General features: G+C 43.4%; 1 protein-coding gene across 1 annotated transcript; it reads right to left on the bottom strand.

The window, feature by feature from the left end:
* Nucleotides 1-3,895: 3,895 nt before the first annotated feature.
* TSPAN13 (tetraspanin 13) lies at nt 3,896-33,352 on the bottom strand. Its single transcript, XM_072650830.1, has 6 exons — nt 32,977-33,352; nt 14,665-14,832; nt 11,266-11,346; nt 10,013-10,126; nt 7,090-7,200; nt 3,896-4,958 (listed from the first exon to the last, which is right to left on the bottom strand). Exons 1-6 carry the CDS (start codon nt 33,037-33,039, stop codon nt 4,884-4,886), a joined length of 612 nt encoding a protein of 203 aa, XP_072506931.1. The 5' UTR covers nt 33,040-33,352; the 3' UTR covers nt 3,896-4,883.
* Nucleotides 33,353-63,987: the final 30,635 nt, after the last annotated feature.

Genomic DNA, 63,987 nt, shown 5'->3' with positions numbered 1-63,987 from the left:
AGCAACAAAGTAGCAGTAGCAGCAATAGCAACAAAAGTAGCAACAGTAACATTAGTAGCAACAATAAACTAGCCTCTATGTAATAGTTTGTAAAGCACTTCACTCATTTGACTCTTACAAGCCTGTGAGGGGAATGCTAGATTAGCCCCATTTTACAGAGGAGAAAACTGAGGCTCTGAGGGGTTGTGATTTGCTCAAGGTCAGCTAGTGTGTGAGGAAGGGGATGAGCTCAGCTCTGCCCTGATACCAAGTCCAGCCCTCTATCCCCAGAGCCCAGAAGTTGTCACTACTTTCTACCAATCAGTGCATCTTTCCAAAATTCTCTGGAAAGGAGCTATTTAATTGGGTTTGTCCGTAGTGGAAGGTTCCCGCTGGAATTCCAGCCACACTGATCTCTCTGCCAAGTGGAGTGGGGACCTCTGATCAAGCCTCAGAGGTCAGACGTCAGGGCTCAGGTCCCAGCCGTGCCTCTCATGACCTCTCTGTCTCTGTGGGCCTCAGCTTCCTCACCTGTAAAATAAACCAGGGTTGCCTCCCTTTCAAAACCCTCGATTGTAGAAGCCTGAACTGACAATGGACCCCTGCGTCTCTTTATGTCCTGACCAAATATAATAAAAGTTTCATGTGCTTATAGGCAAATGAAAGAAGTTAAACAGAGTTAAGCAAACACCTGTCAGGCTAGTCAGGAAGCTCAGATACGGAAGTAAGACGCAAATTCTCACTGCCCAGTACAGGATTTCCTCCACCCTGGTATACTGTCCTTCTCAAGCGCCCCTCTCTGGCCCAACTTCACAGGCAGCCTTAGGTTCTGGGACCTCAGGAGGTTCAGAACCAGAGTCCCTGGGCTGAAAACCGTGCTGAAGCAGTTTTCTTTGTCCTGGCATTAGATTCTCTGCCAGGGATTGTCCATTTTTGACAACAGGGCCAACAGGGCTCACGGTCTGTGGGGGTCAGGTGACAGAGAGACATAGCAGGGTAAAGGGAAGAGAGTTCCGGATTCGGAGGAGGCAGATCCTGCCACCTCTCTTCTAGCTGTGTGACTCTAGGCAAGTTACTTAACCTCTAAGCCTCAGTTTTCTCATCTGTAAAAAGGGGGAGATCAAGGCACCTGCCTTTCCAGAGACTCAAGTGACTTCCTGAGTGTCAAGGCCCTCACCACCTGGAGTAGCGCTTCTTAAACCATGGATCAAGTAACTAAAGGTGGGGGCTGTGAACAATTTGGCAATACTAAGATTTCTGAACGTGCAGCAACAAAAAGTTCATTCAAAATCAAACCCATAATGAATCCAAGGTGTTTCTGGCAGTGCCTGAGCATGTCTCACTGTGTGACTTCACTGCAGCCTTGGTTCCGAACACACATGTACACTTGGCACCGCACATGCCGTCATACCACATGACCCCAACCAAACTGCCAGAAACACCTGGGTTCAGATTTGAGACTACTGTTTGTTACGAATTTTTACTGTACATATAAAATCATTCACTGAATTTTGGCTTGAGATTAGGACAGAATTTCCAACAGACTCTGAAATGGCCCTAAATATCTTTCTGCCATTTTGTACTATGTATTTAGGCAAAGCAGTGTTCTCAGCATTGAAGATTATAAAATCAAAATATTAATCAACTCTGAAAGACATTGAAGATGTTCTATACCCTACAGTAGCAAATATTCCACAAAGATTAATTCTTTATGTAAAAATAAACAAGCACAACTATCTTGTTGGTATGCAAGTTGGCTTTCACCTTTAATAAAAGATAAAATGACATCTATAGCAAAGAATTGCTTTAAAATAAATTTCTTTATGATTTATTATCAGTAAATGTTTGGTTTGTGTACCTAGTCTGTATACCGATATACCCAGGGTCACATCAAAATTTCTCAGACGAAAAGGATTCCAGAGAGGAAAGTGTTAAGAAGGTCTAACCTAGAGCACCAGGTAAAGGTGATGTGTTAACCTTGCTTAGGACAGGCCAGGCAGCGGCCAAAGGGCCTGAGTAAGACTTTACAAAACAGCTCTGGGCTAACCCAATAGCTACCGTGAAGGCCAAGCAATAAAGCATTTACAGGAATAGCAGCTTTTTGTTGGAAAAAGTGATAAAAACGTCCCTTTAAAAGGGCAGAGAAATCCCACCTGAGGGTTACTTGTCTTGGAGGTACCAAGCTCCAGGTGAGAATCCTTGATTGCCAACCAAGCTCTCAGGTCCCAGCAGACATGTGTGTCCTCCCCAGAACACATAGACCATTGCCCATTCACAACCTTGAGATGCCCACCTGCCAACAGGACCAGCCTAGAACCACAAGGACCAGAGATGCTCCAAAGAACATCTCAAACCACATGGAGGGAAGTATTGGGGGCTAGATGGGAGGGGGGGTTATGGAGAAAGAACAAGGGTCAAGGAGGAATCTAAAGAAGGTTGACATAATGGCCCTCAATATTGCAAAGGAAAATTGCATTGAAAGACAACAGAACTCTGGGCATTGCAGCCAGAGGGTCCAAAGGTCAAAGCATGGTTCTTAGTAGAGATGTGGTACAGGACAGGTGTCAAATAAAGCATATCTTGTCCAATAGGGTCAATAGGTTGTTTAACTGAGCTCAATTGATTGTTATGGGGGGGGGGGGAGGTGTTCAGAGATAGGGCTGGGCCAGGGAGGAGGAAAGACTGGAAAAATTGGCAGTGATATTTCCAAAATCAAAGTATTACAAATCTGCATTTTAAAAGAATAGGGTACTAAGATGAGACTGTCTCTACCCCTTCAGAAGTTGCCAACAACCATAATAATGGTTATCATTATTTTCCTTATTATCAAGAGTCAGACTGATCCAGTGGTAGCCTTGCAGTGTGAGGAAAAAGACAGAGTCTCGTGCCTCTGAAGAAGGCCTCCAGCAGATTGAGTGGAGCTCTGTAGTGAATCTACCGAGGAGTGTGGACCAAGGTGGTGGAGGACAGGTGGGCATGGATGACTTGCAATCTGTATTTTGGAGGCAACTCCCAAGTCAGAAAGATCCCAGAGACATTTGAAAGAGGCCCATTATTGCTAGGATTCAAAGATATACATTCATTTAAGGACTTTCTCCATCTGGCTCCTGCCTACCTCTGCAGCCTTCTCTCATATACTTCTCCCACCCATTTCATCATCTCTAGGTGAGTCCAATCAACGACTTGCTCCCCTTCCCCCCACCCATGCTCACCTCAATTCCTTCCCAAAAGGTGTCCCCTGTGGTTGTATTGCCTCTCCATTACACTCTTAAGAATCTGTCTTCCTCCAAGATTCAGCTCAAATACTCCCTCGTCTGAGAGGCCTTTCCTGCTCCCACCCACTCTCCCCTACCTAGCTGATTAGCTCTTGTTCCCTATCCTTCTCTCCTCTTTCTTCTGTACTATACTTACTTCTCAAGGCAGTTTTATTGGTCCTCAGAGGTGAGCTCCTTGAGGGCAGGGCTATTGCATGTCAGTCTTTATGTCTCACACAGTGTCTTGCTGAAAGAACTTAAGAAATGTTTGTTGACTTAACTTTGTATCAGTGTCTAGAGATAATGTTTGTCAAACCAAGAGCCTCTGTATCCAGAAGAATGTGACCAAATGAGCTAGCACAAATGTATGTCCCAAACCTTCTAGCACATAAGCTAGCCGGTTTATATCTGTAAATCAAGGCTGACCACCCCCACTGAAGGACACATGCACATTCAAGGATGAAAGCCAGGCCAGCAAGGCTGTCTCCATCCACACAGCTGGGAGTTCACATTAACAAGTCAGAATTCCTTGTCTGAAATGCCACCAAATAGGCAAACTTTGTTCTAAGAAATTCACAGAGGAAAAAAACCAGCTCTGGGTGACAACCCACACAGCAGTCTTTCTTTTCTTCAATTTCATTTAACATACACACACACACACAAAAGGTTTTCTATCTTTTAATTTTTTTTAAATAAATGACAGTTACAATTTTATTCAAATTGGAAATCATGACAATCACATTTTAATATGTGTGCATCTGAGAACTTCCCCAGGGCAATCATCAAGGACTTCTCAGGAAGGATGGAGGCTGGCCAGAATCAGGGTCACCAACTCTCATGCTTTCACCCCATGGGGTAGTTCAAATGCTTTGTTTTTTGTAAAAATAGAACAATTTGATATTCCATTCGTTGTTGTGAAAAGATAATCAAGACAGATGCATTCTGGATTAATCACCTGTCAGTCAGTGGAGGTGAGGTGAAGGGAGGAGGATACCTGTGAGTGCCCACCTCTCATCCAACCCTACAGGTCCCAGGATGACTCACTTTCCCACTTTCCCAAACCACATTTCTACTTCTAAATAACAACAATTTTTGTCCTAAAGTAAGATGACAAAACCTGAATCAATACTTTAATTAATTGACTTTTACTTCACACAAAGTTTCTTTTAAGAAAAAGATATTGGGAATGGGGGTTGGGTGGGGTGGAGTGAAGGAGCCCCTTCCATGAATGCATCTAAACAAAAAGAATCAGTTACAAATCAAATCCCCATCTTTCTTTGGTTCCCATCCTATATCTATAACCAGTGCGACCCAGGAGGCATAAACATGTTGGTCATAGTGTGGACAACAACAGAATGCCACTGAATTTTCTCTGCATGTACAAAGGCTAAGAAAGGCATTGGGGCACTGGCTACAAACTGTCAGGAGGAAATAACTCAGAAGATGATATTCCAGTAGAGGCGTGGCAAAGGACATTGCATGGGAAAAGATGGGCAGTGGCCTAACTACAAACAAAGAGAATTCTCCCTTCTGTCTTGTCATTTAAAAAGGAAAGTTCACTTAATTAAGGAAAAGGACAGCTAGCTTAACTTATATGTAACAGGAAGGAAGAAGGAAGGGACCATGCGGGAGATCACTCTGGATCACCCATCAAAGGAAGGCACTCGGGTTTGCCCGAGGGTCTTTTTGGTTCCGGTATCGGTAGGTCAGCCAAACTCCCAAGATCTGCAGAAAACAAACAGATATGGGTTATTTCAGGCAACATAAATAAAACCCCAGACTTTGGGCTGTGAATCAGAAAATCAGCCTCCTTGAATCACTGGTGCCAAAGGGAGTGATTTCTTCTTTTAACTTTATTCAACAAAAGGAAAGACAACTGAAGAACTCTAGAAAAAAGCGAAATGCTCTTAGTGACTGAAGAAGGCAGACTCACAAAGCTGAGAGTATGAGGGATCTTCTAATAACTTGGTTAATGGATTGGTTAAAGGAAAGCAATGGGAGAAACAAATGCCACCCCACAAAAATGAACTTGCTGCTATAAAAACTAAAGAAAACACCTCCTGCCTTTTTGAAGAAAAAAATCAATAGAACATTGAAAAAAAAGTTAGTCACTTTTTAGCTGTCTTGTAATTTCTTCCATGGTGGACCAAAGCTTGATTAAAAACAAAATCCACATTAACAGGTATATATGTCTTCATGTTGCAAAAATTGGTGCAACGAGTGTGTGACTGGAAAAAGACAACCCCATAGCAGAGCAAGAATGGAGGCTAACCAGAAAGGCCAGTGAACTACAGCCATGCCAGGAAACTGGGAGGAAGGTTCCAAGTACATTGGATGGATCTCACATGAAGGACTTAAGAGAGGTCATGGATAAAAACTGCACAGTATAGCCAAGCATGAATGGGTGCCATATTCGAGAGAGAAGACAGATGGATGAGATGACAGAGGCATCAAACTAGGCTTTCAAACCAATAAAAATATTCTAACTTCTTGTGCTGATTTTAAAGATTCTGTCAGAGGAATCAAAAAGTTCAATTATACCCGAGAGCAAAGATTGCATTTGGCCTTTATTTGTACACCCAGTGCTTAGCACAATTTCTGGCACATAGAAGCCACTTAATAAATGTTGGTTGTCAACTGACAATTCCAGAAGAAACTCACAGGTGAACAATTTAAGCCTACATGATTTCATCTGTGATTACCCTTCCACACCCAGATAACATTTCCAAGATGTAGTAGATGGTCTTAGGAAGATGCTATTACCAAAAAATTCAACTGTGAGGCTGCTGAGGGGCTGAGCCCCTGGAGACTTAGCTGGACTGGCCACCAGACAACATCACTGGATCTGTACTGGGAACATGTCTTACTTGGTACAGAACCTATGAGCTATTGCCCTCCATAGGAACTGCCTCCAAGAAAATTCAGGGAAAAAAACAAGGGATTGGAAGACTAGTGGGGATGAGAAAAGTGATTAAATATAACTACAAAGACTGAAGAAATAAATGCCTAATAAGGGGCATTTTTCACCCTGGAATTATGCTCAACTGCCCTTCATATCTTCTGGACTCTCTTCCATAACTGCTAGGGAACCCTCTACTGTTCAAAGAAAATTGAGCTCATTCACTGAACCTTCTCTATTAACCATATGAAATCTACTTGTTCTTAGATGACTGATAAGAATTACAGATGCCTGCCCTTCTATCCAAGCCTCAGAAAGCGGAGGCACCAACATTGCAGGGACTGTGCCACTGGTTGGGAACTGGCATCTGGATCCACTGATGACTTATCAAGAGGCACTTGACCTGCCCACAGGGTATCAGGCACAAAGATGGCAGATACCACCTTGACCTATGGAGCACAAGGCTCACGTTCCCTAGCAACTGAGAAGCTTGTTGAGAAGGAAAATCAGCACAAGAGAGAAAACAACCTGACAGTGAGAATGTTCTCTAGTCCACAGGGATGCTCTTCTAGAAAGCATTCAAGAAGAGATGTGAATATTGGGAAACCAGGCTTCTACATCAATGCACATCATGGATGAACATTCAAGGGAGGTAACCATGCAATAGCTTGGAGGAAATAGGCCAACTGCAAGTGCCTTCCCCCCCAAAAATTGTATCCAATCTACGTTGTTTATTTTGTAAGGTGTGCTCCTGGACAACAAGGACTCTTTAGTTTTGTCTATTTCATTTTTATTTCTTTCGGTATATTTTGTATCCACGTTGCCTGCATTTAATAAATGGTTGTCGATTGAATGACTGATGAAATCACAAATCCTTGAAGCAATGAATTCATTTCCCTTGATGCCATTTCCCGCCAACTGAATTTCCCAGATACGGAGTTGTCTAGAATGACTTACCTCTGTAAAACTAAAGAAGAGACCAATTCCACCCACAAACCGCAGCACCTCACCAGCATATTCTTCTATGATGGGAGCACAGGGAGAACAGTGGCGGCTGTAAAAACAGCTCTGTAGAGAACAACGCATATTTAGGAGGCTCCCCTCTAATCAGTACATCTTCTCTCTTCGCAGGGCTGTGTTCTTTTCTCTGGGCCCTTGACCTTCATCTTGATCCTACCACTAAACCTAGGGCCCTGACAGGGAGGGAACAAGACCTTCCTGAAAAATGGGGCCCCTGCTCTCAACTGCTTTCCTCCCTGGATTCATACACACTCAGAACTCAGGGCTTAGCAAAAAGATTCCTTGGTGACTCCTGAAACATCAGCAATACGGTGGTGATGCCCATTCACCTGTGTGACCTTGGGCCAAGTCCCTTCCCATCCCTGCTCCTTAGTTTCCTCATTTATAAAATGAAAGAGTTCAACTAGATGACTCTACAGTCTCATCCAGCCCTAAATCTAGGACATGAAGTTCCTCTATAAGATGCCCTGCTGGTGGTCCTTCAGTCATTACTTCAAGACCTCCAGTGACGGCGAGCTCACTACTTCCCAAGGGCAGCCTGTCTCTGTTTCTGGACCAATTGTGAAGACATTTTCCTTCTGTCATTTCTGTGTATGGCTCCAGATGGTTGTGCCCTCTGGGGCTAAGTAGGAAATACCTAATCCCTCCTCCATCATGTTTCTCCTTAGTTTTCCCTCCTGCAGAAGAAACACCTCCATTTTTCTCAAGTTTCTTAGTTTAATATGGCCTGGAATCCAGGGTCTTCATGTTTCTGACCACCACCCTCTGGATGCTCTCAACCTTCCCAATGACTTTCCTAAAACATAGTGGGCAGTTAGGTGGCACAGTGGCAGTTAGAGCACCTGACCTGGAGTCAGGAAGACCTGAGTTCAAGTTCAACCTCAGACACTTCCTAGCTCTGTGACCCTGGGCAAGTCACTTAACCCTGTCTGGCTCAGTTTCCTCATGTGTAAAATGAGCCAGAGAAAGAAATGGCAAGCCACTTCCAGTATTTTTGCCAAGAAAACCCCAAATGGGGTCACAAAGAGTTGGACATGACTGAAATGACTGAACCACCATCACCACAAAAATGTGGTGATCAGAATAGAATACAATACTTCAGACCCATCTGACGAGGGAAGGAAGCAAAGGGATAACATCCTCTTTGTGAAATGCTGAACAAGAAGACTTCAGGGAGGCCTGGAAGGACTTATATGAGCTGATGCTGAGTGAAAGGAGCAGAACCAGGAGAACTTTGTGTACAGCAACGACCACAGTGTGCGAGAGTTTTTCCTGGTAGACTTGGAACTTCGTAATAATGCAAGAACTTAAAAAAAAAAATTCCCAATGGTTTTCTAAGGCAAAATGCCTTCCACACTCAGAGAAAGAACTATGGAATTCATTCGCAGAATGTAGCCGATCATGTCTGTGTGTGTGTGTGTGTGTGTGTGTGTGTGTGTGTGTGTGTGTGTGTATTATATTTTCATTTATTATATGATTTCTTCCACTTATTTTAGTTCATCTACACAGCATGACTATAGCGAAAACATATTTAGTAGGAAAGTATATGTAAGTCCTATATAGAATTGTGTGCCGTCTTGGGGAGGGAGTGGGGGGGGGGGGGTAGGTGGGGGGGTAAAAATCTAAGTTTTATGGTAGTGATTGTAGAACATTAAAAAAATAAATAAAACAAATTTTAAAAATCCCCTTTGTGATTCTGGCCTTAGTGACTCTGTTTACACAGTCTAAGATTACTGGTTTTTCCAGGGCCACAGAACGCTGCCCACTCAGATGAAGTATGCGTTCTGCTAAAACTTATTCAGACAGACTTGCCAAGCTACATTTCCTCATCCTGGACCTAGGAGGTTAATTCAAAAAACAAAAAACCCTCAGCAAAAGATTTGGCATTACTGCAGATGCTTACTAAGCACCTGCTGAGCAGAAGCACCAGGTCCCTGGACATCCTGTCAGGCTTCCAGAGGCCCCAAGGTCCAGACTTGGGGAAAGAAAGAGAAAAGGTACCAAATGCTCACAGCCCCCTCTCCAGTAAAGGAGAGTATTCTAACGATGGAAAGAGTCCAGTGGAGAGGATTCCCCAGAACTGAACTCTGGAGGGATTCATACTGCTGGTATAGTATAATGTATAACAAAACCCAGAGTAAAACTAAACACCAGTTTAGTAAAACACATCTCCTTCCACCATTCCCACTGCAATTCAGACAGTAAAAGGGGACATATCACTCTCTTTCCAGAAGACCCAACCATCACCGTGAACTCTAGACACTAGAGTTCTGGTTCAAAATCTGTACAAAACTGAAGGGGACCACAAAATTTAGAACTGGCAGGGGCCTTAGAGGTCACCTAATTTTACAGATAAGGAAACTGCAGCCCTCAGAGAGATTAGGTGACTTACCCAAGGTCACACAGGTAGCAAACTGGAGAGCTGAAATTTGAACTTGAGACCTTTGACTTCAAGTCTAGCACTTCCCACTGGACTATCGTGCCTTAGTCTAATTCTGCCAGAGGAAGGCATATGCCCAGAGTCACACAAATGGCAAGACCTGGCTCCCATTCAAACCCATGTCCATATACTTCCAAATCCAGAGTTCTTTCTGCACCCCAGTAGATGGGCAAGCCACTGAGGGTGCCTGATCCCATTTCCTGGGGGGTCATCAGCGGTCAGACACTTGAGAGGAGGCACAAGGGAGCCTCTAGATGTCACATGAGCATGGGTAAGAGGTGAGTATCCCTCAAAGGAGGGACATGGTAGCAGATTCTGGCCTTTGGTTCAGTACAAATGACCACTCTCCCACATCCATCAAGATTTGTCCAACTGTGTGATGACAGTTTTCAATGAAATTAACCCAAGTGGAGAACTTACGGCAAGGCAGGTTTCATTGGGGTTAAAGTTCCGGAACCCACAGCAATTCAGACTTCTCTGAATGTCATTCTGGGCACTGGCCGTGTTGTTCCATCCCACCTCCAGAAGCTGGCCCTGGGAAGTACATTGAACACCCATACATTACCGGAGGAGTTATACATGGAAGACACCAAGAAAAGCAAATTCAGAAATACTGCATTTTGGTAACATATGTGAGACTTCCTTTCCTGAGGGCATTCCTGTGCTAGTCATTCTTTCAAAGGGAATGAAAGTGATTCCAGGGGATCTTCTAATAAACTGAGGCTGTGCAGAGAGAGGAGCAGGTTTCCCCATTCTCTCCATGTTTTCATCTGTGTGTACTTAGGAAGGAGAAAGAGAGGCAGGTTCTGGATCTGGGATGTCATCTCATTGTATAAATAACACCCTCCACCCAGGCCAATGGTTGCTGCAGCTTTTAGATTTGAGAGTTTTCTGGGGAACTGAGTGCCTTGCCCAAGGTCCCATGGTCATGTGTCCTACGTGTCAAAGGTGGGACTTGAATCCAGAGCCTCCTGATATGAAGACCAGCTCCCCAGCCACTACACCACACTGCCTCTCCAAATAGTTCCCAGGGATAGGGGTAGGACTGGGCCTGAGATTTCATTCCTATAGGGAATTTCCAGGTCAAAAACTCCTTCTACTCTTGTAGGCTGGCACTTCATTTGTATTTTGTGTTTATAGAGATTTTCTTAGAGCACTAAGGAATAAAGTGACTTGACAAGGGTCACACAGCCACTCTGGCCTCCCAGGTGGGACATGTACCCAGGGCTACCTGACTCTAAGGCTGCTTCTCTGGCCATGGAGCCAGGATAGCTTTTCTCCTTAAATGTAAAACATGGGAGAAGACATTACTCTGAAGAATATACCTTTAACAAGGGGGTAACTTTCTCCTGTTCCAAGGCCAAAAATGCAAAAACCCTCCCTCTAACAAGCAAGTATTATTAAAAACAAAAAAACAAAAAAACAAGGTCACTAAAAGAACACCACAAATATTCTTAACCAATGCCATGTGACATCTTAGTGAAGAAAAAAAAAAACAAGGGGATACACTGAGGAAGGCACTAGAAGGATATCATCTTTGAGGAGTTGGGGGGAGCTGTTTAGGGCTCTGGAGATAGTCCAAACCCAAGAGACGCTTTTGTATTTCTTGATTTCTCTCACCTTTCTTCTCAGACCCTGGTATACAAGAAAGAGATGAGGCGGTATCTCCTTACCTGCTGCTCCTGGTTCAGGGCTAAGCAGGCACAGGACACAGAAAACTGGATGATGAAGACCAGTAAGAGAATGATCATATACTGGGAGTCGAGTGAAGGAAGCTTCCATGCAGCCTTTGTGATCATGACAAACACTGGCCAAGGTGCTGGTCCCTCAAGGCAGAGACACAGCCAGAGTACACAGCACTGTGGGATGACCACATTTCCAGAACAAGACACATGGGGCTAGGATGTCTGACCCTATCATTCATTCTCTCTCTCTCTCTCTCTCTCTCTCTCTCTCTCTCTCTCTCTCTCTCTCTCCCTCCCCCCCTCCCTCCCTCCTATATTTGCCTGGGCTGATTTCATTGCTATGGGGAATTCCCAAATGAGTGAGAAAACTTCATCTAATAAGGCATGGTGGCATCTTATGGTCTTGAAAGTTGTCTGAGATCTAACATCACTTGTCTGGGATTTCTTGATGGGTATGAGTCTCAGGCAGGTCTTGTGCCCAAGCCTTTGTGACTCAGAAACTGTCTTGGTTGCTGCTCACATTAGGTATCTTGCCTCCCAGATACTTACCAGTACTCAAGAGGAAGCCCAAGTCAGAGGGTAGTTCTCCAATCAACCTACAGAGTGGTCAATAATGTTCCCAGAGCCTGTGGGTATCCGATGCAAGATTTCAGCCTGGCCTTCTTGGCTTCAAGGCTGGCACACTCTGCCCACTAGACCACACTGGCTCTTGTCAATATTCAAATCTGAGAAAAGTCCATTCATCTCCTTAAGCTCACTATGTAAGAGAAGCAAAAAGGACAAAGAAATCCATCCCTGCCCTCAAAGAGCTTAGATTCCTCTAGGGAAACCACCAATGTACCCAGGAGAATTAACATGAAGTAACACTGAGTCATTTCAAGAGGGAGGCAGGGTGCAGGAAAGCCTAGCCACATCAGACTTTAGAGGATGCTGGGAGGAGTCAGAGAAGGCAAATTGAAACTTCTCTTGAAACATCCAAACCATGCTGTACCTGAAGCAACCTTTGCTTTCTCCTGAATCAAGGCCAAAACTTCAAGACCTGCCTGAGTTTCAGCACAAGTAGAGAGGGGAATTGTTAGTGCAGTCTTGGGTATCCACACCTTTGCCCTTTTCCAGCAACAATCCAGTATCCATACCATAGACAGAGTCATTCAGACCCACATTTCATCCTGGGGCTTAGAGCCCCATGCACATGACAGCCAATGTCTTATTTCCATTCCCCATGTTTGGGAGAAATGGGAGGTAAAAGGAAGCTCAGTTCTGCATCCAGGAGTCCAACGCATGCATATAACACCCCTTACAGCAGCTATTTTAGCTACCTACTCTTTAAATTCAGTATCTGAACTTTCAGAAAGGAAATCCCAAGGACACCACAATGCAAAATCAACAAGGATTCCTATCAGGTGTCAGTGTGTATTCTTTGATGACTTGGGGAGCAACGGATTTTCTTTTCTCGACATACTTGGCTTATGCTAGAGCTAACATTTTTGTGAATTTCAATCAGATACCTCCTAAAACCAAGGGTAAATGGTCTAAGATAATACTAGTTGATGGAGGAAAGGAAGTTTAGGGTTAAAATAAACTGTAAAGTAGGTTATCCCTCCAGGGATAAAACAGAGTCAATCAACTTTATTAGAATAAACTAACTTTCCTTATAGACTTTTCCCTAAATCACCCACCATGACACTGCCAATGGTGGCTGGGGGAAATACCAACTTAAGAAGAATGTAAGCCCCTTGTGGCAAGCACTATTCTTTTTTTTCTTTGTAGCCCCAACACTTAGCACAGTGCCCAGCACATAGTAGTAAGTCCTTAATAAGTCTTTATTATACTGAATTGACATGAACAGACTAAGGAAACAAGTATATAATGAATGCCCTAGAAATGCCTTCAGTGAACATTCTAGAAGGATTAGGGAGGTACTCAGCCCACAACTAAGTGTATTCTGGGTTCTTAGTCTCTTCACTGTGTCAAACTGTGAATAGCAGGATCCCTAAATGGGGACTTCTTGGCTGAAAACCAAATGGAGACTCTGAATTCGTTGCAGATTCCATCTACTTCCTTGCCTTCTCTTACACCTTCAGTAATAACTGTGTTCTTGCAGCTGACTCAGGAGCACAACACACCCCACCCCTGGGAAGTGAATGAGCCATCTGCCAACCAGCTCCAGTACTCAGTGATACGGTGGTCAATGCCCATTTCTCACATCTACCTCACCGAACAACACCCATGAGTAAATATTGACCAAGTCACATAGTGCTATGGGCAGCCTGGGTCAGATCCAGAAAGAGAGAAGAAAATGATTCTCTGACATGGCTTCAGTACAACAGCCCAATTTGACAAGTGCAAATAGTGCTAACTCTGTGCCAGGCACTATTATTCACAAAGATAAATGCCGTAGTTCCTGTCTCCAAGAAGCTTCCTCTCTACTTGATGTTTAGGACTTTCAGAACCTGTCATTTGGTCAGTGTACAAACCCTCTTGACCCACAGAGGCTGAGACACTTATTTATTTTAGTTGATAGTCTTAAAGAGTTTGTTGTAGCAAAAATCCTGTCACACAGAGGCTAATAAGGCTCCCTGAACTGACTGGTCCTTAGGCATCAGAACATGGGATCAAAGGTCTAGAACAAGAAGGGTCCTTAGATTTATCTAGTCCAAGTGTGTATTTTGACAGATGAGTAATAAGCCCAGACAGATGAAATGACTTAATATATGTCTGCTGAATTGAATTCAGTTGAATTGTTCAGTCCCAGAAATTAGAAGGGACCGAGCTGGAATTGTCACTTGAGTCTTCTGACTACAAATTCATCTTTTTTTCCATGGCATCAGAATGCCTCTAGATATATAATCAACCAGTGAGCCCATATAGAAAGTCTTTCCTTAAGGTTGGAGAGCCTTCCAGAACCCCAAGTCAGCTCCCCAGGCCACAATAAATAATTGCAGGAAGGATTCAGTGGATGTACTCTGGTATATACTTGACCTTTACTAGTTACTTCACTAGTTGCTGGTTTTAAGACTTGAAAAATAATTTTAGAAAAATTATTTCTACTATGAGAGACAGAGTGACTGTTGAGATTCACAAAGACTTGGTTTCAATTCCTGCCTTTGACAGATACTAGGCTGAGTGCTTATGGGAAATTCCCATACCCCCTCTGTGTCCTCAGCCAACTCTCTCAGACCACTGGCTGCAGAAGAGTTGGAGACGAGCATCAACAGATGGACTCCCCACCCCAGGATTTCCCCACACCAATGAAGTTGCAACTTTAGAACAAAATCATTTAAGAATTCTGTTAAGTAAATAGTTAACAGCAAGAGAGGGACATAGAGCAAGAACAAAGCAGCCCCCCCCCCCAATAAAACACCCCCCATTGTCCCCAAAGGATACAAAGAACAGCAGCACCTGGTGATGCTTCACAGCTCCTATCAGTCCCACCAAAGCGATCAGGAAGAGGAAGATGCCAACAGCGATGACCACACCAACAACACGGAGGCTGGAGATGAGACCAAAGCCGATTCCCCAGGCAGCGATTCCAATCAGCAGCAGGCTAACCAACTGCAACAGAAAAGGGGAGAAATGACTTCTACTTTAGAAGACAAATCAGATAACACTCATGTTGTGCCAGAAAAGTGTTAGAAACACAAAGACAAAAATGAAACAAGCCTTGCCCTCGAGGAACTTACATTGTACAACATTGGAGAAAAGTTCAGATTGTTGGGTATACTTAATATCCGGCAAAACCTGTGTCTTCCTAAGTACTGAAGCATGAAAGGCCATTACAGGATCACAGATCAAGAGCTAAAGAGGATCTCAGAGACCATTCAATCCTTTTAATATATAGATAAGGAGAGTGAAGCTAGGAGTGAATAAGTGAGTTGCCCCATGTCACATAATAAAAATATGACATCTGGAGTCAGAGGAACTGGGTTCTAATCTTGGCTCTACTACTTCCTGAGTCATTTAACTTAGCCTGGCCTCAGTTTCCTCATCTGTAAGATGATATGGTTGGATTTGATGATCTTTACAGACCCTTCCAGCTTTCCACAGCAAAACCGTGATCTAAACCCAGGCTTTGGACTCCTTCTAGACCAAGGCTGCTCTGGGCTACACCACAATCAGAGTTCACCATCAGAAGAGAGTTTTGCTCTAGGCAAAGATGGCATATCCAAAGTGATGCAGATTTTTTAAAATGATAAGAGAAAAAATAAAGTTGTTCTTTGCATTTAATGCATTTTAATTGTGTTTCCACTGGTTGTGTTTCTGAGTTAAGGAATCCATTACTAGCTATTAATGGGAAGTCAGTTTGGCTCAGAGAGCTCTCTGCAGAAGTCCATCACTTACCATCTTCGCAATCATCTCTCCTAGCCATGGGAGTATTGCATCATCAGGGCTGAACAGGGAGAGTCGGCAATGAGATTTGGAGACTGAGAAACACACACCAGTGGCTAGAAAACTCTAAATCACTCAGTGTTATGCTCTAGAAATTCAAGAATGAATATGAGGAATGTGAGCAGGTAAGATGATGATGGAAGGCCAGAGTCTGATAGACACAGGAAGGAAGGACCTACGGCTTTTAAATAGGGTGCTTTATGAAAACTTCTGCTGCTGAGAGTCTAGAGGTGACATATTTCCAGGAGTGCCCAGTACAAGCATGACATAGCAGGCACCGGGTGGAAGTGCTGGGGACACAAAGCAGGAACAAAGAGCATGTATGCACACACAGTAAATACAAAGGGATCCCAGGATTAGGAAGAGCATGACTAAGTAGGAAGACCAGAGAAGAGCTACCGTAGAAAGTGGTAGCATCTGAAAGTTAGCATTTGAAGTGTGTCCATATAAACATATAGACACACATACATGTATATGCACATGTATTGTGCACATGTATGCATACATGAGGGGGTAAGGGAACAACTGGGTTTTAGGTTATTGGGGGGGAGCAAAAACTCAGAAAAAAGTTCAATTGAGGCCAACTTTTTAGGTACGTTGTTTGTACTTCTTCATATCACTGCTACTTTTGGTTTAAGAACAGAAAAACATTCTCTGTATAATATGGTTTGTTTCTAAAATTCTCCTCTTTGTTGGATTACATTCTAAACTGACTTACTTAGACAATAATTATAATTTAATTAAATAGATTTCTGCCTGCAGCAGAGGGGCTATGGTGGCCCACCCGCACAACACAATCCCAGTCTCTTAAATACTGATAAAGTAAGTAGACGATTTTTTAATGTTTACCACCCTGAGAGCTCCAGGTGGCCAGGCTGTAAGCCATCCAGCCTTAACATCTCAGGGTTTTCAGGTTTCTCTTGGTTTCTCATAAACAGGAAAAGAAACTTTTGACATTAGACTATGTGCTGGCTTTCCTAACTGCCATGCATGCATCAGCATGGGAAGCCATCTGTTTGGGGAAAAGGAAGAGAAACTTCTTCAAAAGTTTGCTGAATAGACACAGACACTTGTGCCTGAGAACTCCTTTTTTGAGCTGTCACTGCCCACAGGCTCTGCTCCTGGGGATGCTTCTCCTTTCTTATCTTCAAAGACTTGGAAGAAGTGCCCACTGCTCTGGAGCCAACAATCTCCATATTCCTTCACTGGTTTCTAAGGAATCTTGGGTGAATAATCACGAGCACCATTTATTGGCTGGGCCACAGATGATGGAAGAGCTTAGAGCCACCAATGCAGACAGAAGGATTCAGGAGTTGTGTGTTGGGAAGCTTGCATGGGTGTTTCATGCCACAGCAGTTTTGGTGGTAGTCAATGAAATGGCAGCCTTTAACTCTACCCAATATACTGACAAGGGTCCATATTCATAGCATTTCCAACAGTGAGTCCTCAGGAAGCTGCAGGTCTTAAAACTCAGGTCAAAGAAGCTTCAGGTTTATTATCCCTGACATTTTTGTCTTTGGATTTGATCCAAGAGATGCATAGCAGGAATCTTACAGAAATGGATATGATGTGATCCCCCAGGTTTACATAAAATCCTTCTATGACAGTTTTTAGAAACCATTGTTGTGGGCCAGGAAACTAGAAACATTACATGACCACCTTCTTGCAAGCAATATATTCATATATATTTGTCACTGTATCAATGTGGATGCTCCCTCCCACAGATGGCAACAGGGTGTACTCTAAACTGGATGGTCTATACCTGCCAGTCTTGTGCATGGACTCTTCTGTGTCCTTCTGAAAGACTGCCAAGGGGGGGGGGGGGGGCACTGAGGAATCCTTATCACTTTTTCTTGAAAACCCAAGAATACAAGTGCCCCAATCTGTCCAACCGTGACCCCTTCCTTGTCACATGACTACCAGCCTGTATCATTTTTCACCCATCCATTTCTTTGCTGTTGGTGTCTTTTCCATTTCCTTACTGTATCCTTCTTATACCTGCTATGACCCTCTTTACTTTCCTTTGGGTGGATATTTATCTTCAATTGTTCCAGGACTGGAGTGTTCCTAGATTTACAATTCTATATAACTTCTTGCAATTTAAATATTGAAACCAAAATTCATAATCTAAAATATTTTAAATTTTCAAAATGTGGGTCCAGGGGAAGTTCCCCACCAAAATTTTTTCCTGCTGAGATAGTTTTATAAAAGTATGTGTTTGAGGAAAGAAGGAAATACCCAAAGTTCCCCCTGGGACACTATCAGCGGTCACTTGGGGTCAAACAGAAAGAAGAAACACATCAATATGGGGATGTATGCTTCCTAGAAGTAGCATTAAGCTTTTACAGTGTTTTCTGAGTAGATGCTGAGACCAAGGCTAAACCCCAGCTACCACCCTTTATCTGAGGGGGTTTACACATTTACCTGCTAGGAGGAAGATGAACAGAAGAGATAATCACTCTATGTCACTGATATAAAAAACATGAATCAACTCATTTCTTTAAATTCCTTTAAAAAAATTAAACTGGAGAAGATGTGGGAGAGGGAACACTAATTCATTGTTGGTGGAGGTGTGAGCTGATCCATCCATTCTGAAGAGCAATTTGGAACTATGCCCAAAGGGCTACAAAAATGTGCATAACCTTTTACCCAGCAATACCACTTTTAGGACTGTATCCCAAGAGATCATAAAAATGGGAAAGGGTCCCACATGTACAACTGGAAATCAAGGGAATGCCCATCAACTGAGGAATGGCTGGCTAAATTATGGAATACTATTGTGCTATAAGAAATGATGAACAGGAAGACTTCAGAGAGGCCTGGAAAAACTTATATGATCTGATGCTGAGTGAAAGGAGCAGAACTAGGAGAACTTTGTGCACAGCAACGACCACAGTGTGCGAGAGTTTTTTTGGGTAGACTTGGAACTTCATTGCAATGTAAAGACTTAAAAAAATTCCCAATGGTCTTTTAAGGCAAAATGCCTTCCATACCCAGAGAAAGAAGTTTGGAATTCAATAACAGAATGTGGCAGATCATTTTCTTCTGCATTACATTTTGGTTTGCTATATGATTTCTTCCATTCATTTTGATTCTTCTACACAACATGACTATAGTGAAAATGTATTTAATAGGAATGTATGTATAGAACCTATATAAAATTGTATGCTGTCTTGGGAAGGGAGGGGGGAGATAGGGGAAAAATAATCTAAGTTATATGGTAGTGATTGTAGAACACTGAAAACAAATAAAATTAATATAAAAAAAAGATTCCTCCAGACTTCTCTGTCTGTTAATGACATCTGTATTCAGTAAATTGTTAAGTTTCATGATTTCTTTCCTTCGAAAATTCTCCCATCTGTTACTTCCTCTTCATTTTTACTAAGGCTACAAGATGAAGTCTTGTTTTTCACTACAGGGTCATACAGCTAGTAAATATTAGAGATGGAATTCAAACTTAGTTCTTAATGACTCTAGCCAGTACCCCAAGTTTACCACATTTTAAATCTGAGATCATTAAAATTCAAAGATACAACAGAATCATGATCGCTATTGACCAGTTTTATCAATGACTTCAATCAAGACGTAGACGGCATGCTTGTTGCTTCTTTGGATGTCACCAAGTTGGGAAAGGTGCCAACATACAAGATGACAGAGTCAGGATCCAAAAAGATCTCGAGAGAAAGGATATTGGCTCAAATCTAACAAAATGAAATGCAGAAAAGAGAAGTTTCAAAGTTGTTGTTTTTTTAATTGAGTTCAAAAAGCCAATTTCCCAAGTACAAAATGACAGAAGTAATAGATAATTTGTCTGAAAAAAAAAAAACTAGAAGGTTCCATAAGCTGCAAGTGTAATGAGCCAATGGTGTGATAGGGGACCCAAGAAAGGTAATGTGAAAGGTAGAGTGAATTAAAAGACATTCGGCCCAATCCCTCGATGTCTTGTTAACATCCTCCACACCTCTTCCATGGGCTTTCTGCTGGAGAGTTAGTGATGGTGTGGCCTGGGTACAGTTTCTGCCTTTGAAATGGTTGTGTTCTGAAACTCAACTTTCAAATCACTGTTTTGGAATGTTTATTTTATCATTAAAAAAACACCTTCAAAATGGTGGTTTACATTCCTAGGTCATTCTACTAATGCCTCCCATTCAAAGTGTAGCACTGGGTGTCATTTTAAGACTATATCTGACCATCATTTTGACATTATTTCTATGAGAAAGTTCACTTCAAGGACTTCCAATATGGGATGTGAGGAATGTGGCTTCTCTTCTCCCAGCCTGAGAGATGCTCAGAACCCTTAAAGGCAGTGATAACAAGGGCACCCATTGGGGGAAATCACAAGTGAAAGGAAAGAAATGGGGAAGAACAGGGCTGAGCAGATCATCCTAGGTACCAGAATAGGAGCTACCAGAATAAAGCCTTGTTAATTTTGCTGACCATGTAGCAGTGAGAAAAACATTGGAATTAAGAGTCAGAAAAGTCATGTTCCAGCATAGAAATTGCATTGTGTTTGAATGAGAGGCGCAGGGGAGGGGGAGTTCAAATCCCATCCCTAACACATCTCCTTTGGATATTGAGCAAATCACTTCACCTCTTCAGGTTTCCTCATCTGAAAAAAGCATTTAGGCATTGTCACATGACCTGCCACTCTATCCTAAAGACTCCTGGGCCTTGCTATCCACTCTGCTGCTGAAACCTAATTAGAATATGGCTACTTGAGAGCAGGATCTATCTTGCTTTTCCATTGGCATCTCGATGCTCGTCCATACTCTTGATAAACACCTTTTCACTCATTCATGGGCTCAGTGACTTCTGAGGCCCTGTCCAGCCCTAAATCCAAGATTCCTTGACAGTTACTAATTACTGACAGGCAAGGCAAAGCAGCTCTCTCAGCTTCAGTTTCCTCCATCTACCAATGGAGATCAGCACCTTCTCTGCCACTTTAGGTCCTGGCTAGCCACAGCACTGAGCAGTGAAATGATTTGTCTAATACCACACAACCAGAAGATTGCACAAGACTGGAACTCCAGTTTTCCGAGCTTTGAGGACAGGTCTGTATCCAGGCTGCCTCTTTGCAAACTTGAAAGGGCTACACAGATGTCAAAGGTTATTCATCTTTACCATAAGCTAAAGAAAAGCCAAGTCTCAGCCCATAATTACCCAGGTGTTCTGAATTGGGGAATTAATTGTAGGCAAAAAATAACGGGCAGCTAGGCAGGACAGTGGAAAGAGTGCTGACTGTGGAGTCAGGGAGACCTGAGTTCAAATCTGACCTCAAGCTGCTCCCTAGCGATGTGACCCTGGGGCAAGTCACTTAACCCTGTTTGCCTCGGTTTCCCCATCTGTAAAATGAGTTGGAAGAGAAAATGGCAAAACCACTCTGGGATCTCTGCCAAGAAAACCCCAAATGGTGTCACCAAGTCAGATATGACTGACCAACAATAACAACAGGCAAATGATTCTGGCAGGCTTTCTCATACGGTCTTGTCATATTACCAGGGGACCAACCAGACAAGAATTAAGATGGTTACAGTCTCAAAAGTGCATATCCTTTAAAAAAAATCAATGTTGAAAAGTTTCCGTAATATACAATCTTGCTGTTTTATTTAATTGAATAACTTTGATGGTTGGGGTGATAACATTCCCAATTCAGCATAGTAAAGTCTCACCGTATTAAGAACGTCACATTTCACCAATGTCTCCTGGAAATATTGACTTCATCTACTTCTGCCTATAAAAGGTGAGTAAGGCTTCACTTGTCTTTATTGGGGAAAAGAAATGGATCCCACTGAGTCCTCCTGACCACTTGCTTCAAATCAATGTCAGGAGTCAAGCCTATTACAATTTCACAATGGAAAAGCTCAGTTCTTCAACCTAAAGCCACAAGTTCCTGACAGACAAAGGAACAAAAGGTCACCTCAGTTCAAAGACAATATTTCCCTTATGAAATCAATTTTAATTGAAAGTAAATTTAGACCTATGATGAATGGCTTCCTTCCTCTAGAAGATGGAAGTCTAATAAAGTAGATTATAAGTCTGTAAACTTGTATTTACCCATGTCTCTATGAAGCAGGAAGCACCAACCTTTCCTATTTTCTTTTGGAAACAAAGAAAAGTTAATGATACAGGTTCTGAGAGGAAAAAGGCTCAGAAAAGGAGCTAGACAAGGCACGAAAGTCTAAAGAGAATACACTGTTTCCTCTCAAGCAAACCCCCCAAAGCCAAAGAGAAGCAACCATGTGGGCATGAGAAAATGATGCTGATGACGGCCACCAAAGCACGGTGCCAAGTGCTTTACGATTATAATCTCATTTGAAATAAAAATTCAGGAAAACATGAAGTAGACACTAAAATGATGAGAAGGAAAGTCACTGGATTTCACAGCTTCCTGGGATCATAGGTTTCCAAGTCAGAAGGGGCTTTTCAGTTCATTTAGCTCATTGCATTCATTGTTGTTGCCGCAGTTAGGTCATTTCAGTCATGTCTGACTTTTCATGACCCCATTTGGGGTTTTCCTGGCAAAGATCCTAGAGTGGTTTGCCATTTCCTATTCCAGTTCATTTTACAGATGAGAAAACTGAGGTAAACAGGGTTAAGTGACTTAGCCAGAGTCAAACAGCTAGGAGGTTTCTGAGGCCAGATTTGAATACATTCATCATACGAAGGAAGAAAACAAGACCCAGAGAGATGTGTAAGTGGTAAAGTCCTAATGTGAAGCCAGGTCCTCTGCCTCCAGGGCCAGTCTTTATTCCACTGAGCCATGCTGCCTTCCTAAATCACTAAGTCTCCGATTTGGGAAGCATATCTCTAAAATTCGTCCCTTCCCCTTCCCCCTCCAAACAGTCCTCAGGAAATAACTAAACATGTTATCACTACCCAACTGAATGCTTCCATTTTTCTTCCATGATCTAGATACTTTTAAAAATTATAATGGAAAGGCGAACTTGTTATATAGACAGAGAGAGGTTGTGAGCTATTGTGTTTATGTGCATATAGAACCGGCTGGAAGAGTTCTCCCCTCCCTCAATCTGAGGAAGTTGCCTAGTCAGTCTCTGGCAGTGCTCAGAGCAAACTCCATAAGCTACCAAGCCTCCTGCACATCTGACCACTTTGGAATATGCCAAACTTTTATAAGAGTCACTGAAAAGTATTTTAAAATTGAAAGTCAAGTGGAAAAGCAGCAGTCATATCTGAACTCCTATTTGGCAAATAATAGTGACCTCAACCAGATGACTCTGAAAAAGATATTGGGAAGATCAGAAAACAGAGGAAGCCAGAGTTACAATCTTGTAGCAACGTAAAGTTTGCAAAGAAATTTATATACATCATCTCACCGGATGTTCCCAAAAATCTGTGAGGCATATATTACTACGACTACAACTATGACTACGACTACAACTACGACTACTACTACTATGGCTGCTGCTGCTTCTGCTGCTGCTGCTGCTGCTGCTGGTACCACCCCCATTTTATGGATGAGAAAAGTAAGACCTAGAAAGAGGGAAATGACTTACCTATGGTCATTCAACTCAATAAGTGAGGTGGTCCCTCTCCTCCCATCCCACCATGGAGGAGTGGAGGACTATGGGCATTGAACACTGTGCATGACATTTCACTGTTGATTAGTTTTGCTAAACTTTTTTCTTTCATTTTTTTGTTTTAAAAATCCTGTGGAAGTGGATGGGAGGGATTGTAATGGGAAACCTAAGTCTTCAATATACATACTGTCATAGGTGGAAATCTGGGACCAGGATAAACCAAAACCACTCTTTCATTGGCACATTCATTATGGACAAATCACGGGTGATTCACAGAATGTTTAGAGGATAAACAGAAAACAAGGGGCATTTTTATTTCAATTCGGTAAGCCTAAATTAATTGTCTACTGTGTGCCAGGCATTCTGCTAAGTGCAGAGGTAAGGATACAAATTTTTAAAAGTCCCTGTCCTCCAGGATCTTCCAATCTAATGGGGATAGGGGGAACTCAATACACAACAAAAGGCTTTTGAAGTAATGCTCCCACTTGCTACAGAGTCTTCCATAATGGAGCTACGCATCTGATATTGGGGAGCACACTGGATCCCATATACTGTATGACAGAAGACAGAGAATGGAATTTTCTGTTTGTATCGAATACTGTGCCCCAAAGAGGCCCATTGACTAGGAAATGCTCAGCGATGTATGTTCTGCAGACAGGTTATGCCCTAACATGACTGGCATTGGTTAACTCTCCAGGGGTCATCCAACCCACTTTCTTTGATCATAATGTGGACTCAGCCTTGCAGACTGCTGAAAACAGGAACATTTGGGGCAAAACAGAAGCTTTCAGGATCATAGAAGCTGCCTCGAGGTCAGTGAAGCCAAGTTGCTTACTTTTATAGATAAGGAAACTGAGGCCCAGTAAGGTAAAGTGACTTACCCATAGTCTCACAGGTGACTGAATGAACTAGGATTCAAACTCAGCCCCTCTGACTCCAAATTCAGCATCTTTTCAACTTCATTATTTTCATATCAACAAATGAATGATTATCATCATTACTTTTAATATCCACTTAATTTCATATTTAATGTTGTAGGTGTGAAAATACCATTACTACTAATATGTCAGTGAACGTTAAAGTTTGCCATAGGTCTTACAAACATTATTAAACCTGAGCTGCACAGGCTGCAGCTTCTCAGAGCCCCCAGTGGGAGTTGGGTGACAGGTCAACACTAAAGGTAGATGAGGCTCATAATAATGCAACAGCAAAGCAGCACCTATCATTTATTTAGCCTTCCAAGCTTGCAAAGACACACACAAACACATATACATGTACATGTATGCATACATAGACATATGTGTATGTGTGTATTACATGTCTATTTAATCACAACCTCTTAGGGCACCTGGCAGCAATCCAGGTCTCACACTTTCAGAGGCGTTTCCAGCCTGCTTTGGTGGAGTTCTGTTTCACACCAAGAGTTACCCACACCAATGAAGTTGGGGGTGGGGTCCCAAATTAACCAATCAGATAATGACTTTCTGTAGAATTCTGACAACAGCTTTTGTCTCCTTCCTACTTACCTCTGTCTTCAAGGCCTCATCCAGGGATATGTCCCTGGGTGAGATCCAGGTGGAAACAGGGAGAGAGAGTCATGCCTTGCAGCCCTTCCTGAAGCCAGGGACTATGCAGGCCATTGTCAGTCACCACCGGGACGAGATGACCACCCCTCTGGGCTCCTTCCAGAGCCAGGCCAGGTCTAGAAAGCTGTTCTAGCTGTGACAATAAAGACAGCCTATGCCCAAATGGAACAGCTGCTCTTCCAGATGGACCCTCCCCTCACTGCCCACCCCCAGCTCAGAGTAACAAGATCCATGGCCTGGCCGGAATCCAAAAATCAAAAACAAACATAGCTGACATCCAGAGCACTTCAAAACCTACTAAGTGTTTTATAGATGGCAGGAACTGGTAAATGCTTATTCCACAGCTTGGCTTATTCAAGTCAAGGAGTACTAGACTTGAAATCTGAAGGAGCCTGAGATCAAGTCCCACCTTATTAGCTAGGCTGAGCATACTTAGCCTTTCTGTATATGAGGCTACTAAGTCATAGAGAAGTGGCTAGATCCATTGGTGGACGGAGTTCCCCTACCATAAGTTCCCTACTCTCACGAAAGCCCAATATAAGATAACTAGCATTTATCATGTGCTCTTTTACAATGTTTCAATGCCTTTCCCATCTATCATCTAAACCTTCTAGCAGCACTGTGAGGTAGCTATCTCAGGGAATATTATCTCAATTTCACAGATGAGGAAGCTGGGCCTCATAGAGGAGGCAGGGCTTGTTCAGGGTTCACCTGACTAGCGTGGACTGAAAGCAGAACTGAATCTAGGTTTTTCCTTTTTCTGAGCCCAATGCTCTATCCACTAGGCTATAATATTTCTCTCAAGAGTTAGCTCAGTTCAAAGCCAAAAACAACCTAAGCAGCTATGGCATTTCTATGTTTTTGAAATTCAAAATGGCAGGAATGACAGGACGTCTTTTTTTAATGTCATATGCTCAGAGACTTTATGGGCTGACATAGCATGTGTCCCCTGAACATGAACGTTGGGTCTGTCATATGCACACAATTTTATTAATTTATAGGACATTCAACGGTCTGAAAATCAAGAGCTCTTGGACAAAGAGGCATCACCATTGTCCCTGATCCCCAAGCAGAAGAACACTGAGCATTTAAAATAAAGTCTAACCAAGAGGGAGAAAGCCATCCTTTTGACCTGCCACTCTAAGGATCAGTAACTGGTGGCTGGAAGATGAGGAGGTATCCTTTACCAGGGTTCCTGGGGCATTGGGTCCCATGTGGACCATGGCTGAGCGAGGATTCAAACTTACTTCTTTCAGCCTGGGTTTGGTCACTCTTTCAAATATATTATTTTCATACCAGCAAATGACTGGTCATAATCACTCTTAGAGATCCACTTAATCTCCTATTTAGGAAAAAGGAATAGCCTTTATAAAGGCTGTTAGTACCAGGCACTGTGCTAGACACCTTAAAAATATGATCTCATTGATCTTGTAGGCGCTTTCATTAGCCCTATTTTATGTATGATCAAACTGAGGCAGATTGAGATTGACTTGCCCAGGGTCGCATGGTCAGTGTCTGAATCCAGATTTGAACACAGGTCTTCTTGACTCCAGACCTAGTGTCCTATTCATTGATGCACCAGCTGCCTCCTAGTTATTTATTGGAGATAAAACCACAAAATTTGTATTTATACAGAACTGAATTTCCCTCTTTGCCCTGCCTGTAGGCTGTCTCTCTGGGTCCTGGCCATTTATCTTCACAATGCACATCTAAGATGAATGCTCAACTTGAAGAGTCTGATTTTCAAATATTGCACCTGCCGCTGCCACCACTGCCCCTTCCCTGCCTCCCTCCCTAGACTTATGGGCTGTATGACCTTAGACAAATGGCTTGATCTCTCTGAGTTTATTTCCTGATTAGTAAAATGGAGGCAGTAATACCAATAGCTCTTATCTCACAGGGTTAAAAAAGGTTAGATATTCAACTATTATTAAAAATCATAAAATTTTATACTAAAAAACATAAAAGTTTCCATAGCCCAAAGCTAACATCCCTTGCCCTCAAACTGCAGCAAAGGCCAGGGCAAAACTGGGAAGCCTGACTGTGGACCAGTAGGAATTCATTCCATTCCAAGCCCCCTTTATGAATCCCTTCCAGCATGATGGGACCTTTCAGGAGCTCACTGGTAAAGCTCTCAGAAACCTGGGTCCTCTTCATCCCAGGACGCAGGACCAGCAGAAGGCTGGTGTCCTTTTGACAATTCGGCCTAGCCCTCCTTCCTCAATTCCCTCCCAAACCTGATACTCACTGCTCATCTTCTCCAAACTCCTGATGGGCAGGTTAGGCTAGGGAGGGTGGTGGAGGAGGCTCTGGCCAGGCACTCCCATCCTCCCTCGATGTTCCCTAACATCTCTGCCTTCCTGCTGAAAAGGCATGGACTCTTAACTCTTAGAAACTTCTGGAGAAAGTTAGCTTTCATCTGCCCTGTCTGGACCCCACTGGTTACCTAGCTGTTGTCTCCCACCCACCCACCCACTAGAATGGAAGCTCTTACCTCCTGTTGTCTTGGCAAGCCCGGTGCTTAGCCCAGTTAGTATCTGGTGCAGAAAAAGTGTTTAATGAATGTTTGTTGATAAATTAACTGAAGAGAAATACCATTAAAATCAAGCTGTCCTGGAATGTTTTGTTAAATGCCAAGTGATGATAATAGTAATTACAAAAGTGACAATGTCCTGCCTCAACTTCTTCAGGTGCCCAGAGATCATTCTGAAAAACACCTTTTCTGGTGCTTAACCTTTTGTTTTAGTTTATTGACCAAGGGGAGGAGAGTGGGGGGGGGGGGTACCATTGTGGTCCCTCCCCCAGGGGGACCAAATCTGGGAAAGGGGCCATGAAGTCAGATGCAGTCTGTTCTGAATTCTCTCCATCCCAAGAGGACTTGCAACTCAACAGGCCAATTTCTATTCCTATCTCCTCGCTTCCCTAAAGTCTTGCCCTGATTTTTTTTTTTTTTATCAACAGGCTAGAAGAAAGCATTAAGCTATTATAGAGATGTCAGATTAATCATCCTAATGTAGACCTCTGATCCTGATGCTTTCCCTCTGCTGACAAGCTCACAGAGACGGTCCAGTCTCCAGAGGCCACCAATCATGGTAGTGGCAGAACTTTGGAGTGAGAAGGAGCCTTGAAGGTCAGTGAGCCCAGATCTTGTATTTCCTAAGGGAGAGTTGTTGTTCACCTTCCTTTTTCCGGATGAGGCCGATGACATCAGGAGGTGTAATTGATGGCACAAGGTAAAACTGGGAACGTGGAAGGAAGCTAGACTTTTAAACAGCCGAGTGCTGTGGAGAGAGGGCTAGATTTGTAGTCAGAGGACCCAAGTTCAAATCCTGACCCTGCTCCTTAAAAACATGACCTCAGCATGCAATTGCACCTCAGTGAGGCTTGGTTTCCTCCTCTATAAAAGGGAGAGGCTGGACTAGATGACCTCTAAGGTCCTTTTCAGCTCCAAATTTATGATATGCTAAATTAGTCCCAACTTTCCTTCACTTCACTTTAATTTATAAAATCATCTTATAGCACACATGGTGTTTGCAAGGGACTGTCTTTGCTGGGAATTTCCTAGAGGGAGGTGGGGTGAGGATGAGGGGGTTGAAGGGAGGCATATCTGGAAATACACGCTCACCAAGGGCAGAGAATGCTTTGCCTTTAGAATTCCAGTGCCTGGCACATAGCAGGTACTTAATAAAAGCTGCTTTGTTATTATTGTGTTGGCCAGCTCTCTACCCAATTTGCCACACTGACATTTTATAAACGGTAAAACTGGGGTCCACCCCTGTCCTTAGAGTCCCAAAGCTACTAAGTGTCTGAAGCCAGATTTGAACCCAGGCCTTCATGTCTCTGAAATCAGAACTCAAATCAACTAGTACACACTGCATCTCATTCTGATTCCCCCAACTTGGCATATACTTGTATGACATCAGGAGAGATCCAAATGAGACCACCCAGAACAGAGGCTCACTGACCAAACATCAACAGGGAAAAGAACAGGAAATTCACAGCTTCAAGTCTCCCCTCTGCTACCTACTCCATACTTGAGTGACCTTGGGAATACCACCAGTCCTTAAATTTCCTCTTCCATAAACCACGGATATGGGGCCACATGACTTGGAGGATACTTTCTGGCTCTCAGATCAGTCTAATACAGGAATTGCTTTTCCAATCCATGCTGATTTTTTGTGTTGGCTCTTCTTAGACTTTCCAATGTCCCAAAATGCCTCAATAAACCTCAGCACAGTCTAAATTTCTCCAAAAGTGTTATCAATAATCTTGTTTCCAGCAGGGGCCTCAGTTTCTACTTCTACCTTTGAGCTGTTTTATTGTTGTTTCTAGAAGTCTGATGCCCTGAAGTACATAAAGGGAATATCCACGTCAGTTTCTTATCCAAAAGGTGAATGATGGGATTAAAGTTCCCTCCTCCCCCACTCCCTACAATCATTCCACCTTCTATCCCTGCTCTCTAGAGTGCTGCAGGGAACTACAAAGCAGGAGGCGGGCCCAGAGCTGCCATAAATAAAGGATTCTGACCCTTGCCTGGCCTCCTCCAGGATCAAGCACATTGAATAGGGTGAGGGAAAACCTTTGGGACTGACATCACTGATTCTGAATGAAATGAAGGCTTGTCAACAGGAAGTTCAGTCTGTCCTGACCCGAGGGACCCAGGTATGCTCTGACTCACTTCTAAGAGGCAAGATGGAGTGTAGGTAAAATGGTGATGCCTTTAGGAGTCAGGAAAGCCTGAATTCAAAACCTGGCTAAGATTAAATACTAACTGTGTGACCCTGGGCAAGTCACTGAGCCTTTCTCAAATTCTGTTTTCGCATCTGTAAAATTGAGGATATTAATAATGCTACTCACAGGGTTGCTGTGAGGATCAAATGTGATCATGGGACCCACTTCTGATTTTTACTATTGGCGTGAACTTGTCTAAGTCATGAAATCCTTATGGGCTTCAATTTTGTCATCAGTAAAATTAGGACTAGATTAGATGCCTATGAGGTCCCTTCAAACTCTAGATGTATAATCTTATGTAAAGTGCTTGGCAAAACTTAAGGCAAGACTTAGCACATACGTGTGTGTGTGTGCGAACTTGCATGGGCACACATGGTGCTGGAGTTCCCTCTCTCTCAAGCCCCTTTAGTCCTTTGGCATAGGTTCCTTCTCAGAACAATCTTTTTTTAAATACACAGTTTAGCAGAGGAAACCAACTATATTAAAACTGGAAGAAGAAGGAAAGGAATAAGTATATATGGCGTACCTCCTATGTGCCAGGCACTGTGCTAAGTGCTTTCAACATGTTAAAACAAAAGTTCCCAGACCCACGTTAAAAACCCCTGCTTTGTATAAACAGTGCTACTATGATCTCATTTTTCTCACATCACATGGAATTACTGTTATTAATTTTCCTCTTCTCGAATCTTTTTCAATGCAGTTCAGATGGAAATGGTACTGAGACAAGTTGCTAGTCGTCTCTTCTTTTCCACGTAATGCTCTGCAAAGTGGACAGAGGGCTGCCTTTTTGTTTGCCTCAGTGTACTGGGATGTCAGCTCATCTGTGTGGGCTCAGCAGCCAGGCAGCTCCCAAATCAGAGAGGACAGCTGGCATCGCCCATACCCAGCCCTCTTGCCGCATGGTTTTACCATGTTCAGCTAAGTTCACCTTTGGAAAATCTTCATTCCATGTAGCTTGGAGACCATAGTTGGCATGATGTCTCTTTAAAATATTCTCACTTTTATATGAACCTATGTTATTGTTAGCCGATATTATTGTCATTGCCGATGACTGTGATCCTGACCACCACCTTTAGCCTGCTCCTGTCATGTCTGCCTATATGGGTATATACAATTCCAAGGAAACTGGGATGTATGGAAGAAGCAGAATCAGACCTATAGGGCCACCATGGCAGCCAGGCATTCATTTTAGGAGGACTCTCCAGAGCACTGGGGAGATAGTAAACCCAAATACAAATGATGCACTTGTCTTCACAGGACAAAATTCACGCCTCTCCTCCCCCATCCCCAATGACTCCTTGGCCCTTCTGATTTTCTATCAATGCTCACCTTAAAATGTTGAGCCAGTCCCTCCCCTCCCCCACCAGTAACGTCAGTCTAAATAAATAACAGCCTCAGATCTGTGATAATGTGAAATGACACACCATTCCAGCAAAAGCCCAGATGAGGTCTGGCTCACTGGTGCTCCATGACCCATCCTATTAAATTTGGGTAAATAGAACTAGACCACAAGAATTCAAACTCAGGTCCTCAGACTCTCACCCCAACTTTCCTTTCCTCTGCACCCCATGACTACTAGAAGCCTTGGAATACAAACCACATCACTGTCCTTTCAGCATTGCTGAATCTCAGATAAATGAACTCTTAATGTCCTCTGCCTTAGGCTGGCTCCTTCCAATGCCCTCTTTCCTCCTACCCCCTTTTCCTTCCCATCCACCTGTCCTGGGGGGTACCTGAAGCAATCTGAAACTCCTAGCTCCCTTTTAAAAAATAAGTTCCTGGATCTCATTGCCCAAGACTAGCAAGCAGCAAACCACACAGGTGACCATTCTGAGGCCCTAGGGAAACATGTTGGGCCATGAAATCACATTTCAAGGAGCACGACAGGAGTGGTGGTATTAGACAAAGGATTGGAACTCAGAGCCCCAAGAAGTCAGTGTGGAAGCAGCCCAGGCCAAGTCAGTAGGGTCACTAATAGAGTTCCCAGGAGAGCTGGTTAGCCCTGAATTAATAACCAACAAACCTCATAAGCAGCATTCAAGAAGACAAAGGTAAATTTGGGGAAGAAAAAACAAACAAACATGCAGGACACAGGTCTCTAATGATACTCATCTGATCCAGGCACACTGGGCCTGAACAGTAGCAATTTACCAACCATCTGCTGAATTACAAGGCCAGAATTCACCCAGCTGGCGGCTGGGGTCTCTCTGCTTTGTTCTTCTTTTAGGTTCAGTAACCAAGCGGATGGTGCTTGGCACTAGCCAGAAAGGTTCATCTAAAGCTTGCCTGCCCTCAGATCTTAGACATGGTGGTATACAAGTGAACACACGCAACAATCCCTGTAAAATGATCTCAGCTCTCCCAAGGCGGAGAAAACAGGCTAACTTTCCCTTCCAAGGCCTGTAACCTAAGCTAGCCACAGCTGGCCTAGCTCCTTCTTAGCTCCCAGGCTTCTGGGGACGTTTGCAGGGTGGGAGCAAGGACAAGGTAAGAGGTGGAACTGGGGATGAGGAAAGAGGAGGGTGTGGAGTCATCTTCCCGAGAGCCTGGGACATGGTTTTTTGTATCCTGCCTCATCAGCTTCTTTCTCCACGTATCCCCGCCCCCCACCTTACACTCAAGCTACTCGATGGAATTCAATTCCATTCAACCTACGAGACATTAGATGCCTACGAAGCCCCTCCTCAGCATCCCTTAATCACCCACCATGTGCTGGGAACCCTGCTAGGCAGTGAGGGTACCAGGACCAAAACCAAAGGGTCCCTGCCTTGAAAGCATTCAAACTCTGAGTGAAGACCTTGGGGCCAAAGCCTGAAAATGAAAATGTTCATTATTCTTATCTGCAAGCTCACTAGGGTGGGGACGTGCTGGGAGAAGACCCGGCTTAAAATGGAGCGCTGGTCATGGCTAGCAGGCGCTGGGAAAGACATTAAGCAGCCGCCCTGGGGAAACAATTGTTTAGGAAAAACCAGAGAAACTTCGGAAGCCACCACGGATATCCTGATGTAAATCTACCCGATGGCCTACAAGGAAGCCGCCGGCCATCGATGTGGCTGGAAATTACACTCTGGGCCCCAGACCCCGGCTTCTCTGGCTTCGGGACGCCCCAACCCAGGCTGCCCTCCAAGATCCCCCTTGTCCTAATAGAGCAGGCGAGCTCGAGCGCGGCCGGGGCTCCCGGGATGCGGGAAACCGCTGCAAAGCCAGGGGACAAGAGGTGTTGGAGGGCGGGGAGGGAAGGCCGAGGCCGCTCCAGGCAGGAGCTCTCCAAAGAGATGCCAAGGTGGGGTGTGCAGCCCGTAAAGCAGCCAAAGGGACTGCGGGCGAGGAAAGGAGGTTTCCAGGAGGGGGACGGGGCGGGCTGGGGTGGGATGGGGAGGGCTGGGGGCATAGGTGGGAGTCCCGGCCGGGCAGCGGGCCGCAGCAGGTGTCCATGCCCGGGGCTGCTCACTTACCGTGTAGAGCAGATTGAGGGCGCACAGGCAGCTCCTGGAGCAGGCGAAGCCGCCGCACACCATCTTGGGGGGCGGGCAGGAGGCGAGACCAGGGGCGAGCTCTGCGGGCCGACCGGGCAGCCCCGGGCAATGGCACTGGCACGGGAAGCCGCGCCCCCTCCTCTGCCCTCCCGAACTCGGCTCTAGGACGCGGGGACTGAGCAGCGGCAGTCAGTCTAGCAGAACGTCAGTCCGCCAGTCGCAGGGTGCAGCGCCTGGTAGCCCACCGCCCACACCTCGGCCTCCCGTGGCGCAGCCCAGCCCTGCCTAGCCCGCTCCCACCCGGCTCCCGGGCTCTGGCCGCGGCCGCTGCCGCCGCCGCAGTGCCCAAGGCCCCGCCCCGGCCGGGCCGCGCACGCTGATAGGCTGCTGCCTGGGAACAAAGGTAAGATATGCAAATATATGCGCCGCCGCTGGGGAAGAGAGAAGTATCGGGCGAGGCTCTGGCGATGGCGGGGGAGGCAGACACCACGTTGGCAGGTGGAGGGGGCGGGGAGGCAAGAGCCCAAGCCCAGCTGGGGTGCTGGGACCAGCGGTCGGGAAGCAGAGGAGTCTCGCTTCTCTGGGCCTCAGTTGCCTCCTCTGTCAAATGAGGGGGGGGGGGGGTCCCTCCGCTCTAGACACGCAAACCTGCAACTATTTAAATGTAGGTTCTGATTACTGGACACCTGCCTCGGGTCCTCGGGATAGGGGGAATAGGGGTATGGGGGGCACAGCAAGCTGCTAGGACAGACCAGAAACTAGAATGGGAGAGCAAGGATGCCCTGGCACTGAGAAGAATGAGATTCCTCCCCGAGAGGTGGAGCTTCCAGGTGGATTTACCCTCAATTTTAACAGATACGGAAACTCAGAGAGGTGATGTTAAAGGGTTTTTAGCCCTTTTTCCACCATACCTAGATGCCTCTCCTGGAAGGAAGACTAGAGATTTCTAGAATCCTGCCCCAAGATCTTAAATTTAATTAATGTATTTTATGCAAGTTAGAAAAGACGCAAAGACCTAAAAAAAACCACGTGCCCTTCCTGAAAGTGTTGCTGATGTAATCGCCCTTTTTCTGAAGAGATTCTAGTGGATTCTGAAATGGAAAGTCCCTGGTAGTCGCTGGGAGGACCTGACACCAAGAATGCTTTGGAGACCCATTTCTAACTTAGTCGTCAGCTCTTGTATTGATTGCGTCAGTTCTGGGACTCTCTGGGCAGAGGCAGATGGCGGCAGCCTCCCTGCAGCTCGACGGATCCTGTACTCGTGTTACTGGGGACCGAGTGGGGGAAGCCATCCCAGATGGCCTTCCTTTGGGAGACACGGGACTCCGAACCGAGCACCTGAGGCAGCCTTCTTCGCGTCTCTGGACCTGTCAGAGCTCGGACTCCACCTAGCCTTGGGACAGAGGACAGCAAGCATCCAGAGGACTTCGGTTGAGAGGCAAGAATAAGCTTAGGAATTATCCATATTTATGGACACAGCACTGTCCTCACAAGAACACTGTGAGACAAGTACGGGGAGCGTTTCCATCCCGTGAACGTATGAAGAAAATGGGGAAGCGCCTAGGGCAAGAAAACTAGCAAATATTAGAGCTGAGACTCCAACCCAGGGCTTTGGACTTCAAGGTCAGGGCCCCTGCCCCCTAAACCACAAGGCTGGACATGCGGTCCGATTGCTGATTTCCAGGGCAGGCTATGTCATTTCTGATCATATATTAGAACAATCAAAACTGTTTCCCTTAGCACTGGAAATTGTTGACTTGCTTGCTTGCTAGAGTGCCTGGCCCATCACCAAGCCCGAGAATGGTTGAGGGATTCGAATTTAATAGAGCAAAGCTTCCCAATTCGCAGGGGTAGAGAGTGCAGGCAGCACCCCAAGGAGAGGTCGGGAAACACCCACTCCCTACCCGAGTGGCAGAGATGGAGGGCTACGGGTATTGCCTTGCATGTCAACTCATACTTGGTTGATGTGTCCTTTGGTTAGTTTTGCTGGACGTTTTTTTTCTTTTTTCTTCTTTGTTGGAGTAGATTTGCATTTTCATGAGCAACATGTTTTTATCGTAATATGGAAATGCTTGTTTTCTATAAATTTAAAATTAAATTAAATTATAATAAAAAAGGAATATGACTACTAAATGGCTAAGAGCTGACTCTAAATAAGGGAAGGTTATATTTCCTTTTGAAGTTAAACCAAATAGATCAGTACAAAGGAAAAGAAGAAGAAAGCACCCTCAAGGGCCACTAGCGGCTCTTAATGAGTTTTACTTATTTTGCCCTGGACCTTCTCTCTTGCCCACTCTCTTGCCAACACACCCAATTCAACAAGATTCCCCCTTACAATTCTTATGTTTGTGCCCATCCCAAATGGATAAGTGAAAGAGCTCCCAATTCATGGGAGAGCTGCCTCCCAGAGTCCACCCAACCTTTGGATGAGGCCAGTAGATGCCTTTTCTTCAGAGGGGCCTTGCAGCCTCTCAAAAGCTGGGTCTCTGCCCATAAGCCTCTCCTGTGCTTCCTGTGCGTTTGCCACTTCATTATCTCTGTCCTTTCCCAGTCCATGTGCCCTGGTCCCTTCCTGACTCAGTTTACCCCTTTTTTTGCCCCACTGCCATTTCTTCATTTATCTTTATCCTGTTAAGTTTTGATTTTCAATGGTTCTAGTCTTGTTTGTATCTTGGGAACATAAAATCAAGTGTCTATATACCATTCACATTCACATAAAATACCAACGCTATGACTTTTCCCTACTCAAAAATCTTCAGGGGTTCCCTTTTGCCTCTAGGATAACAACAATAGTGACAACAGCAAATTTTTGTTAAACACCTACTATGTGTCAGACACTGCTTGGTCAGACAGACTACCAAGACAAAATCCAACCCTGTCCTCGAGGATCTTAACAGTCCTCAACTGGACATTTAGGAACCTTTACAATCTGGACAAGCATGTGCATGTGTATGCACGTGTGCACCACACACACACACACATGCACACACACACAATATTCCAACTATGTTTCACTCATTCTCTGTTGAGTCCAATTTGCCTGCTAATTGTTTCCTGTCCAGCATTCCACCTCCGATCTCCACACAGCTGTGTAGTGGTCCCCCATGTCAGGAAAACGTGACCTCCTCCCTCACATTTTAGGGAGTAGCTTCCTAACAACATAGCTCAGGTAGCTCCTCTTTCCTGAGCCCCAGAGTTGACATTATGCCTTCTTGACATGACTTCACATTATTTCAAATGTATTTTTCTATTTTTTCAGTTGTTTACATGCTGCATTTCCCAGTTGAATGTAATCTCCTAAAAGATCGGGAGCTTCATGTGTTGTCTTGGTTTTCTCATATAGTTTCTCACGTTGCCTGGCATATTGTTGGCAAGGACATAATAAATGTTGCTGAGTCGAATTAAGTTGATTTGGTATAAAATGAGTCATTGAAATGATCATCTGCCCTATTGTCCTAGCCAGGCTCTAAAAGAGGATAGGACTTGTCTTGTGACCAGCAGAGAATACCAGGGAGGCATTAAAAATCTAATACCTTGTTGGCTATGTTTAAAATAGTTTTACTGCTTTTAACATTGAGTATGGAACTGCTTATGTCAAAGTGATTTCTATTAAAACAAAACCACGGGTTGCTTTGTTTTGTTTTTTATAGGATTTTTTTTTTATGAGCTGTGTGTCTTGTTCCTTTGCTCCTCCTCTGTTGTCATGGCAAACAAAGAAAGGAGCCTTGAAAACTTTGCTTTGTGATGGTCTGTCTGAGGCCTTTGTCCAATTGAGGAAGGCAGGATAGAGAGAGGGTGAGGCCAATATTGAGACAAAAATGCTGAATTGCCTCAGGCTGGTTCTCTTCCCAGAAGCCCCCCTTCCTGTGTTTTCTCTAGGTCTCAGACCCCCCCTTTTGTGCCAGCACCTTTTGCAATCAAATGTAGGGCACGTCTTCCCCCCACACCAGCCCTCCCCCATTACAATCATAATGACGTTCAGCTGGTCTAGAAGGGACTTTTGGCCACTTAATCTAATAGAGTGTGAGTCAAAATGTTATCACAGAGTGACTGCTGTCTCATGGCTACACATTAGGCTGGAAGATGTTGCTTTTACCCAGCAGTGTGACATTGGATTTCCCTCTTGATACCACTGGGGCTTCTCTGAGACAGAAATGTCAGGCAGGCAGCTTGGCATTTAGGAAATAAACTGGCACTTTCAATGATCTCAAGCTGCTCCTGGAAAGAAAAAGTCTTGCTTTCCCTTCAGGCTCTGGGCTACCAATCTTTGTACACCAAAGTCTCTGAAGAGAACACCACAATGGGGAGGGGTATGTGATAGATTTGATTAGGAGTATGTTCTCACCAGGCACTAGTATGAGCAACCATCATGGTTAAAGGAGATGGCACAGTCTGGGAAGGAAAGTGAAGGATGAGGCCAACCCAGCTGCTGCAATGGTACTCAAGGAATGGACAAAGATGAGGTGTGTGTATTCTGAAGGAGGTGAAGGTGGTGATCTGTAGGAGGAAGGATACAGGTTAATGGACTTGGAGTAGGAAGAAGAAGGCTACAAAACAACGAAGCCAACAGAATTAAACCAAATAATAACATCTGACATTTTCAAAATGGGGCTGGGGTCTACAAAGCACTTTGTAGTCATTATCACATGTGAACTGGTAGTTTTTATATTATAAACTAACTGTAAATCCTTCAATGCAAACTAATGGAATTAGGAGGCATCTAGTCATTGACTAGGATAAGATTTGCTACACCCCTGATGACCTGTTATAAGCTAAGACATACTCTCTAAGAAATCACTCAAGGCAGGAGACATTTCTGAAGAGTGTGACCACTGGCAGTAGAGAAGAGAACTAGCCCTGGAAGCTGGAAGTTGAGCTACAGAGAGGAACAGAAACAAAGAACAAAGATGAGACGCATGACCCAGAGAGAGCAACATGAAGAAATGATGAGAACGGAAAGGACACCAGGGCCATGCAGTACCAATGGTGGTTGCCTGGGCCATATGTGCTCTCTAAGTGTGTGTTCCCCCTTTCCTGTTGCTGTTTTGCAGTGGGATGTGCACTACAGAAGAAAATAATTTTGCTATTTTTATTCTCAAGATGCCATCTCAGTAAATGTGTTTGCATTAAGAAAACTGCATCCACTGGATGACTATTAAAAGTAAGTACACCAGTGGGGACTCATCAGCAATAGTTCTTAGAATCCAGACCCAAAGAGTATCTAGAACAAGGATAGTAGCTGCTTTTGGGGGGAACCTAGTTTGCATATACATTGGGAGGGATAGCCCCAGAGGGTTTACATCTTATTTGGGTACAGGTTTCTCTTTCAGAACTAGGAATGTCACCTTTCAGAGGAGACAGTATCAGCTGTATTTGACATCTGCTCTACCTCTCATCATTTTCCTGCCTTCCAGTACTACATCATCAATGGGAAAGTGTCATGTGCAGGGGATTCCAAAACACAGTGTGAGGCTACTTAGCAGTCAAGTCTGAACAGCAAAGAAAAGCTCCCAAAGCAGTTACTTTGCTCATATTCGGAGAGGAAACTTGCCATAGTTTGGGAAATTTGGAAGGCAAAATCCTACAGTTCATAAGGTACCTTACAAAGTTCTCATTTTCCTAAGAAACTGTATTTGAAACACTCCCCAGCATCAAATTATGAGAGAGAGAGAGAGAGAGAGAGAGAGAGAGAGAGAGAGAGAGAGAGAGAGAGAGAGAGAGAGAGTGTAATCCAGAGCCTGGAGGATATTATGTTGTGGTAAGAAAAAAAATTAATTTTTTTCAACCAAAGGGATTTATGTGATATTGAAGAAAATATATTCCTTTCCATTTTCAAGGATAAAAATGAAACCTGGAATATATTCAAGATAACCCAAAAGTTATGTGTTCTTGATGTCCAAATCATTACATTCACCTTTGCCTCTAAGTACCCTCAGGTACAAACCTAGAAGCTATGTTTTAGACCATCACCCTGAGGGTTGGAAGGCACATCAGAGGCCCTCACCTGATCTAGCCCATATTACAGGGTTTTCACCCTTCTGTGCTTTATGGACCCCTTTAGTAGTATGGTGCAGCCTATGGAACTCTTCTTAGCATCACAGTTTAGTTTACATGCATAGATCATATTTAAATACAGTTTTTAAAATATGTATTTTTAAAAGTTCATGAACCCTAGATCAAACATTGCTGCCACACTAGAGAACACCCCCATCTTGTGATCTTCAAGATTGAGAAAATGACCATTCTCAAGCCTACCTTCCAGTTTGGGGTGACTGACAGTTTAGAAAGTTTTCCCTTATATCCGGCTAAATCCTCTCTTTGCACTCCACGACTCCTGGTAATGTCCTGTGAGGCCAAATAGAGTAAAATGATTCCTTTGCAGAAGACCACCTTCCAAATCCTTGAAGAAAACTAGTGTACTCATGATTGATGGACATCAACGTCTAAACTGACCTCAGTCTGAGTCAACAAAATATGCCTAAAGCGTTCAAAAACCCTGGCCCATATTTTGTGAGTTGTCAAAGAAAAAAGCAGTTACTTTCTTTTTATTAACTTGAAATATAAAGTTAGTTTCTGGATAGGAACTTTGGGCAGACATAGACTCATTGATTTAGTGCTGGAAGAGACCCGGGGGGTGATCTAATCCAAGACAGGGGAGTGCTGGGGCCAGCTCTAGAGCTGGTCATTAATCATTGACCAAAGCAGCCAGCCAAGCCCTTCTTTTGACAAAGGAGTCAGTGCAGAGAAATAGAAAAGGGGATGGATCTGGAGTCAGAGGACCCAGCTTCAATCCTGGCTCTAGCATGTACTACAAGTGTGCCCCTGAGCAAGTAATTTGGTTCTCTTGGTCTAGATCCTCTTCTGCAAAATGAGTCTTCAGACTAGATGACCTTGGAGATATTTTCAAGCTTTTCCTATCATTCTACATCATCCAACTGGTTATTCCCAAAAGTCAAGGCTGAGAAGTGAGCTTGTCACATTCCTCCTCCAAAGCTGCTACAAAGAAAAGTGACAGGGTTCGGGCCTGAATTCCTGGTAATGAAATTAGAGAGATGAAATGAAATGACTTATCTAGGTCCTTGAATAACAAAAGGTAGATCAGGTCCCAGCACCACCTTCTCTTGTGACAGAAAAAAACCAACCAAACCAGCATGGATTTCAGCCCCTCTCCTATGTGTCTATTTGTTGTTGCTCATAATTGTAACTATTAACAACTGTTATCATTATATTGTCATTGTAGAATTTATGTAGCACTTCAATGTTGCACAGCACTTTAAATGTGGACAAGGCAGCTAGGTGTCAAAGTGGAGAGAGCATCAGCCTGGAGTCAGAAAGACCTGAGTTCAAATCTAGCTTCATTTACTAGCTGTGTGACCCTGGACAAGTCACTTCACCCCATTTACCTCCATTTATTATCTGTAGAATGAGCTGGAGAAGGAAATGGCAAACCACTCCAGTATCTTTGCCAAGAAAACCCCACATGGGATCACGGAGAGTCAGGCAGGACTGAAAAACTACTGAAGAACCAGTTAAAGGCGGTATCCCACTTCATCCTCACAGCAGCTCTAAGTATGTCAATGCTTATTATTCACATTTTCCAGATGAGTAAACTAAGTCTGAGAGAATTTAAGTGACTTGCCCAGGGACATAAAACTAGTAAGTGACGGAGATAGGATCTTCCTGACTCCAAACTCTGTACTCTGTCTACTGTAACATCTTGCTACTATTCCTTTATTAAAAACCAATGTGTAGAATTTCAGGTTGTCAATACAGTCATTTATTGATTGATTCATAATACAATTTATTATTTATTAGACACAATTTATTATTACTTCTCTAGGAAATTTTAGCTTAAGACAAAATCCTTTGCATTTTTCACTGTCTTGCTTACAAAATGGCACCCTGGCAGTTGGGTCATCTCTCTGTCCCTGTAGGCAGACTGACCTTCAGTTTTCTAGTTCTAGTGCTTTACCCTATGTCTGTTATCTGGGGAAAGAGGCCAAATGCTTCCCAGACACAAGTCCTCCATGTAGAATGAACAGGACTTGGGGCAAAGGACAGCCTTGTCTAAGAAGAAACTAATTGGGCCCCTCCCAGTTGCAAGCCACATGTCACGGTGGCTGGGCAGATGGGTTCCATCACAAAGCCTAGAGTCACAATTTTATCAGCTAACAACATCATGTTTTCCTATCATCACATGGTTTCACTTGCTAGAACTTTGTTCTTTCTCTTTCCCTGCATACCTAGCTGTCTGAAGACAAAATGCAGAGTGGTCCAGAGAGATGAGGGCTGGGTTCAAACTGGCTTTGCCCATTTTGAGTGGTAACTCAAAGTCCTGTATTAATTTCTGTTGCCCATCTAATTTTATTCTCTCAACAGCCCATGGAAGGTCAACTATCCCATGATTTCTGTTTTGGGGCTTAAGAAGTGACTTACCCAGGATCTCCCAGATGGTAGTACACAGAGCTTCAATGTACACAGGGCTTCCATGCTCTGGCTGCTGGATCATGCTTCCAGTGTGACTTAAGCAATTCTCCTCATTTCTCTCAACCTCATTTTCCTCTTCTGTAAAATTAAGGGTCTGAAAGAAGGATCTTCAAGGTCCCTTTTTTGTTCAAAATCTATGAATCTATGATCCTAAGAAAAGTTAGATTCTTATCAATCTATAATAAACAGTTATTAAGCACCAACTGTGTGCCAGGTGCTGTGGTAGGTGTTGTTTCTTTGGAAACAACCAATTAATCCTTGGCAGGAAGAACTATATTGTTCATTCAATGCAGAACCTTAAAATTAGCTTGCAGAGTTAGAAGTCAGATGTCTAGCCCCCCCCACACACACATACACTATCTGTGTGACCCTGGTTAAGTCCCTTTGCCACTCCATGGAGAGTGATGGAGATAATATTTGACCTGCCTAGTTCATAAGGATCAAAAGATCAAAGAGTTAGAAGGGGAATAGGACCCGAGGGGTCTCTAGATAGACCAACCCTCTTTACTTTAGATGAGGAAACCGAGGTCCAGAGAGTCTAGATAGCTTGTCTAACATCAAATGAGTCATAAGAGACAAAGCCATGATTAATTACTTAATCAATAAACATTTAAGAGCCTACTGTGTGCCAGACACTAGGCTAAGTGCCAAGGATACAAAAAGAGGCAAAAGACAGCCCTTGCTTCAAGGGATTTGCGATGTGCTGGGGGAGACAAGATGCAAACAAAAACACACTAAGAAAGCTAAGCATAGGATAAATGAGAAATAAACAACAGAGGAGAGACACTGGAATGGAGAAGGTTGAGGAAGGTTTGGCACAGGAGGTCAGGTCTTTGGTAGGACTTAAAGGAAGGTCAGTAGCTGGAGTGGAGGAAGGAGAGTGTTTCAGGCATGGGACACAGATGAAGAAATGCCCAAAGTTTAGAGATGGAGGGTCTTGTCTTTGGAACAGCCAGGAGGCTGGGATGTTGGGGAGGAAGGTGGAAGAAGACTGGAAAGGAAGGAGGAGACTGAGTTATGAAGGGCTTGGAATGTCAACATTTGAAGCCAAGCCAAATGCCAAGCTCCATCCACTGTCATCCTTCAAATGAAAAAAAAAAAAAAAGGTTGCCAAAGCCCTAGGAGAATATTTCAATCACCATACAGATGTAAAGGGTTAATAAGATCCCCTCCCATTTCTATAGAACTGCCAGTTGGCAAAGGGGTTCCCTTACAAATCAGAGTCAATGGACAAGCATTTTTTAAATGCTTTTGATATGCAAGACACTTTATGAGGTAGGTAGAGTTGTTTGTTATTGTTAATATTATTCCCTCTTTACAGAAGGGGCATAGAGGCAGCAAGGCATTATGGGCTGAGGGAAGACTTTGGTGTCAGGAAGACCTAGGTTCTGCTCCTAGGCCAAATCTGTATTAGCTGTGTGGCCTTGGGCAAGCCACTTGACCTCCTACTGCTCGAGGTAAGTTTAAGACAGTAGTCAAGGACAAATTGCCCAGTCTGCATCTGTGGAAGGAGGTTACACACTGGGATTTCCCTAAATCAGGGAAATCACAAGTCAGTCCCATCCCCCATCAAAAAAAATGGGAAAAATGAGAGGCTGAAGAACTGACCCCAGACAGCTAGGTGTCAGGACACCAAATCCAGAACTCTTTCACCTATTTCAGATTACTTCTTAATTACCTTTCAATTAGCGGTGCCCAGGGTGTCCATGGGCCTCTTGTAATTCCGCCTGGTTTCTGTGAGGACTTGGGTGTCTGAAGGAAACCTTCAGCTACAGCCATTTGAGTACGTGCTCATGCCTAACTGAATGTTTGTGTTCCTGCAAATGACAAGTCTTGGTGTGGTAATCGGCACATTTAAGGTTGTTAGCCCCTGGGCAGGCACCAGGAAAGCGTGTTGTGCTGCTAACCAGGCAGCACCTTCGGGGAGGACCTTCCTCTCCAAACCTTTCTTAGATTTCCATTGGGAGTGGGGCTCCATGGAGGAGAAGGATTAGGAGATTCCAGTGTTCCTATGGCATCTAATCACACTGGGGGTGGGGCCTGTTTTATACAAAGAAAATGGTGAAGAAATCTTTTTCTGGAGACAGGAAGCATGGAGGTAGAGGATAGAGGGCACACCTAGGAGTCAGCAAGTCCTGGATTCAAGTTCCAACTCAGATCCACATTGGCTACGTCACCCCAAACACACTTAAACTCTCAGTATCCTGGACCTGCCACGTAGTAAGCAAGTCATAAATGCTTTATCTATACATTCACTGCAGTTAGACCATGAATTGTTGAAAAGAAGCTGACCTAAATTAGTATGTGGAGTTTATTCATCCAGGAATTTTCTACGCTAGTGAAATCTTAGATCCAGTTCCTATCTCTTTCTGTTATCCCTAATCTTCATTTCCCTTTGAAATTCTAATTAGCTAATTTAGGGCTAGAGGATTGCTCACTCCCTTCAAAGCTGACAGTGAGTCCCGAGGGAGCCACAGTGGCCCACCCAGGGGGGAAGTATCCTTCAAGCTGCAGCAGCAGTGACCAGAGCAGTGGCACTCCACACATGGGGGAAACCCAGCCAGTGGCAGAAAATTCCGCAGCCTCGATTTCTGTTGGACTGAATACAACATGGGATTAGTGATATGTGATATGTTTGCATTTGGAAAGACAAGGGTAGGATTACGGTAACGTTGTTCTTTTTTCATGAGTCTCAGTTCACCAGTAATGTCAGCCTTGTCCTCAGCCATTCCTTCTGACAACTTTTTCAAGTTAATTATTTAGAAGAACCCCAAGCCTTTGAATTGTTTCACTGTGGGTGTTAGATTCAGTTAGCCCTCTGCCGAATAAATTCTTGTGGATATTAAAATAGAAAGCAATTCATCCTATAGGATTTCTCCTTTTAGAATAAGACATTCACGTGGCTATTTTTAATTACAATATTTTCTTCCATTTTTGAACAAGTTCTATGGATAAGACATCAGTCTCTACTTCTAAGTCACTTTTAGCTTTTCAATATGCTTTCCTCAATAATGATCCTCTAAAGCAGATGCTTCAAGGGTGATTATCTTCATTGTACAGATGAGGAAACTGAGGCTCCTTGGTGGTAGGGACTGTTTTCCTTTTATCTTTATGTCCCCTGTATCTCACATATTGACCCTCAGGGGCTTGGTAAATGGTTGTTATGTTACAAAGTGAAGTGAGCAGAACTAGCAGGACATTGTACAGGGTAGCAGCAATATTATAGGATGATCACCTATGAATGACTTAGCTCTTCTCAGCAACGCAATGATCCAAGACAGTTCTGAAGGACTTATGATGAAAAATGCTCTCCACCTCCAGAGACAGAGCTGATGGGTCTGAATGCAGATGGAAGCAGACTATTTTTCACTTTCTTTTTTCTGTTCCTTTTTGGGGGTCTATTTTCTTTGACAACATGATTAATATGAAAATGTTTTGTATGATATGACTGAACGTGTGTAACCTATATCAAAGTGCTTGCCTTCTCAAGGAGGGGGAAGAAAGGGAAGGAATTTAGAACTCAAAATCATTTTTAAAAAGGTTAAAATTGTTTTTGCATGTCATTGAGAAAAATAAACAAATACAATTCTTAAAAATGTTTGTTGCAGGAATGAAGTCACTAGCACGCATTGCTAATCACCATCGGAGCCCAAATTTGGACCCAACTCTCCTAGCTTCAAGACCAGCCATAATGTTCTTCTCCACCTTTTTGGCGACAGCCAACCAGAAGGTCCCAGTCTCAGTTTCTCACTTACATCTTTCCATAACTAGATGCCCCAAAGATAACTCCACTTGAAAAATGCCACCATCCCTATAGGGTCATCCCTCATGCTCTAGAAGAGAAGCAACTTAGCCAGCTTCACTCAGTGCATTGTAACCACACACCTCTCATCATGGTCCTGCTGCAGAGGGGCTGGTTTTTGTGCATTTGCATCTGCTCTCATATGTCGATGTAACATGCCACCACTGGCTTTGTCTTTACATGTACAATACAGAGGCAGTCTTTTAACCCAAAGGCAACCCAATGGCTGCCTCTCCATCTCTCCTTAGGATTCCCAGAAACAGTGACTGGTTATCTGCCTTTTTCATTTCAGCCAGTCCTCTTCGTTGTCACCAGAAATGATATACCTATCGCACTTCAGGGTTGGCAGGCTTGGTTTCTGTATATGGAGGTTATGTAATATATGGTAGAGTCCTTGATGGTACAATGGAAAAAAAAGAGAGAAATCTGGAGTCAACAGATTCAAATTGAAATCGTATCTCTACTACTTGCCACCTGTGTGATCTTGGGAAAGCTGTTTAAGCTCGTGGAATCTCAGTTTCCTCATCTGTAAAATGAGGAGGCTTGGCCTGAGCAGCTTCTAAGGTCCTCTCCAGCTCTGATATTATGTCATCAATGACTCAGAACAGCCCTGTGGGGTAAGTGGGCCATGTTCTTTTTGCCCCGTTTTGTTGATCAGAAAACTGACAGAGAGGTTAAACATGACTTGCCCACAGCTCCAAAATATGGATTATGAAGCTGACATTGCATTATTGATATCCCAAGGAGATAATACAGAGTTACTGGGTTTTTCCCTTTAAAAAATGATATTGCCTAATATACATAGTGGGCTGAGCTTTTCGCTTGATATTCTCTCTCCATGAGCATCATTGCTAATTCCAGAAGAATCGAAAATGTGCAAATGAAGGAGATGCTGGAGGTGGCCGGACCCTAAATGCTTGGATGGGGGAGCTATTTACAATAGCTAATTAACAGCTGTTTTTTAGGAATGGTGAAAAAATAGTTTGGGAGCTAGATCTTAAAACATGTTTAATTTTGCATAAAGCAGCCCCATTCCATGCCCTGAGTAAAAAGTCATCATTCAACTATGCGTGTACCCACATTGGAGGGCATACAGTTATTGGATAATTTCGGAAATAACTAGCAGATGCCATTGCCCATGTGGCAATGCTGATGCTTCCCCATGCTTCCTGAAGTCCCTCTGCCTCATGCCAGGACATCAACTGCGATGACATGGTCTGTTGCAGGGTGTCACTGTAGGGGCTGTCCTGGGGTGTGGTCCTTAACACTCTAGAGAAAGTGAGATAATTTTAGACCCAGTGTCAACCAAGGCCCTGAGGGCAAAGTTGTTCAGCATACCCTGTATCTTACAAGGAAAAGAAAGTATGCCACCTAGCGGTAGAACAATGGAATGCTACCCCAATGCCTTGAGAACCAGATCAGGTCAAAGAACATCCTGGTCCCGAGGAGACGCATTCCAGTTCAAAAAGCAGTTGAAGATGATTTAAAACACACCAAAGCAGGAGGAGATTGTGGAGCAAAGGCAGAAAAGAAAGCAAACATCAAATAAACTCTAACTAGAGTTCGTGCCCCAGGGGAAATGACTTCTGTCCCCTTTCCCTCGTCTCCTGGTCTCCTCAGTTATCTCCACAAAGTTAACAAAAAGTGAGTCCTAACATGTTCATTGCTTTGATCTGCCTAGCTTGTCACATTTGAGTGATGAATGTTGGTTCTCTGCGCTGGGACAAGGCCCATCTTGCCTTTATGTGATAGGATAGACTGAATTTTAAAATAAACATTTTTATGAAAAAAGGTTCCTAAGTTTTGAGGGGCTATATTTCCAGTTAAATTGGGCATGACTGAAGAGGTACACAAGACAACGTCTGCCATGATGTGTGAGGTCCAGAGGGGATTATCACTTATTGGGAGACATTCCTTAGAATCCAGTTCCCAGAAGACTGTATACCGAGGTGAGGGTTACTGGGATCACTGATAATGAATAGGGAGTTTTCTGAAGCCCACCAACTTTAAAAATCAGATACACCCTAGGGAGCTACGGGACACTACTGTTTACACAATGGACAGGCAGTGCTCAGAGCAAGTGGCTGAAAGCATTGATTAAATGCTTACTAGGAACCGGGCACTGTGCTCAATATTGAGGATACAGGGAAAAGCAACAGTAGGTTTGCCCTCAAGGAGTTTACATTCTTATGGGAAATGCTATATGTAAATGATTAAGCAGATACACCAGAAATAAGAAATAGAAGAATCTTGCCCCATCTTCCCCAAATCTATCGAGTTTCAACAAAATACTAGTGACTCCAGAACTTGGGTGAGAGGTTTTGGTTTTTTTTTTTAATTTAAATTTTTCCATTTTCTCTCCTTCTGTCACACAACCATCCCTTCTCCCATTGAGAAATAAAAAAAAAAAAAATCAAAGCCCTCATAACAAATATACACAGTCAAGGAAAACACATGCCTGTACTCGCCATGCTTAAAAAATACCTTGTTCTAAAAGCTGAGTCTATCGCCTCTTGACCAGAAGGTGGGTAGCAGGCATCATCATCCATTCGTCTGGAATCCTGGTTGGTCATTGTGTTGATAAGAGTTCCCAAATCTTTCAAAGTTGTGCATCTTCATAATGTTATATAAATTATTATTTTTTGGTTCTACTTACTTGACTCTACAACAGTTCAGACAAGTGTTCCCAAGTTCCTCTGAAACAGTCTCTTTCATTATTTTAATAGCACACTGGAATTCCATCACAGTCACATACTATAATTTGTTCAACCATTCCCCAACTGATGAGGACCCTCTTAGTTTCCACTTCTTTGTCTCTATAAAAAGAGCTACTACACATATTTTTTGTACAGGTGAGCCTTTTTCTTCTCTTTAGTCTTGGGGTGTATAGGAAGAAGTGTGTTGGTAAATATTTAACAACCAGTTCTCTGAGGGGAAAAATATAAATACAACATACTTTGAGGTTTAATATTCATTATTAATATTTTCCACATTGCTTTATTGAGTCTAATCAATAGAAACAATAAACCAAGCCTTGATTTGTAGAGATTTCTGATTTTTGAGGTGTGAATGTTCATATGGACAATTTAACAATTAGCTTTCCAGCTTCCCAAGCAATTATTCTGAGTATAATAGTATATTGTGAGTAGAAGAGTAGGTATAGACCTAGTAGTGGGCCACTACTGGGTCAAAGGATATGCCCAGTTTAGCGATTTTCTGGGCACAATTGCAAATTTGCTTTCCCAAATGACTGCATTAATTCACAGCTCCACCAAAATTATATAATGTGCTATTTTCTCTCAGCACTTCTAAATGGGTCATTTCCCTTTTTTGGACAGCATTACTAATCTGATGAGTAAGAGGTGGAAACTTACAGCTGCCTTACTTTGCATTTTTCTAATTATTAGAGATTTGGAACCCTTTTTTATTGTTAATAGCTTGAGTTTCTTCCTTTGAAAATTCAGACAGAAATCAAAAGTATTTGTTGTCATATGAAAATATATTTTACATCGCTTGATAAGAGAAATGTATATTAAAGCAACACTGAAACACACCTCACACCTATCAGATTGGCTAATATGACAGAGAAGGAAAACAATAAATGTTGGAGAGGGTGTAGGAAAACTGGGACACTGATGCCCTGTTGTTGCAATTGTAAACTGATCCAACCATGCTGGGGAGGAGTTTGGAACTATCCCCAAAGAACTAGAAAACTGAGTGTTGTCCGCTTTGGTACCACTACTAGGTCTGTATCCCAAAAAGACTTTACAAAGTAAAATTATCTACATATATACAAAAATATTTATAGCAGCTCTTTTGGTGGTGGCTAAAAATTAGAAATTCAGGGCATGTCCATCAATCAGGGAATGACTGAACAAGTTGTGATATATGATTGTGATGGAATATTTTATGCTGTAAGAAATGACAAGCAGAATGATTTCAGAAAAATCTAGAAAGACTGAAGTGAACTGATTCAGTGAAGAGAGCAGAACCAGAACAACACCGTACATAGTAACCGCAATTGTACAATAAACAACTGTGAATGACTTAGCTGTTTTCAACAGTACAATGATCCAAGACAATCCCAAAGGACTCATGATGAAAAATGCTAGTAGCCTCTCAAGATAGAACTGATGGCATCTGAATACAGATCTAAATATGCCATTTTCTTTCTTCCCTTCTTTTTTTCTTTCCTTCCTATCTCTTCCTTTAACTTTCTTCCACAAAATAACTAACTTGGAAATGTTTACATGATTACACATGTGTAATCCATATCATACTGATTATTGTCTGGGGGGGAGGGAGAGAGGAATAAAATTTGAAACTCAAAACTTAAACAAAAGCAAGTGTTGAGAATTGTTTTTACATGTAATTGGGTAGGGAATAAAATGTTATTAAAAAAAGAAAAGAAAAGAAAATTGTCTGTTCATATCCTTCCATCATTTTTCAATTGGTAATTGCTCTTATTCTTATAATTTGAATCAGTTCCATGGTCTAATACGTACAGTTTTTATTTACTTTACTTTACTTACACGAGCAGACCACTCTGTAGATCTTTATGTAATTCCAATTTGTCCATGGACTTGGGGAAGGGAGGGGGCCAGGAAGGGGGCCAAGAATCCATGGAGGGAGGGGGCTGGACATGGAAGGACAGGGCAGGAGGAGGCACAGATGAGTTAACCACGTGGGGGTCTGGCCAGAACTGAGAGGAAGAACAAGGTGAGTGGATTGCCGACACAGGAGAGGATGGGGACTCATGAGGGCCCCTGACCAATGGTAGACAGAACCCAGGTGGGACATGAGGGCAATGCCAGAGGTCTCAAGCCGACTCCCCCGTTATGATAGGGGCAGACTCTCTTGGTATCCGTTCTTCTGTTTTCACTTGAAGGATTTTTTTAGCTGGTTTTTTTTGGGGGAGGGAGGCCGTGGAGCTCTGGACTGAGGGGCAGGAGTAGGGACAGAGAGAGCACAGTACTGTACAATAAACTTGACATAAGTGGATTATTTTTTTTGAATGAGGATTTCTCCCAGCATTGTTTACAGTAAAGTTGAGCTTCTATAATGGGAATTCACATAAAGCCAGAATTGTCTTTAATAGTGTGTGGAGCTGGTGGGATCTTCGGAATAAAGAGTGGTGAAGAGTTGCATAACTGATGACCCCAAACAGCTTTACTAAATTGGAGAGAAGAAGCAGGGGATTCCTTTCCATCAGAACTGCTGTTAATGTCTTGTATTGATTATACAACAAAGTTTTGCCCAATACTTAAAATGAAATACTGGCAAAGGAAACTCAATATCTCCTTAGGAAATGCTCAAAACCTTTTTCTTTAAATATCTACAGTTTTACCAGGAAGCAAAGTTAAACTAACTATCTCACTCTTCAAATTCTGTTTATTCCCTTTCTGATACCCATCAACATTTGCCCTGGTCCAGTCCTATGACATCTTTCTCCTTCTCCTTGATTTCTTAGAGTGCTGATAGCAACTTAGCAATTACAGCCATTAATTCTTTTGATACCTGAGATATAGTTTGTCTGAGTCTGGTGACTTGAATTCATGAAATTCTGGTAAGTGGTCTCTTATGAGCTCCCTAATCATCTGCTTAGATTCATGACAAGCCTTTAAAAAGTTCTTCTGTCCTTTTCAGTGTAAAAATAATTCTCTCTGAAAAGAAAAGAGAAAAAAAATAAGCAGCTGCTTGGTGAGCTCCCTAGGCAGCCACATCAGTCCCTTTACACAACTCTTCATTTCCTCCCATTGCAATTGTTTTTCTTTGTGTTTTCAGAAATTAGTTCTTGAGGACTTCCCTTCTCTATCAGACTGACTTTGCTTTTGGAATGTTAGCCCTCTGGATCCGTCTATCCTATTTCTGAACCTTTTCAAATATGCTCTTCCAAAACCTATTAGGACTTTTAACACAAAATGGTTGCTTACATTCCCCCCAAAAATTCACATCATTTCTACCCATTAATTCTTTATTGATAAGAATTAAATTTAGTTCCACCATTCCAATGTGAGATGGAAGAAATGATAATCTCATATACTTGCTAAAATAATCTTTCAAATATCTGGCCATATCAGCCTCTCCTTATAGAATTCCTTTGCCTTCAGTTTATTTCATTTTTAACCCAGATCTCAATCACAGCAAATAGCCAAGAAAATGATTAATCAATGGATAAACAAGGCTTTAATAAGAACCCACTAGGATCTGGGAAAACAATGGCAGCAGTGAAATGGGAAGATTACAGTGTGTGTGTGTGTGTGGGGGGTCTCGTTGAGGGCATCCCACCAGCAATGGAGTCCTGTACTGTCCAATCATCTGGTGTTCATTAAGATGCCCAGTCCCAGTGTGGTACACTGGAGTGGTCTCTCACAGCAGACTTGAGCACAAGTAGGGCTTCTGACATTACTTGCTGTTCTCACCTCCTTACATGACCTTGGTCAAGTCACTGTATCTCATTTGGACCTCATGTATAAAATGAGTTTGAGGAGAATGACCTCAAAGATCCCTTCAAGTTTAAAGTCAGTGATGCTGTGGTCACCTGTTTGCCTGTGACACTCCTCGACTTCATCCCTAGGTGTATGCCAGATGCTAATACACTTGCTCAAAACCTGGCATCCAGATGAGCAACTTTATTGGTTGCTTTGGAGACTGCTGCTGGACATAGGCTTGAATGAGCTGCTTAATAAAACATGCAAGAATATAAACACCTCTAGCATGCTGAATTTCACATTAGAAAGCTCTGCCTTGTCCAGTATCCAATGGAGTTTATGTCTGTAAAGACCAGAAGGCTCTCATTAAAATGTCATTTCATTGATAATACAACAATTTTTTGAAATGCATCATAGCAGGATTCCAATGGCTTCCAATTGCAGTTTCTTTGACAGAAAGAGAGCATGGCAAAGTGAATAGACTCCATGATACCTGCCTCTGGCATCCATTAGCTGTCTTGCCCTTGACAAGTCATGTAATATTGTGATGTCCCCCTGGCAACTCTCAATTACTGCTGAGTTTCTGATTTGCATTGGAGGAGTTCAAAGAGATAAAATCCTAAGTCCAGCCCTTCCCTTCAAAAATAAAAGAGCTGATCAGTTATACTCAATTGCCATTTAGCAAGTACCACTAGTTACCCAAAATGTGCAGTTTTTCATTACTGTATAGACTTGGATTTGGCAAAACAGTATTACTGTGGCTTAGACAGTTGCCTTTCGGGTAGATGTGAAGTCTTAGCCATGAACTTGTGCCGTGAACCCACTGGATTGTCCTTGAACCTAGTTCATTCATTCACCACATATTTAGTAAGCACTAACTAAGTGTTGTTAGGTGTTAGTGCTGGGTACTAAGGATAAAAAGAAGAAGACAATGTCCCTACCTTCAAGGAGGAGGGACATAAAAGCGGGAGGGATTAACTATGGTTAAATGGAATTCATAAATTATACATTTTCTCCATATAATTGTGCTTTTCTGTTAAAATAAGTAAACATCAATTATCAATATCAAAACAAGAAATACAATTTGAAGTAAAATTTAAAGACATACAAATAGCCATGTACAATTATATGCCTTACTTACCAATGTGAATTCTTGTCTGTGATCATTTGATCTAATTGGGATATTCCTCTGGGACACTGTAAAATGGATACTCTGAAGCTTTCATGGTTTTGAGATAGTTCTGGTTTTCAGGGCAGGCTGGAATGGACAGCTTCCTGGATTCTTTGACCAGTTCACACTGATCACAATCACCATATTTCATCAGAAAGCCCTGACATTTTCTCTGCTTCTTCCTTTCTTACCTATTCTACTAGGTTTGCTTATGACTTGGCTCTGATTTTAGGTAGGGACAAAGACTATCTTAATTTTTTTTCTCAGCTGTAGATTAAACTTCTCTTTTTTCCAATCTAGTCTTTTCTTAGCTAATAAAGTAATTATGCTGATGTTTTTAGACAGAAGCAAGTTAATCACAGCTACTACATGTACTTTAATAAATTGAATGAGGAAACACATATGATATATACTTTGTCAATCTTATAGCATCATGTAAATGTCACCTATTAGAATCATTATTATCCATGATCTCATCACCCTCCCTTGGTGCTAACCACAACCCATCTACACCTTCTATGTGTTTCCTGAGGAAGTTCAAAGAATTTTTCTCATAGTCCATAGTCAATCTCCTGGTCATGAGCCCCACATCCTTGGAGAACAGACACTGTCCTTTGACCACCAGCCAATCAGTCATCAGGCATTTATTAAGCACCTACTATGTGCCAAGTCCTGTGATAAACACTGATGACACAAGTATGAAGAATAAAATATTTCCACTCTCAAGGAGGTTACATTTAATGTCAGGATGATATTCAGATGCCAGAGCCAGTTAACAGAACCTGCCAATATAAATGCTCTGCTTGTATTCCCTTGAGGACCGAAGGTCACCTCTGTGCAACAATGAGTTCTCAGAAAATTATTCCTCAGTGACATTTTTAGTTTTATGTTAGTGTTTTTGGAGTCCTAGCTCCTAGAGAAGATCTGGATCATTGACAATGACTGGTGTTGGAGTTAGGGGTGGTAGACAGTGGTGCAAGACCTGAGGCCATGTGTTGACATATCACTATCAGATCTTTCTTTATACTCCATAGGCTCCATTCATTTCTTCTCCCAATATAGAGGAAGAAGGAGGAAAAGACCATAACCTAAGGACTGAGATGTTGACATTGGCACATTGGTACTAGTACTCAACACTACGTGGCTTTCCCTAGTATGAAGGAAATGCTAGAAATTGGCATTAGGTGGTGCCCCACCTGTTCTCCCAGTGGCTTCTTGCCCACAAATGGCCCCTCTTGCCTGCTCTATTTATTCCTCAGCAGCAGGAGAACTCATGAGATTCACTCCATTTTCCCAAGCCCTTACTTCTTTTGCCTCCTTTTGGAGTCTAGTATAGAGAGGAGTCTCTTGTTTTAATTCAGTGTCTAAAGTTCCTGCTTTCTGAATTGTTCTTTGTCTTCCCTGTGCCTTTCCTAACTATAGGATTGAGTGTTCTCATTCTGGAGCTTTCCATTTCAAGGGTAATGGCCCAGCCCCTGCTGCCTCCAGAGAGGCCAGCTGTTGCCTTGGAAAGTCAGTGAGTCTTGGATTGGGTCAAAGGTTTCACAGGCTCAAAGAAATCCAAAGCAGCCTTTTAGAACTAATGGCACCAAAAAAACCCCACAGGAAGCCCTCAGATTTTATTTCAATGACAATTTGCAGACTAGGTGGAAGAATCCAACTATATAAAGATAGGGGCTTTTGGAAGGTTCCCTCACCAGAGGAAATGAGTTATTCTGAAGTAGTCCCTCCATCACAGTCCCCATCAGCTTGCAGAAGTGACCTTGGCTTCTCAAAGGCCATGGAGGTAAGAAGCAATAAACTTTTATGAGGCACCTACTATGTTGTCAGCAGAAGACAGAAATCCCTGTTATACCATGTGCATAGTTTGTTTCTTTTTACTCAAACTTCATGCTTTGAGACAATGACATCCCAGCAAAGTGGATCCTTTCCTATCGACCTTTCTGCTACACTAGAAGGGTTCTGAGATGGGCCCAGGGGTGGCCCATATGTCTACTATTTTACTAAAGGGCCTTAAATTCCTACCAAATGTAGATTTGATGAAGGTCCTGGACATGGTTAGCCTGGAGAAGAGAAGATGTAAGGATAGAATGTCTCCCTAAGACCTGCCACATAGATGAGGGACTAGACTTTGGGATGAGAAGCTATGGGTAGAAGTGGCAGAGGGGTGAATTTTGACATGATATAAGGGAAAAAAATTCCTAATAAGTGGAGCCACCACAACATGGGATGGGATGCCCAAGGGAAAAAAAGGAGGAATGCCTCCCTCCTTGAAGGTTACTTTTTTTTTTTTTAAGAAAGGCTTGATGGCCATTAAACATATCTGTTTAGTCGAGTCTCTTTGGCCTTGAAGGTCTCATATAATTCTGATATCATTTGCATCTCTGTCCATCTGTATGATCAGTCAAGCTAAATTCAGAAAGCTAGGTCATCCACAGGATGTCAGGAAATGAATTCCTGACAATTTGAGCTGCTTAAAAGCAGACTGAGCTGCCTTGGGAGATGGTGCCCCCCCTTCTTGGAAATCCCCAAGCAAAGGCTGACTGGTGACCACTTGATAGACAAGTCATAGAGAGAGGCGGCACTAGGGTAGGGGGCTCTGATGTTCTTCCTGGCACTGAGGTTCTATGGTTGCCTTTATTTCTATTCAATTTCATTTTATTTGACCAGATCCATTGTTATAACCTCTCAGTGTTGGATTGTTTGTTTTTTAATCCAGACACTGTTATGCTGGGTATTACTTACCCTTCTTTGTGCCACCTGCTAATCAGACATGTAAATGAGCTCTGCCTTCGAGTCATGGTTCAAAGTGATAGAGCCCAGAACCAAGGACAAATACTTGGAACTTTCTTTGAGAGAGAGCCCTCAAATTGACACTGACCCCTAACGGCTTTGAGCTGAATCTCTCCACATATCCTCTTGGAGAAGGGGATATTATTCCCTTTTTGTGAGTCATGGACTCCTCTGACAGCCTGGGAATGTCCTCCTTGGAATGATATTTTTAAATGCATAAAATAAAATACATGAGATTATAAAGGAACCAATTATGTTAACATAGAGTTATCAGAAATATATATTTTTAAATCAAGTCCATGAGCTCCAAGTGAAGAAACCTTGCCTTGGAGAGATGACTATCAATTCATCTAACTCCCTTTCAGCTCAAGATGACTTCACTTTCTGAAAAATGGAAAAGAAAGATGATTATGATGAGCAAGAAAAGTGACTCTGGCTTTCTCCCACAGAACTTGCCAGACCAGTGTTCTGAGCTGATAGGAAGATGTGTGTGTTCATCCTTCATTGCCGAAGAAGACCATGCCATCAGAGAAATGATGACATGACTTGCACTTACTTTGTTTTGAGGGAGGGAGGGCTGTGCAGGTCACCAGCCATCTGAATCCAGTGACCAGATATTCATCAGGATGACTGGAGATGACCCAGGATGAGGCAATTAGGGTAAGTGACACAGCTCCTGAGTGTCAAGTGTCTGAGGTGAGATTTGAACTCAGATCCTCCTGACTCCTGCACTGGTGCTCTATCCACTGCACCACCTAGCTGCCCACTAGGAAGATGTAAGCCATTACTGACTATAACAGTAACAGGATCCTTGTGTAATGAAACTAAAATAGTGTCTGTATGAGCCTTCCTTTACCCAATATCCTACATATGCAGAATTTCTTTAAAGTGAAGCAAAAGATCCCACCAAACTGTGGATTTGTCTGCTGGGTAAGTGAGTTTCCTTCTTATGGACTTTGAGCTGGTAACTGTTTCCACAGGCTTGGCACAGGGCAGAATGCATCTTTGTTCAGCAGGTCCACAATGCCCTTTGTAATCTCCGAGGCCCTACTCATCATGAAGGAACAAGTTTGTGCCATATTAATCCATCCCAATCTTCAGTGATAATTATTATACCAATAATAAGTTTTACAATTGTTGATATACAATTACATGGCATGTTTTCTGAATGATTATTCCCTCCTTTCACTGAGGTGCCCCCTTGTACAGGCTTATATTGCTTCTTACCTGGGTTATTACAATAACCTTCTATTAATTACCCTCCACACCTCCAATTTCTCCCAGCTGTCGTCCATCCTCCACTCAGTCATCACCAAAGAGAATTTCCTCAAGCACAGTTGTTACCATGTTATCCCTTCACTCAATAAACTCCCATTGCTCCCTGTTGCCTCTAGATTGGACTTTTAAAGCTCTTCACAACCGGGGCCTCTTCCTCCCTCTGCATCATGATGTATTTTCAGCCCTTCTACCCATCCTACAACACAGTTCTGACAGCTGCTTTGTCTCCTTTACACATGACACTGCATCTGCTGACTCAGTCCCCTTTCTTGCTAGCTCCTTCCCTCTGAGATTACCTCTTGTACATCTCTTGAAGGTATAAAGGTTTTGTCTCCTCCATTAGAATACCTATTACAGAATCTCAGCATGTCAGAGAGGGAAGGGACCTTAGAGATCTGCCCCAACCATTCATTTGAAAGGCAGAATGATGTAGTGGAAAGAGACCATGATCTGGACTCCAAGGATCTGGGTTCAATTCCAACTCTGGTGCTCACTATCTTTGTGATGCCCTGGTTTCCTCATTTCTGAAATGATGGGGTTGGAGCAAAAGACCAGAAAGTTATTCTTAATCTACCTCTAAATCTATGAACTCCCTCATTTTACAGAGAAAGAAACTGAGCCCCTGAGACATGAAGTGGTTTGGCTAAAGGCATGCCACTAATAATCAATGCAGCCAGGTGATGCATTGGGTCAAGCACTGGGTCTGGAGTCAGGAAGACCCAAGCTCACATCTGGCCTCCTGCAAGTCACTTAACTCTGCCGCAGTTTCTTCTGTAAAATAAGGGGCATAAAACATTTTTCCTCCAAAAATGCTGCGAGGATCAAATGAGGTAACAGTTGTAAAGTGCTTAATACAGTGCCTGGAATATAGGAAGCATGATATATATAGACACCCACATATGTACATGTATACACACACCTGTATATATACACATATACACATGGATGGATTGATGGATGAATCAAGAAGTTGGAGCAAGTCAGCTGGGATTAGACAGGGGCAGCAGACTGAGTTAAGTTAAACATTTTGCCTCTTACTTTTGCTCCAACATTAACGAAGCATCAGAATTTTAAAATCCTTTGTTAAAAGGAAGTTAGCTCTAAATGTAGCTCTGCCATCTGGACCTTGGCAGGCAGGTCCATGTGCCATGCATCTCGACATTCACTTTTCTGTCTTTCCTTTGCTCTGTTTGGGCAAATGTGAATTCTGTTCTGCAGAAGCCCATTTGGCGCAGATGATGCCCAGAGCCAAACTTTTGGATCTCAGCAGATTCAGTGGCTGCTGAATAACAAACCAGGCTTGTTGATATGTGAATAGGAAAGAGGTTCTAAATCCTGGTTCATATTTCAAGGTGATAAACAATTTGAGAAAATACACTTTTAAAAAATAAATGTTTTACCAAATATATATTTTTAAATCTATCACTCCCCATAGAAGCCTCCATTGTAAGAAACAGGTATAACTAAGTCATCCATTGGCTATGTCTGACAATTTTAGCCTTAATCTGTTCATTTTAATAGATTTTATTGATACATTTTTATTTTTACCTTGGCCAGATTTTCCACAATATCCTTCTCTCTACCTTCTTCCAAAGGTCCATCCCTTCTAACAAAGATTCTTTTTGTTTTGTTTTGTTTTTTTTTAAGAGAAAAAATCATTCCACAAACCAATGAATACGTTGGACAAACTTGAAGTTGTATGTAATGGTCTGAGGAAGGAGGATTTCCTTGTCCTTCTTCTTTGAGGTCAGTGACAGGATCCTTGTGTTTGTGATTTTGCAGCCCCTGGTTGTGATGGTTTTGGGAGGATGGCCCATTGTTGTATGCCTCCTTCTGTACCTTTAGTCCACCACCTCTTTGTGGAGAGGAGGCAGAGAACAGACTGATTTTAAATGGGGAGAATTCTATGTGAAGTTGCCGTAATGCTCATCTCAGATACCCAAAGTCACTTGACTTTGCTCCCTTGCTCTCCCTCAGCAGATTTCACTCTTGGAGGCTCATCAGACAGTCTTACACAGCCCCTCCAGGCATGTGGATCCTCAGAGACCAGCTCCTCCTGCTTCTGCCTGAACAAAAATCCATGCTATATCTCACTAAGTAGTTATCCATTTTGTCTGAAGCAAGTTCACCACCAGCTTAGGCAGCTATCACCTGCTACCTTCAGACAGTTCTCGTTGTGAGAGAGATTTCCTTACCCTCAAGACTTTTTGTCACTTCCATCGTCACTCCTGATCCATGGCCCTCTGGAGCCATCCCATCCTCCTACATGTGAGCTCTTCAGATACCAGAAGACAACTATCCTGAGCACCTTTAACCTTCTCAGCTCCTCCAATGGCTGTTCTTATGCTCTGATGACAGATGCTCATTAATAGTTAGGTCTGGGCCAGGTCCAGAGTGGGTCCCCTCAGACAACTGAAGGTTTCCCTAACTTTTCCCCATTCCCCATTCAGTCCGCATTCAGGGACTGAAATCTCCTAGGCCCCCAGATTTGACTCTAGATTCCCCACATCCAAGATGACCTGGAGGATTTAAGTTTGGATTCATTCCTAAGGAATTCCTCACAATTATTGAGGAAGAAATGATGAATGAGATTTCAGAGTGTCCTTAAATTAAGATTCTATCTGATGTGAAATATCAGAATATAAGGTCTCCCATTCCCTCTGGACCCTTCAGTGGAGCTCAGCATCCTTGTGTGATGCTAACCCCACCAATCCCAAAGGAAGCCAGGAAACAGCTCAGAAGGGAGGCCAAGCCTGGACCATGTGGCTCTTGGACATGTGTGGGGTAGGCAGGTCTGAGAGGAACCTACCATGCTGTGAGTAAGCCCTGCCTCCCCCATCAACCCACAGGTAGCTGTTGGAATGAGGCAGGATAGACAACCCTAGGGGAGGGATTCACTTTCTCCTGTTAGGGGCATCAGGAAAGCTCCAGTCTCACCTACCTCAGTCCCACATAGTGAGTCCAGGTCTCCAAACACCATGTTTCCTTAGAGTGATGCATGACCTCACATTCACGCTAGGTGGCAGTCTCTCAGCAGGCCAGATGCAAAATACTTTCCTTGAGGTCAATAGAAGCAAAGACCTCTTTCCACTTAGAAGGATGGAACGGAACTTTGGCTCTCGTCTACTCCAAGCCCTTCAAAGTTTTGTTGACGTTTTAGTGTTTACATCCCAATATTTCCCCCATTCACCTTATTTCCCTCCCCTCACTGAAGCTTCTCTTGAAACAAAGAAAACCAGTGATTCCAAAGCATCCCAATTAATTCCAAAGTGGGTGGGTGGGGGAGAAGGAAGGAGTAGTACATGCAGTATTCTCCTCCCATAGGCCTGCACCTCTCCAGTGAAATCTTTTCTCCATTTTGGAAAAGAGGAAACTGAAGTCCAGAAGGTAAATTGATTTGCCCAAGTGTCCAAGGCCACTGAACCAGTAAATAATCTTGTACAACTCCCTTATTTTACAGATGAGGAAGCTGAGGCCTGAGGATATGAAGTCATTTGTTCACAATCACACAATTAGTCACCAACAGAGCCAAGAATAGAACCCCTAGTCTCTGACTACACCAATGAGATCCACTATGAGCAGATGTTGGAGAAAGGAAATGGGATGATTGAACATGGGGTGCTCCCACAGAGGATCCTGGGAGACATGTAAGCAGTGGGCATAGAGATGGGAGTCTACAAAGGAGCAGTGACATTTCTCTGGTTTCTTGAATCCAGAACATCTGCTCCCTCCTTGAAGCCAAGGAAGGTGAAAATGATTGTGCCTTGGAGAAGACCGAGAAATTCCTTTGTGAAATGACATGGTGCTTTATAAGAATATTGGTCTTTGGACCAGTTTACAAGAAATATCCTCGAGTGAATAGGATAGTAACCATGTTATTGGTGGCCAGAGACAAGAAAGCCAAGTGTGTGCATGTGGTGACATTTTTTAAATGGTTACATCATGACACCAATTTTGTGTGGGCACCAGAAGGAAGCAGGAAGACATCGTTTTGATTCCTCTCAGTCATCCTTAGGCATTCCAGCAGCTTGGGGTGGAGTGGAGATAGAGCTGGACAGACAGTCGGGAAGACCCAAGTGGGAAGCCTGCCTTCGACTTTTGCTCACCATATGACCCTGGGCACTTATTTTATACCTCTCAGCCTCAGTTTCCCCATTAATTGCCCCTTTCTCACAGGAGTGTGAAAATCAAAGACGATGAGATATGCAAAGTGCTCTGCAGACCTTAAAATACCATATACATGCTAACTGCTGTTATATCTATCACATTGTCTTGAATTATTATTTCATCATCTGAGGGTCTACATCTTTGCTCCTTCTCCATACAAGCATAAAATGAGATCGGGAGAATCAAGGATGGACTGTGTAGTGATGACAGCAATGTTACTGAATAAAGCAACAACAAACTAAGAGAAACCAAATAGAAGAAGACCCAAAGAAGGGATTCCAGAAAATTCCTCCCCCTTCCTACTGTTCCTTGGAAGAGCTGGGGGGAGGGGACCACACGTGTGGAACACAACATACATTGTCAGAGAGTTTGGTGAAATTTCACTTTTCCTTCTCTCCTTTTTTCCTTTCTTCCATATTATAAGGGGATAGCTCCTTGGGAGGAGGTGAGGGAAGGAATCTCATAGAAAGTCATGATGGAGTCAGGGGATAGAAAACTGGAGCTGGAGTCAGGAAGACCTGAATTCAAATCTAGCTTCAGACATTTTCTAACTGTGTGACCTTGAGCAAGTCACTTAGTCACTGGAACTCAGTTTCCTCATCTGTAAAATGGGGATAATACTAGGACTTACTTCAAAGGCTCATTGTGAGGATCAAACGAGATTGTATTTGCACAGTACTTTACAAACCTAAAGTCTATGTAAATGCTAGCTGGTGTTCAAAAATGTGACAGAAAACCAAACATGTAAATATTGTTTATGTAAATGGTATTTGCCTTGTACTTTGGAGCAGTACTTTTGCCCTGAATTGATGCAACAAACAGGAAGTTACGGTGAAGGCAGGTTAAGCCCCAGCCCTGCCCCTAAATGGAAACCCAGAAGTCTGGCATTTACAAAAAGCAAATGGGAGGAGAGGCAGAAGCTTCTGGGCATCCATGTCATTTGATAGGTCCAGGTAATACCTCATCAGCCTAAGTTATCTGAGGTGGGAGCTTTGGCCACAGGACAGAGAATCCCTGTGGGCCAAACCTGCCTAGTGCAAGACTCCCGGGCATCATTCGGGGACATTGGGGACCCACTTGATTTTCTGTCTCTTGGAAGTGATTTTAGGTGCAAGCCTGGGAAACCAAGGGCCGTAGTGGGCAGAGGGCTGGGCCTGGAGTCAGGAGGACCAGCATCTTTGCTAAGAAAACTCTCTGGACAATACTAGCATGCTGTAGTCCATGGTCATGAAGAGTTGGACATGACTGAACGAGAACAAAATAAGACTGGAAAGGCAGAGGATGGAGAGGTTTGGTTTAGTTTAAGACAAAAGGAGTTTATTGGCAACCAAGGCATCAGGCAGACGGAGCAGGCTGCTGCTAATCCAAACTGAGACCTACGGGTAAGGTACCTACCTACGTAAGGCTAGGACAATCTTGATTGGCTGAAGGTTCAATAAGCAGGCGGGGTTAGCATCACCTCAGCTCCTCCCCATGACAGCATCACTGGGAGAGGGGAGCAGCCGTCCGGGGACTTCGCCCTTATGGGGAGCCTTAGATGCCGGACTAACGAGGTCGTGTTTGTATCCCAGAGACAAGAGGGAGGCATTGGAGAGTTTTAGTGGGAGGGCGAAAGGATCGCAGCTCTGTTGTGGGCGCATCAATATGGCAGCCGTCTGGAGGATGGCTAAGAAAGGAGAAAGAAGGGAGGCAGAGACTGAAGAGGAGGTTTTGTCCTAGTCCGGGGTCGAGGCTGGGATAAGGGGCTTGTGACTGCCCTGGATTGGCGAGGGATTGGCTGTAGGGGCTGGGGAGAGGGGAGAGGCAAGGGGGAGGCAGGTAGTGAGCCTGGGTGACTGGGACCAGCGGGGATGAGGGAGCTGTACACGGACGTTCTTGAGATTGGAAGAAAGCCGCCCCTTTGCTTAAGAAAACAGAAACAGGTGCCTGGACAGCTTTACTTGGGAAAATGGATAGTTTCGAGGCTACGGCAAAGTGCCACCTACTGCTGGAATCTTGAGAGGGTCAAAAAGAGCCTCTGGGTTCCAAGTGGTCGTTCAAGTCTCCATGACCCCATTTGGGGTTTTTTCTTGGCAGAGACACTGGACCGGTTTGCCATTTCCTTCTCCAGTGCATTTTATAGATTGGGTTACACAACTATTAAGTGTCTGAGGCCAGATTTGAACTGTCTTCAAGACTCCAAGGCTCCATCCAGTGAGCCACCTAGCCACCTCTATTCTTATTTTATCTTAAATCTTTTTCACATGCTTACTATTCCAGGCAAAATGGCCCACAGGCCAGCTGTTTCCCATTCACACAATACCCCATCCTCTGCCTCTGCACAGATGGACTACCCCTCCCCATCTGCCATGTCTAGAATGCCTCCCTCTTCATTTCTGCTTATCCAGTTCTCATTCTCTCTCTCTCTCTCCCTCTCTCTCTCTCTCTCTCTCTCTCTCTCTCTCTCCCTCCCTCCCTCCCTCCCTCCCTCCCTCCCTCTCTCTCTCTATTTCTCTCCCTCTCTTTCTCTCCCTCTCTCTCTCCCTCTCTCTCTCTCCCTCTCCCTCTCTCTCCCTCTCTCTCTCTCTCTCTCTCTCTCTCTCTCTCTCTCTCTCTCTCTCTCTCTCTCTCTCTTTCCGTCTCTCTATATTATGTTATATAACTGTAGATCTTTGGTTTTTACTTACAAAGTACATGCTGTATCTCCAATCCCTCTCCAACAGAATGTAAGCTCCCTGAAGTGAGGCACTATTCTTTTGCTTTAGTTTCTCCTTCCCAGAATCTAATACAATGTGGAGCACAAGGTAGGTGCTTAATAAATGTTTACTGAATTAAATTGAATCAATAGGTTGCTTTGCACAACATTTAGGTTTTCTCAGAAA

This window comes from Notamacropus eugenii, chromosome 3, assembly GCF_028372415.1.
Source record: "Notamacropus eugenii isolate mMacEug1 chromosome 3, mMacEug1.pri_v2, whole genome shotgun sequence".
In the NCBI taxonomy this organism is placed as follows: Eukaryota; Metazoa; Chordata; class Mammalia; order Diprotodontia; family Macropodidae; genus Notamacropus; species Notamacropus eugenii.
Note: the sequence above shows the minus strand (reverse complement) of the source record. Positions and strands in the feature narration are given on the sequence as shown.

Excerpts from the sequence above, each read along its gene's own strand:
- TSPAN13 (XM_072650830.1), bottom strand. The coding sequence starts at position 33,039 with ATGGTGTGCGGCGGCTTCGCCTGCTCCAGGAGCTGCCTGTGCGCCCTC. Across the intron at positions 11,347-14,664 it reads ACCAGGTGCTGCTGTTCTTT|TATATGATCATTCTCTTACT; the intron begins GTATCCTTTGGG and ends CTCGACTCCCAG. Across the intron at positions 10,127-11,265 it reads CCCTGAACCAGGAGCAGCAG|GGCCAGCTTCTGGAGGTGGG; the intron begins GTAAGGAGATAC and ends TGTACTTCCCAG.